This window comes from Callithrix jacchus, chromosome 9 (assembly GCF_049354715.1).
Source record: "Callithrix jacchus isolate 240 chromosome 9, calJac240_pri, whole genome shotgun sequence".
Lineage (NCBI taxonomy): Eukaryota > Metazoa > Chordata > Mammalia > Primates > Cebidae > Callithrix > Callithrix jacchus.
In genome coordinates, this window is record NC_133510.1 from 24,305,734 (window position 1) to 24,377,822 (window position 72,089).

General features: G+C 38.2%; 1 protein-coding gene and 1 pseudogene across 1 annotated transcript; both read left to right on the plus strand.

Moving 5' to 3' along the window:
• The first annotated feature begins 2,943 nt into the window (after window positions 1-2,943).
• CLECL1 (C-type lectin like 1) lies at window positions 2,944-35,176 on the plus strand. The gene is given in 4 exon segments (XM_078338008.1): window positions 2,944-3,099; window positions 3,102-3,246; window positions 6,315-6,400; window positions 34,777-35,176. Coding segments are annotated over 3 exon segments (363 nt in total). The 3' UTR covers window positions 6,377-6,400; window positions 34,777-35,176.
• A 28,915-nt stretch (window positions 35,177-64,091) lies between these two features.
• LOC100394044 ((E2-independent) E3 ubiquitin-conjugating enzyme FATS pseudogene) lies at window positions 64,092-67,583 on the plus strand (annotated as a pseudogene).
• Window positions 67,584-72,089: the final 4,506 nt, after the last annotated feature.

The following is a 72,089-nucleotide window of genomic DNA, read 5'->3' on the forward strand; positions in this document are numbered from 1 at the left end:
TAACAAAAAATTAAAAACAGATTTCAAAAGTATCAAACTTATCTCCAGGTAAGGAAAATTAATTGGTAAGGTAAATTTAAATTTAAATTTAAATGTGTATTGATGGACCACAAGTAATATCCAAATCTGACTTAGTCACAGACACATAATTTTGACATCCTGGAGGTGAAGATAAATGTAATAATTGCATAGAAGTATTTTTCTCTTAATGGAGGGGCTTTAATAGTCTTTAAATGGAGACAACCAACACAACGTGCTTTAAACAAAGACCATGACATCAAGGCATCTGTAAACATAAATCACAATATCCAGCATCTAATAAGAAATTATTCAACATGTCAAGAAGCAGAAAATATGAATTATAACAATAATTGTAAATTTAAAATATATGTGCCATGAAGTGTCAGAAATGAAGAAACAAGCATACAAAGATGTTAAAACGATTTTATAATTGCATTTAGGTATTGACTATGTAAGCACATTCTTCTTTTCAAACTAAATATAAAAAAACCTACCTTTTCAAAAACGTAACTACACAAACCACTACTGAAAATGTATACATAAATAAACATGAAGCCCCTCTATTAAGAGAAATATACTTCTATGCAATTATTGCCTTTATCTTCACCTCCAGGTTTTCAAAATTATGTGTCTGTGTCTAAGTCAGATGTGGATATGATTTGTGGTCCACCAATTCACATTTAAATTTTAATTTAAGCATTTCTAATGCAGAGGGAAAATATAATAAGATAAATGTTGTTTAAATATGTAACACATATAAAAGAACTGGGTAAAAATAAACTTTCGTCATTTTAAATTCATTGACTAAGTCTTCATGCAGTACATAACAAGGATTCATTGCCCTGATGCTGAAAAACCAGTCCTTGATAACCCAACTCAGGAATGATATTGGTGAAAATGATGAAGTAGATTTGCTCTCACCTCTTCCATTCAACATCGTGCTGCAGTTTCTTGCCAAGTCAATTAAATAAGAAAAAGAGAAAACAGATTCAAATAGTAAAGGAAGAAGTGAAACTATCTTTATTTGCAGATAGCATGATATTGCATATGATGTCATCCTAAAAAATTCACAAAACCCATAAAAATTAGAGATAACAAGTTCAGCAAGACAAGAGGATACAAATCAATATAAATAATAGTGCTTTTACACACTGGCAATAAACAATCCAAATATGAAATTTTAAAAAATCTGTGCTTAAAGTTACATCAAAAACAATTTTAATAATGGAAGTTTAATAACAGAAGTGTAAGAGTTATACTCTGAGCAATGCAAATGATCTTTGAAATAAATTAAGGAATATCTAAATAAAAAAGAGATTATTTATGAATTGAAAAAATTAAGTTTGCAATATTTCCAAAATTGATCTGTCAAATCCCAGATGACTTTTTCTTTGGCAGAAATGGACATGCTAATCATAATTTTTAACACTCTTCATGCTAGCATTTTTTTTAACTTTTATATGACTATAGCATTAGTCATATTTTTCATATGAATAAAAGTCTACTTTTTAGTGAAAATGATTTTTCTCATTCTGGAAAACTATCATAGTCTAATTAACATGCAGCATAGCATAAGTGATTTGGTAATTCAACACATAATTACTGAGTGTCTGTTGTGTTTCATACAAAACTAAGTGATGAAAAGAAAAAATAATAGAATTTTATTCTTACCCTCAAAGTCTAGAGAGCATAATTGAATTATGGCATGGACTTAGAACTCAGTTATCACTCTTAAAATGTACTGTTTATGCAACCATCTGCAGATAATAAACTCTGAAAGTCAGGTTTTCATGTACAAAATGGAGATCAAAATGTAGTAGATATTGTCTAGTCACATGCAGTGTTAGAACAACCCAGAAAAGAGAGAGTGTCATGGCAGTCTTGAGAGACAGAGGTCAGTGTTCAAGTCCCATCCAGGGATCCTTAAATGCTGTAAAGTCAGGATCTGTCTTCTAGCTATTTAATTCACATAAGTTAAGTTTCTTGGATGAGGAGTAGGAATGAGGTGACTGCAGTTTAGATTAACTCTGTAGAATACATTTGCATGGGTATTGAGAAAACCAATTTTTACATATGCAGATTTCCAGTTAATCTACTGGTCATACTAATGGATCCTACCATTTTTCATATCTGACATTTCTGAGTTCTATGTCCTACGACGGTTTCACAGGTGGCTAGGTTTTCCTCCATTATTTCCCCTTGTATGGTTTCAGCTGCATTTTTCTCTGATTTTATTTCATCAATGATCACATCTCCAACTACTCTCCATTTTCCAGGAATTAGTTGAAATTTCTCATCAACTGACAGAACCCTGAGCCTCTGTGTGTTATTGTTTTAGACTTAAAATTTTTATTCACTCAATAGAATTTTGGTGGAATTTTAAAAGAAACAGGAGACAAAAATCTACGTTTGCTATGTTGTATTCAATAGTGTTTCTGTACAACCTCTGTTTAAAATTAGGGTTTTTTTAATGCCATTACCTTGAATTATTTTAACATAGTTATTTCTGTTTCTTAAATATATACTTTTTAGTTCAGAATTCCTCTGCATAATTCATGTTTTACCTCAGCTTGATGTTAGTATTATAAATCATATAAAAAAGGAAATAGCTTCCAGAATTTTTAAAGTATTATCTAGATAATGCAATGCATTTTGAGAGAAGAATAAAAGACATAGTATCCCTTTATGTATCGTTCATAATAAAATTCCTTCATTTTCTTGTTCTGTTTTCCAAAAAGCTATTCCACTTTGGAGAAGATGCTGGATACTCACAGAGTTTCGGCCAGAGAATGTATGCCTGAACTAAAAGAGAAAGTGGAAGTAGCTTTTTAGAAGAAAATGGTGAGATATCTTCTGTGGGATTAATAAAAGTTAAAAGCATCTCAAATTTAGGCAGAAAACTAAAGAATGAGAACCTACTGTATGGTTAGTTATTTCTTCCATATTATACAAGTATTCAAGAAATCTGTTACCTTGATTAATAAGACTGAGCACATTGGTTTTGTCATTTATTCATGGAGGAAGTTCACCACCCACTTGGGGAGCAGAAGGAAATCTGTCATCTCAATTTACTTAACTTACCAGAAGTTTCTTTCCAGAAATATGATTGTCCCTTCAGTGGAACATCATCTGTGGTATTTTCTCTCTTTTTGGATGTAGTCTGTGCTGTCATCAAAACTGTTAGGACTTACCCATTAGAATGCCCATCTCCACTTCAGAGATCTGGTAAGCTGTATTTAGGATGCCTTTTAGAATTAAGATTTTACCAGTAATTACCTTTATTTGTATCCTGTGTCTCTATTTGTCATACTGTAAATAGGAGACTGGATTTAAAGCAAAATTCATTGAATGTTAAGAATAAGAGTGAATGTTTTTAATGAAGCAAAATGTCTGTTCATAAAATTAGTTGTAACTCTGATTTTAATATGGAGAATGTTACCTCTGTTTTCATAGCTTTCCTATTGCTTGTTTTCTCGTGATGAATGCCTATTCACACAACAACTTCTAATTCCCCCTTTCTGCTTTACAGCTTTTCTTACTCTTATTGAAGTCTATTTTTTAACACAATATGATAAATTCAAGTATAGCATGGGAAATACCTGTGACAATTTACTCATATTGTTATTTATTCTTTTACAATATAAATAGTATAAAAATGTTAAACTAACTTAAGAAAACACGAAATGTTAGATTTAATTTTGTAAAGTCTAGAATATTTCTGGAATCAGAGGAGATAGCATATGCCTAAACTTAACATGGTGCCTTCATTACAAAACCCCCTCAAAAACCATAGATTTTCATAGTCTGTGTGTTTTCTATTCCCTGAAGTATTAGGGAACTTTCTGTGTCATGTTACATTTCCATTCTCTGCTCTCATGTAAGAATTTTTATATCATAAAGTTTATATAAGTGTTTTAAATAATTTAAAGTTTCTTCTTCACACTCGCCCTTGTAGAATGAATCTGATATTTTGTCTGTATTTCAAATGAAAGTATTCCTTCTTTATATTTTCAAAAGTTTACAGTTATCAAATGAATCTAGTGTGTTTTATTTTGTAGTTGCAAAAGCACCTCATTTCTTATTTTAAACCTTTTTTTTAGTAAATCAAATAATCTTCAGCTGAACACCAGAGATATTATATGCAATCTATATTTTTTCCCCTAGTTTCCCATAACCTGATTTGCCATGATAGAGCTTTTTAATGTTACAGTAAATAGGTAGCATTATAATTCTGAAATAAGTTAGATATTTAAAAAACCTGAATTTTATTCCCATTCCAGCGTCTCCCTCTACTTGAGCAATCTTGTATGACACTCAATCTCAGTTCCACATCTTATATTGGGAGAGATAATAGTAACAGAAAATTCCTCAGGATTACTGAGAGACACTAAAAGATAATATTTACCTTTCTATTTGACCCAGTAGATGCTAACTTTCTTTCATTTATTCCAGCTTAGGCACTTTATTTTCTATGAGACAGTGAAACATAATTTGAAAAATAACATGGTCTACTCTTCAAAAATGTTATGCAGTTAGTTTATTTTTCTAGAGGTTATTTTACTCAGTTTAAGTGACAAAACCAATATTTTTGATTCTACGTCTCAGGGTTTAATTGCCTTTCTGTTTATGGTTTTAAGTGTTGGTTTTAACTTCTATAAATAAAACCTTATTCCTTTCCCAGTTTAGGGATTTGGGGACAACATTGTTTAATGCTATGCAGTTCAATCTTACAATGTTAAAAAGGAGAAAACATAACTATATGAAGAATAAATTACCTACCTATAATCATTCTTATGACCAGAAGTCAAATATCATATTGTTCTTGTGCTATATATGTGTGGTGTTAGATAAATACAACTTTTGTTCTCATGTGTCACATCATTGTAGAGGAAAGGAGCTGTTGAATAGATTCAATTTTTGTGTCTTATATACAAAGTCCTACACAGTTGTTCCTGATCTCTTCTAACTTCCTACCTTTCACTAATTTTACTCTGGGTATTGTCCTTCTCTTCGCTCCTAAAGATTATCATATTCCTTATCATTTCAGAGCCAGTATAATGCTGAATCTTTCTGCCTAATCTATTAATCTTTGAGTTTCTAGCACCTCACACAGTACTAAGTATAGAGCAGGCAATTAACAGATGCTTGATGAGTAAAATAATTTATAAATGGATGAATAAATAAGTGAATCTCATTAGAGATGAATATGTGCATGCGTGTGTGTGTGTGTGTGTGTGTGTGTGTTCATTGGTCATCCAAGATATAAACAATAGAAGAATGTCACCAGAAAGCTTAGCAGGTCACCAGTGAGTGGGTGCACTTGAACTGAGAATATCCCAGAAATTTATGCTTTGCTTTAATCTTACTTCAGAGACCTAAAAGAATGATCGATATCTTTTATGTTAGTATTTTTATGAAATCTGAAATTTTATCCTCATAAATTCAGCGATCCATAATTTCAGTTCTTCATATTAGTAACATGTGTAGTGGCCAAGCACAATGACTCATGTCTGTAATCCCAACTCTTTGGGATGCCGAGGCAGGAGGATCACTTGAGTCCATGAGTTTGGAACCAGCCTGGGCAACACAGGGAGACATCATGCCTACAAATAATTTAGAAAACCAGAATGGTGACACATGCCTGTAGTCACAGCTGCTCAAGAGGCTGAGACAGTAAGATTGTTTGAACCTGGGAAGTGGAGACTGCAGTGAGCCATGATCATGCCACTGCATTCCAGCCTGGGCAACTGAACAGAAGCCTGTGAAAAATGAAATAGAAGAAGGAAAGAAGAAAGAAAGAAAGAAAGAAAGAAAGAAAGAAAGAAAGAAAGAAGGAAAGAAAGAGAGAAAGAAAGAAATGTGTAGTGATATCATCACATTCTTTCTGTTTTATGTATTTACAATTATATATCACAGAAAATGGATACATTAAGAGAAGAAACAGAAAAGATCAACTCAAATAAATGCGTGTTGTCAATAAGTTTATGAGAGAATCTTGAGGATTTCACAGTATTATATGAAAATCCAGAGACACAGAGAGTGATCATAAGTAAGATCAATACTGGGGAATATATACAGTGGACCCATAAGGAAAAAATCATATTTATTCAAACCAGAGAACACATACATATTTGTGTTTTGTGTGAAAAAAAATAAGCTGGGTATACATATTTCAAAGGAAAGTAACTCAGGAGCATGATAGATGAGAAAGTTTATTTGGCCCTCTCCTACCTCTTACTATCTCTAAGGAACTACTTGCTGGGTTTCCTAGTAAAATCTATCCACTTTTGTAGATTCTCACCACCATGGAATTGACCTGAACGTTGTATGTGCAATGATATTATTCTTCTGGTAATCGTAATTGTACTGAACATTCTGGGTAAGTAATTAATAATACTATTTATCTCAAAGTATTATTTTTCTCATAACTTGTAACTGTTTGCTATTTAAATGGTTCCTAAATAATATGGCATGACTTCACAAAAAGTGTAAAATTTGATACACCACTAAAGTTAGAGATTTTCTATAGAATTTCACCATGTGATAAACTATATATTATGAATTCATCTCAATGATAAAGAAAATAAATGCCAAGGTAAGTTGTTTATTTTATGACCAAGATCATGCAGTGAATTTCCTAGTGCAGACTGATAGTAGGGTATACACAGAAGTCTCTGAAAGCATGTTCAGAAGAAAGCAAATTAAATTATAACTTGTATTTCTGTGTATACTTATTCCTATTAGCTACTACCAAGCATTATCAATCTTGTGACAACAGGTGAGAAATTTGTCTAAAATGAATCAATTCAATTGAGCATTATAAATTTATAATAGCGTACTTTGGGCATAGCTGAACATATCCCAATTATTCATATGGCAATTATTTTAATGTTTTATTGAATAAATGCTTGGGTAAAGTTCTTTACAAATATCTATAGAACAAAGATAATATACAGATGACATATATTCCAAGTAATTTAGGCTTCCAGATTAAACTAAACCCTAGAACAGGTCAATGCAGTATTTGTCTGTCACTGAATCTTATAGAATTGTGTTAGTAATTATGAATGGTATTAGCAATTACAAGTAAATAGCAGAGCTGTAGAATTTTAGAACCAGAAGGGACTCCAGAAATCAGCAAAATCTAGTTTGGATGACCAAGCTGAACCCCAGAGAGGTAAGTGGTTTAACTACTTTAAGGTTACTAACCACTGGCCTAATTAGGGCTATAAAATGGGAGGTGGGGAGCAAAAATAATTAGCATTAAAACCCCCATTATATTTCTTTTTATTATGTTACGGCAATAGATTTTCTTGTTACTAAAATCGTAGTTTTTTAGTAAAATAGATTTTTTGCTACTAAAGTTGATGTGTTACTAATAGATTTCAAAAATAAAATGTCCTCTTAAAAATTTTTTCTAGGAGGCAACAAACAATGCTTATGAATGCCCTAGAGACCCAGGACCTGTTTTCAAATCTCAGCTACATCACTAATACAATTATTGCATAGGATATAATGTTATGATTTATATAGGTTGAAGGATTAAAAGTATTACTTATCAACATAAGAATTAGAGATTATATATTTAATACATTAAATAAAGTAAATATATTGTTAATGCAGTATCCTGTGTTAATGCTTGGACATGGCAAGCACTATTAAATATTTATTTTTATTACTTTCAGATATGTTTATGTGGTTTTTATATGGTTAATACTAATAACCTAATATATACTGTTGTGAGACTGTAAATTATCAAAGATAGTTTCAGCTAAATGGCCAGCAGAAAGAAAAATATTTTCTTCATTGCAGAAAAAATTACTCTGGGCTAACTCTATCTCATACATGAAGCATTTACATGCAGAATCTCACAGGAACAAATCATTAACTGAAACCAAAACATACAAAACATCAAGCAGGTGACACCTGATATAATTAGCAGGAACTCACTAAACACAGACTATCTCAATGTGAGTCATATCCAGAGCTGGTGATTTTGTGCTTACTGAAGTAATTAAGAGAGGTCCAGGAAAAATTTCAAGTGCTTATTCCTCCAGTCATATTTTTTCCAATTCTCTTAAAGTTAACGTTGCTAAGGTTAATAAAAGTGCAAAGGAGACTCTAAACCTTGGAAAAAGTAGTGATGTCTTTCTCTTAAATTTTTAGTCATTTAATTGTTTATATGGAATTTCCATATTTTTGAACTTTATGGAATAACTACAACCTAATGGTTTTGTGATTTGTATCTAGTTAGAAAAATTGTTTCTTCTTTCATTATTTGTCCAATTCAACACTGTGCGACACACTATTCATTATACAATGTTAAATTGGATAATAAACCAAAAGAGAAAAACTGTACCAGAGAAAATATATCTAGAACAATAACATCAGTAGGTAATATTATTTTGTATTCCCAAATTCCTGAGTAACCAACCATGAGCAGTAGCCTCTATGTTCTTTGAATATATCTGATTAGAGGAGAAACTTCTCTATCACAATAGAGGGATGATTTAGATTACTGCTTTTCATGGAATCATTTTAATTATGATAAAAATATTAATATATAAAGGGCCAAAGAAATGTAAGGGACCTCTTCAAGAAAAACTACAAACCACTGCTCAAGGAAGTCAGAGAGGACACAAACAGATGGAGAAACATTCCATAATCATGGTTAGGAAGAATTAATATCGTGAAAATGGCTATACTGCCCAAAGTAATTTACAGAATCAACACTATCCCCATCAAGCTACCATTGACTTTCTTCACAGAACTGGAAAAAACCACCATGGACTTCATATGGAACCAAAAGAGAGCCCGCATAGCCAAGTCAATTCTAAGCAAAAATAACACAGCGGGGGGCATCACACTACCGGATTTCAAACTATACTACAAGGCTACAGTAATCAAAACAGCATGGTACTGGTACCAAAACAGACATATAGACCAATGGAACAAAACAGAGGCATCGGAGGCAACACAACATATCTACAACCATACAATCTTTGATAAACCTGACAAAAACAAACAATGGGGAAAGGATTCCCTGTTTAATAAATGGTGTTGGGAAAACTGGCTAGCCATGTGCAGAAAGCAGAAACTGGACCCCTTTAGTGTATTTATTTACACTAAAATAAACTCCAGATGGATTAAAGACTTAAACATAAGACCTGGCACCATAAAAACCCTAGAGGAAAATCTAGGCAAAACCATCCAGGACATAGGAGTAGGCAAGGACTTCATGAACAAAACACCAAAAGCATTTACAACAAAAGCCAAAATAGACAAATGAGACCTAATCAAACTCCACAGCTTCTGCACGGCAAAAGAAATAGTCACTAGAGTGAATCGGCAACCAACAGAATGGGAAAAAATGTTTGCAGTTTACCCATCTGACAAAGGGCTGATATCCAGAATTTACAAAGAACTCAAACAGATTTACAGGAAAAAAACAAACAAGCCCATTCAAAAATGGGCAAAGGATATGAACAGACACTTTACAAAAGAAGACATATATGAGGCCAACAATCATATGAAAAAATGCTCATCATCACTGGTCATTAGAGAGATGCAAATCAAAACCACATTGAGATACCATCTCATGCCAGTTAGAATGGCGATCATTAAAAAATCTGGAGACAACAGATGCTGGAGAGGATGTGGAGAAAAAGGAACACTTTTACACTGCTAGTGGGAGTGTAAATTAGTTAAACCATTGTGGAAGACAGTGTGGCGATTCCTCAAGGCCTTAGAAATAGAAATTCCATTTGACCCAGCAATCCCATTACTGGATATATATCCAAAGGACTATAAATCATTCTACTATAAGGACACATGCACACGAATGTTCATTGCAGCACTGTTTGCAATAGCAAAGACCTGGAATCAACCCAAATGCCCATTGATGATAGACTGGATTGGGAAAATGTGGCACATATACACCATGGAATATTATGCAGCAATCAGAAATGATGAGTTCATGTTGTTTGTAGGGACATGGATGAATCTGGAGAACATCATTCTCAGCAAACTGACACAAGAACAGAAAATGAAACACCGCATATTCTCACTCATAGGCAGGTGAGGAAAAATGAGAACACATGGACACAGGGAGGGGAGTACTAAACACTGGGGTCTATTGGGGGGGAAAGGGGAGGGCCAGTGGGGGGAGGGGGAGGTGGGGAGGGATAGCCTGGGGAGAAATGCCAAATGTGGGTGAAGGGGAGAAAGGAAACAAAACACACTGCCATGTGTGTACCTATGAAACTGTCTTGCATGTTCTGCACATGTACCCCAAAACCTAAAATGCAATAAAATAAATAAATAAATAAATAAATAAAATAAAGGGCCAAAGCAAAATGAGGCAAATGAGCTTATACAGTGAATTTTAAACAAATTTAAAAGTATTTCATTGAAATAATTGTATTTTATTCTTTATTGGGGTATGCACAAGTACAGATTGGGGTTTAAATTTCTTTCCTCTTAAAATTCTTGGTCACTGAAGATAGTTTTTCAATTTTTTAATGTTACTATATATTAAAATATTTAAATTGTGATTTCATTAGTCTTTCTTTTGCTCTCTTATGTGAATGTATTTGCATACTTTTAAATTTCATTAGATCGCCTTTATATTTTCTTAGATTATTTGATTTTAATTTTTTAATTTACATTTTAATTCTATACCAAAACATTACATATCATTTTATGACATCCTAAGACAGTTCTATTAGTGACTTATTCACTGTCTAAATTATAAACTGGACCTCCCAACTACAGTCTAAGAACTATCTCATATAACATAATATTTTTCTTAACTTTGTGAGATACTATCCACAAAGCAAAAGCACTTTCTTATACTCCTTATACCTGCAACAGAGGAAGATAATAAAGCTCTGGCTTTAAATGCTTCCAAATCTGTTTTCTTATCCTCATTCTATTGTTACAGATGTATAAGGCACCTCTCCTAAGGTTCTACTTTCAATTCATTAGGAAAGTAAACCAAATCTAAATGTGTTTGATCTTAAAAAAGTAAAATAGGCTTAAAATATGTAAAGTAAAACGTAGTCAATCTATTCAACCATCATTCCAAATTCTTTCTCTACTTTCTTTTTACTTCCTTTCTGGGACTCAAATTAGATGTGCAGTGTGGGCCTTTGCTTTCTATCCTCTATTTCACCTAAATTCACATTTTGTCCTTGCAGTTTGTGCTGAATTCTTAGCAATATTTTCAGATATATCTTTCCATTCACAAATTACCCCTTTTGCTGTGTCTAATCTGCTCTCATTCACTGAGTTTCTAATTTCAATGATAATAATTTTTGTTTCTAAGGATGTATTTTCAAACTTATTAGCTTTTGGTGGTTTTTTGTTATGTGATCAATTTTTTCTTCTTTTATTTCTTAAAATCATCTAAATATTATCATTTATAATGCATAGGATTATTTAAATATCTAAAGTCCTTGGTGACCAAATTCATTCCTCATATTTCCTGTTGATATGTTGGCTTGTTTCCTGAAGTATTTGACATTTTTTTTTATTTTGTTGAGCTCCATTAATGGGATTCATAAGGAAAAATTAAAGATTATTTCTTCCAGAGATTAACTGGGTTGTCATCTATAAGAAGGCAGGGTGTAGCTAATGATTTGGATGTCTTGAGGCCCTTTTTAAGGTTTCAGGCTGATGAAAGTCTCAGATTTCTTCTATCACCTTTTGGTAAACCCAGAGCTTGGCCTTAGAATCCCAGCACCAATATATAGGTTATTACCCTGAAGGGACACTTTGCTTTTGAACTCATTTACCCAAATGTTGCTCCCCATTCTGCTTCTAGCTAAGTGCCTTCCTTATCAATTTCCTCATTTCTTACAAGGAAAGCAATATGTTTAACCTAATTATTTCAGGTTATAATTGTCTTATAGTGAAAACATTTTCAAACAACAGTGAACTTTCTCCCAAAGTTATTTCTTTGCATGCCCTAACTTAATATTTTTATGCCCTGAAGTTCCTCAGCTATACAAATCCAAGTTGCTATTTGATAGACTATAAATAAACTATTATTTATTTATCTTGTTCTACTTTAGAAATCTATTTTTTATATCTATGATATAAAAATGGTTGTGAAACACTGCTTCAAGGTATCTGGCCTATCAGAGAAATGAAAATGTAGTTTTTATTTAATATGTCCTAAAATATTTCAGCTACCTAGTTGCTCTACCTTTCACAATAATTGTACACTTATACAGAAAGAGTTTGATTTAGGTGCATTACATCAGTCTAAGAAAGAACTTCATAAAATAGACAACAGTATGAACTTAAATTTGTGAGCAAGACCAAGGTCTATTGAAGCTGTGTTGCTCACCTTATACTTTTATGTTTATCTAGATGTTTGTCATTTTTGATGTACTTCTTCCCTGAATATTTAAGTTATCACTTAGAAACATTACCCATCAGCCTGAAAAACTTCCTTTAACATTAGCTATAGTGACTATCTGCTGTCAAGGGATTCTTTCAGTTATCTGAAAATGCCTTAAATTTGCCACAATCTTTGGAATATTTTTCACTGAATATCTAATACTTTGTGCACAGTCACTATTTCTTTTGACAATTTAAAGATTTTTTTTACTGTATTCTAGCCCCCATGGTTTATAATCAGTATGAGGGATTTTTGCATAATTGTTTTCCTGCAGGTAATGCACAAAAACTGCTTTCAAGATTTTTATGTTTGACTTTTAAGGAGTTTGGCTATTTTATTCATACATACGAATTTCTTTGTATTTACCTTGCTTAGGGCTTGCTGATTTTCTTGAAAGTGTAAATTTATGGATTTAAACAATTTGGGAAAAAATGCAATCATTATATCTTCAATTTTTTTGGCCTTATTCTTTCTCTTTTCTTGAGTTTTGGGACTTCAATTCTATGCATGTCATATGTTTTAATAATATTCCACAACTCCTTGAGGCTCTGAAAGTTTTCCAACAATTTTCTTCATATTGGACAATTTCAAGTCCACTAACTTGTTTTTCTGTTAAATCCTTGCTTTTAAGTATAACCAGTAATGGCTTTTATATAAAATATTTTACTTCATTTCTCAGTTCTGAATTTCATTTGGCTATTTTTTTCCTACTGCCTTTCTTTGCTGAGATATCCTATTTTTTCACTGTCTGCAAGCATGTTTTCTATCACGTCATTAAGCACTGTTTTAACAGCTGCTTTAAAATATTTTCTTGATACTTCCAACTTCTGCATCATCCTTATATTGGGCTGCATTGATGGCCCTTTTTTTAGAATTGGTCATCTTTTTCTGGTTTTTCATGTAAGTCACTTGAGATTATATACCATAATTGTAAAAGTTATATTGAGAAGTCTCTTTTCTCTTATATTTCTCCAAAAAAAGTGTTCTTTCTTTCTCTCTCTCTTTCTTTTTTTTTCTTTCTTTCTTCCTCTTTCTTCTTTCTCTCTCTCTCTCTCTCTCTTTTTTAATGGATTTCCTCTGTCAGCTGGGGTTACAGGTGTGTGCCACCATCACCAGCTAATCTTTTGTATTTTTGATGGGATTTTGCCATGTTGGCCAGATTGGTCTCAAACTGGCCTCAAGCAATCTGCTCCCCTCAGCCTTCCAAAGCATTGGGATTACAGACGTGAGCCACTGCACTTGGCCAATTTTCCTTCCTTAGCAAGGAATTGGTGTAGTTGGACTTAAATTTAAATCTCTATCTTTGGGGTAGCAGGTCAAACCTCAGTCCTGTTCTCTCATTGTTACCGTAACCTGGCTTGTGCTTGCATCAGTCAGAGATTTAGGGGAAAAAAATATACACAGAAGTTAAGAGTATCTCCTCCATGTTTTTTATTTTATAAAATTGATTCTTCATTTTCAGCGTCTGTGGTCCTCCTAACTCTATTCTCCATTACTGAGGCACGGTGGCTTATGCCTATAATCCCAGCACTTTGGGAGGCTGAGGCAGGCAGATCACAAGGTCAGGAGATGGAGACCATTCTGGCTAACATGGTGAAACTCTGCCTCTACTAAAATACAAAAAATTAGTTAGGTGTGGTGGCAGACACCTGTAGTCCCAGCTACTCTGGGGTAGGCTGATGCAGGAGAATCACTTGAACTGGGGAGGCAGAGGTTGCAGTGAGTCAAGATCATGTTACTACACTCCAGCCTGGTGACAGAGCAAAACTCTGTCCAAAAAAAAGGCTGAAAGTTTTTTATTCACATTTTACTCACTCTACATAGGACTAAGATTGGCCTAAGGCTAACAATTGTAAAAATGATTAACTTTTGCCCTGCCATAACTTCTTTGAAGTGTCATCTCCCCTCCAAGATTAAGATGTACAACTTTCAACAAACAAGTAAGAGGTATATGAAAAGACCGCACACAAAAACCAAACACACTCCTGAGAATAAAGAGGGATACTATATAAAAATAAAGGACTTGTATACTAGGCTGTTTCAGTAAAGTATCACAGAGTAGGTAGCTTAAGCAACAGAAATTTATTTTTCACTGTTCTAAAGCCTAGAAGTCCAAGATCAAGGTGTTGGCAGGTTTGGTTTCTTCTCAGGCATCCCTCCTTGGTTTTCAGATGACCACCCTTTTGCTGTACCTTCACATGACATTTCTTCAATATGTGTACATCTCTGATGTCTCTGCATGTCCAAATTTCTTCTTCTTTCAAAGACATTGTCAGATTGGATTAGGGCCCACCCCAATGGCCTCATTGTAAGTTAATTACATCTTTAAAGGTTGTGTCTCCAAATACAGTCACATTCTGAGATACTGGGTTAGAACTTCAACATATGAATTTTGGAGTAGTAACTATTCAGCCAGTATTATTACACTCTCTGGGCCCCACAGCTCTTAACAAGGGTCAATTATAAATGTGTATGAACCAAGGCAAAGAATGACAGAACTAAAAGGGAAAATGGACAAATTCAGAGTTGCAGCTGGAGATGAAACACCTCTTTAAGTAACTATACTAATAGACAGAAAAAAATATAGGAACCAGAAGAACTAAACAACACTATCAACCAACTGGATGTAATTGACATTATAGGAATCTCTATCCAACAACAGGGAATATGCATTATTTTCAAGTGCACATAAAACTTTCATGTGGAGATCATATTTGGAGACATAAAAAAACTGCAAATATTTACAAATATAGATATCATACAAATGTATGTCTCAAAACACAATAAAATTAAACTTGAAACTAATAAAAGAAAGATACTTGGAAAATTCCTAAACATTTAGAAATTAAACAGCCTTTTAAATAATGTATAGGCCAGAGAGGAAGAATCAGGGGAAATTTTTAAAATGTATTCTGAGTTGAATAAAAATAACAATATAGCACATCAAAACTAATGAATTTCAGCTTAAGCAGAGTTTAGAGGGAAATGTGTAATATTGAATGCTTGTATCTGAAAAAGAGATAATGTAGAATTTATAATCCAAACATCTACTTGAAACACACACACACACACCAACAGGAAAAGAAGAGCAAGCTAAACCCAAAGCAAGCAGAATGGAAGACTTAAACTATTCAATTTCACATCTTTCTATAAAGCTAAGTTTGTTAAGCTTGGGTAGAATTGTCAAAGAAGAGATATACAGATGAGTGAAACTGAAAAGAGAGGCTCAAAATAGACCCAGACAAATATCATCAACGGGTTGTTTTTAACATAGTGCAAAGGTAATTCAGTGGAAGAAAGCTATTATCTCATTTGTCTGCCTAATTACTATTTTCCAACAAACAGCTGTAGAACTTAGTATGCTAAGAGTTCAGCTGCAGGTGACTGAGAAGCAAACTGGAGCTTAAACAAGATAAATATTTACTTCATTTACTGAATCTGAGATGTTTTCAATTAAAAGGTGTAATGTTAATATCAATTAGAAAGCAAAAATAAAGTTGTCAATTAAATTACTGCAAGTCATTGATAAGACATTTCTGATTCCAAAACATTACTACCGGGGGAGCGGGGGAACCTGTCTTAGAATATGTGATAGTTCGTCTCTCTGACATAACTGTCTGAACTGCTATAGGGTTTCTGCTCATTACTCCCATCAGTAGGGTGCTGCCCTTGACTGCCTAGTCCTGGTTTGGTCCACAGCTGTGCTCGCATTTTCACTGCTGGAAAAGAAGAAAATAATGAATGGAAGGGTATGTCCCTACTTTTTAAAGGCATAATTGGAACTTAAAAATTGCTTTCATTCTATTCTAGTAGTCAGAAATTAGGTAAATCATGTTTTCACACCCAGCCAAAAGGTAGAGTGGAAAATACAACCTTTATGATGGCTTTCCATGTACATTTTGGCTCAGGGGTTGGCTTGCTATAGAAAAAGTGATATTTTAGGGAACTATAAGCAATAAATGCCACATCAGCTCAGATATTGCTTTCTTCCTTCCATTTCGCCTACTTATTCTCTTGCTTCTAGATATTATTTCATAGTTTTATTTAATAAGAATGACTAACATTTATGTACTGAATGTTTAGTACATGCCAAGCAGTGCTGAATAATATTACTTAATAGCAAAACAATAATATCTCTTTAAGCTACTCTTCTTACCTGAGTTTTATAGACTGGGAAAAACAGAAGTAAAAGTCATGCAAATATGTATTGTAGTAAATGGTAGAGCTAGGACTTCAGTTAGACATTCTGACTCCATGGCTTTAGTATCTGCTAATATACTTATTAATAATTCTTCTTTAATGATCACCCTGTTGTATTGCAGTAGTTGAAACACATGTCTGTTCCTCCTCTATGATCTGTTAGAAAATATGAAGTATGTCTTACTCATCTGTTCATTCCCAGCTTCTAGTGCAGAGCCAAGCACATAGAAGGTGCTCATAGAAGATATTTTCTTCTGTCAAGAAGAATCAGTCAGTGGTTTCATAAAACATTCACTGTTCCCTTTAGAATTTTCTACAGAACTACCTAAATCCTTCAGCCTTTTGTTGGATTAGCTTGAATACTACATCTGGAAGGAAGTCATGGACCTGGGTGGACCACAGATCTTTGACCCTCATTTGTGAGTTTATTGTATTGTAGCTTGTTTATGGTTTAATCTGTTACTACATCACAAGAAAGTGTTGTCCAATATTGTTGGTCTTGACCTGAGTGAACAGGTCTAAGTTTCCTAACTCTTACAGTCTGAAAAATAATTTATATAAAATGGTTCACACAAGAAAGTTGACAAACAAAAGAAAGCTTACTCCATTCACTCAGAAGATTTATATATGCAACAAGATTTTCTACTGAAGGTATTCTTTTTTTGAGACAGAGTCTCTTGTTCTGTCACTTAAACTGGAGTACAGTGGCATGATAATGGTTCACTGCAACCTCAACCTCCTGGGATCAAGGGTCCCTCCCATTCCTTCCCATCTCAGCCTCTTGAGTAGCTGGGACTGAGGACATGCACCACCATGCCTGGCTAATTTTTTTTTTTTTTAATTTTTTTGTAGAGACAGGGTCTTGCTTTGTTGCCCAGGCTGGGCTTGAACTCCTGGCCTCAAGTGATCCTCCTACCTTAGCACCCCAAAGTGCTGGGATTACAGGCATGAGCTACCACACCCAGCCCACTGTTGCCTTTTAATTTTATCATTTTATCTAAGAAAAAATTATCAAGTGCAAAATATGAGAGCAGAAGATTTTTACACAAAATAGAAGTGTCCACTTATTTCTAACAGTGATCAATAAGTTTCAAACTTAAAAAATCAGAAGAGATATTTTATCATTAACCTTTAATACTATTAACTATGGAGAGAAGTTTTGAGAAATAAAACAGAGTGAGAAGAATTATTTTACCTATTATGTTGTTGTGTATTGTTTACATTATTTTAACAACCGTATTTTCATTACAAAATTAGAAAGTATTCTCTGAGGTCCTTTTTAGTCTCTGCATATTTCCATTTATTATTGTTATTATTTGAGATAAAATCTCACTCTGTCACTCAGGATGGAGTGCAGTGGTGCGATCTTGGCTCACTGTAACCTTTGCTTCCCAGGCTCAAGCAATTCTCCTGTCTAGCCTCCCAAGTAGTTGGGACCACAGGTGCACACCACTGCACCCAGCTGGTATGAAGACAACTATTTCCTATCTTTCTATAGGTATTCAGTAAACAACAGTAAACCATGGACCTGAAGCAAGAAATGTGCCCAGTGTCTGGTAATAATATTGTTCTAGGAAATTGTGAGAATGATAAAGAGTAGGTTTGGGAACTGTAATCCACTGTGCAGAAAGGCTGCCTTCATTTTTGTGACTGAAAGACAAACACCACATGAGGCTTGAACTCAGATCACAGGAAAGTCCAGAGAGCTGTATATCAACAGAGCTGTGTTTGTGTGTGTGTGTGTATGTGTGTTCATTTATGATTTGAATGGGTATAGTCCTACTTCTCGGGGGTGTAGTAAGAGTGATAGAGTAAATAAAATGTTACCAAAAATGAGTAGGTATGAAGAGTATTTTTCATCTGAATTAATTCATTTATTTAATTATTATAATCTTGTTTTGCCTATATTATTGAAACTTCAGTCTTTTCTTTATTTTCTCTATATCTTCCCTTACAATAATTAACTAATCTCTTCCATTCTTTTGGCTCTAATTACCACCTATGAATCAATGCATGTCAAATTTACATCTCTCTCTCAGATCATTCCCTGATCATCAGATGCATATACCACACTGCCTATTCAATGTATCAAATAGAATATCTCAAAGGTATTTCAAACTTGACTTCTGGGGGTAGTATAAGACCCAGGCATAGCTGGAGTTTGAAGCTTTGAAGTAAAAATATCTGTAGAACATCTTAAACATGGGACTAAAATACGATGTTAAAATCAGCAGTTCTTGATATGTTAAAAACTTTGAAACCTAGGAACAATTTTGGACATGTTGGAGCAGAAATGTGTAGTTGTCATTGAAGGTGTGAACATACCCTACTTCTACTCTACATGTGGAAGACGTGGCATACAGAGGACATGGACCCATGCAGAAGAGTGATGTGACATGTTTTACATTTTATTAGCACCATGACCTAACCAACTGTGCTAACTGGCCACACCATTTTATCCTTTATAATGATCACTATGAGGCTGAGTGAAGAATGGAGTGTATATGGTCAAGAGTGGAAGCTGTGAGGCTGTTGCAGTAATCCAGAAAGAAAGGTGACAATTGCTTAGACTTCAGTGGTAGTGTTGGTAAGGGACATAGACATACTCAGGAAATATATTGGTCTTAGATCTAATAAGACATAATAGATTAGAAGTAGGGAAATTAATGAAAAACCAGAATTAAGGATGATTTCTCACTTACTGCCTTGAAATGCTAAATAGATGAGGGTACTGTTTACTGAGTTGGGGAAGACTGATTGGGGGGTAGTGAGTATAGAAATTAAGAAAGAAAAATCAAGAATCTCCAGGACTTTCAGAGCAATGTTAACTACTTTCCTTGATAGTGGGTCAGTCATTATCTGTAAGCGCATTTCTAAAAGTCCTGCTTGGTTTTGTTCCTGAGCTTTGTATAAATGGAACTTTGTATAAATGGAACTTTGTGTGTACTGATTATATTGCTGGATATTATGTCTTTAAGATCCTCGGTATTGTTGCATGTGTCTGAAATTTATTTTTAATTCTGTGTAGTGTTGTACTAATGAATAAATCATAATTCAGTTTTTACTGTTCTATTGATGGACAAAAAATAATTTATTAACTTTCCCCACAAAAGGAATCATCTTCTGGTGTTTCATATCTCAATAAATGGCACACCATACAAGAAAATTATGCAAGCTATCAGTCAGTTGTCCTCTTGTCATCAGCCTCTCTCTCTTACCTCTAGGCTGCTCCTTCCTCTCTTTCTCTCATGTCACCAAGAGGTGCCGATTTCTTTTCCTTGAATAATTCTCAAGTTTGTCCCATTCCCTCAGTCACCACTTTCATGACCTTAATACAAAGGTATTAAATAGGAAATAACTTCAATTACAAGGTCTTGGTGGGTGAAATGGAACTCTTACTCTATTTCAATCACTCACTATCACGCAACCTGAGTGGTATTAAAAAGTGATATACTGACAATACAACCTCCTATTTGAAATACTTCAATATCTTCCTTAGAATAACACAAAACTATACAGCAAAACCTAGAAGTCCCTGCGAGTTCTAACTACTGTGTACTTATTCCCTCTCTTCCTACACCAAACCAGAAGCAATTCTCAGCACCACAATCATGTTAGACTAATTTTAGGAATTCAAACTCTCACTCTGTATCACAGTGCCTTGGTAGAATTTGTTTCCCATTCCTGGAATTCTCTTTCTTCTCTTCTCCGTAAAGTTAACTCCCAAATATTCTCCATATCCCAACTCAGTTTTCAAGAACACTTGAGCTCTATGACAAGGTCAAACCCCCCAACATGACTTCTCTCTCTAGCACTCTGTCTTGTTTTTAGTATTATATATGCCACTCTTTGAGTCAATAGTTGATTAGTGTCCTCCACCCTTGGTTGCCTGGAAATTACATGAGGGTCCTGTATATGATTTTATAGTATATGCCTACTGCATAACAGGTACTCAAAAAATTATATTTATTGTATTAAGTTTAATTGCATTTTATGTTTGGGGTACATGTGAAGAACATGCAAGATAGTTGCATTGGTACACACGTGGCAGTGTGATTTGCTGACTTCCTCCCCTTCACCTATATCTGGCACTTCTCCCCATGCTATCTCTCCCCAACTCCCCACCCCCCACTGTCCCTCCCCTATTCCCCTCAACAGACCCCAGTGTGTAGTGCTCCCCTCCCTGTGTTCATGTGTTCTCATTGTTCAACACCTGCCTATGAGTGAGAACATGTGGTATTTTATTTTCTATTCTTGTGTCAGTTTGCTGAGGATGATGTCCTCCAGGTTCATCCATGTCCCTACAAAGGACGCAATGGGGAAATAATTCCCTGTTTAATAAATGGTGTTGGGAAAACTGGCTAGCCGTGTGCAGAAAGCAGAAACTGGACCCCTTCCTGACACCTTACACTAAAATTAACTCCAGATGGATTAAAGACTTAAATATAAGACCTAACACCATAAAAACCCTAGAAGAAAATCTAGGCAAACCCATTCAGGACATAGGAGTAGGCAAGGACTTCATGAACAAAACACCAAAAGCATTGTCAACAAAAGCCAAAATAGACAAATGGGACCTAATCAGACTCCACAGCTTCTGCACGGCAAAAGAAACAGTCATTAGAGTGAATTGGCAACCAACAGAATGGGAAAAAATGTTTGCAGTTTACCCATCTGACAAAGGGCTGATATCCAGAATTTACAAAGAACTAAAACAGATTTACAAGAACAAAACGATAGAGTGATCCAAGATGGCTGATCGCTAACAGTTTGGGATTGTAGCTCCCAGTGAAAGTGCAGAGAAGGAGAGGACACCACACTTTCAGACGAATTTTTGTCGCTCATGGACCAGAAGATTCCCAGTGGAGAGGCCCCACGGGTCACCAGCACAACTCTTGTGGCCGGCGCAGCGGTTTTGCTGGCAACTCAGTGCAGCAGCTCTTCATGCAGAGTAAACGGGAGGAGATTCCCGGGCAAAAGGGCACCATCAGTCTTATCGCTGTTGCTTTGGCCAGCGCAGTGGGTTGCTCGGATTCCAGAACTGGGAATAAACTGGGCCTCCACTCAGAAACCCAACTAGAAAGGCGGTAATTGTAAAGACGACAGATGGATAAATTTATAACAAAGGGAAGAAACCAGCCTAAAAAGGCTGAGAATATCCAAAATCAGAACCCCTCTCCCTCTACAGGGGATTACAGTTCCTCATCAGCAACGGAACAAGCCCTGATGGAAAAGGACTGTGTGCCATTATCAGAAGTAGGCTTCAGAAGGTGGATGATAAGAAACTTCTGGGAGTTAAAAGAACTTGTTCTAACCCAATGTAAAGAAACTAAGAACTTTGAAAAAAGGTTTGACGAAACGCTAACAAGAATAGACAATATAGAGAGGAATATAAATGGACTAACGGAGTTGAAAAACACAACACAAAAACTTAGCGAAATATGCACAAGTTTGAATAGCCGAATTGATCAAGCAGAAGAAAAAATATCAGAGGTCAAAGACGTGCTTAATGAAATAAAACGAGAAGACAAGGTTAGAGAAAAAAGGATAAAAAGGAATGAGCAAAGTCCCCAAGAAATACGGGACTATGTGAAAAGACGTAATTTATGTTTGATAGGTGTACCCGAATGTGACGAAGAGAATGAATCCAAGCTGGAAAATACTCTTCAGGATATTATTCAGGAAGACTTTCCGAATCTAGCAAAGCAGCACAATATTCAACCCCAGGTAATACAGAGAACACCACAAAGATATTCCTCAAGAAGAGCAACCCCAAGGCACATAATCGTTAGATTCACCAGGTTGAAACGAAGCAGAAAATACTAAGGGCAGCCAGAAAGAAAGGTCCGCTTACCCAGAAAGGGAAGCCTATTAGACTTACAGCAGATCTCTCAGCAGAAAACCTACAGCCAGAAGAGAGTGGGGGCCAATATTCAACATCCTTAAAGAACAGAACTTTCAGCCCAGAATTTCATATCCTGCCAAACTAAGCTTCACAATTGAAGGAAAAATAAAATCTTTTATGAACAAGCAAGTACTCAGAGATTTTATTACCACCAGGCCGGTTTTACAAGAGCTTCTGAAAGAAGCATTATACATAGAAAGGAACAACCAGTATTAGCCTTTCTAAAAATATACCAAAAAGTAAAGAGCATCAACATAAAGAAGAATATACATCAATGAATGGATAAAATAGCCAGTTAACATCAAATAGCAGTAACCCTAAATTTAAGTCGACTAAATCCCCTAATCAAAAGATACAGCCAAAACCTAATGATATGCTACATCCAGCCCCATTTCACATTCAAAGATACACAAAGACTTAAAACAAAGGGATGGAGAAAGATTTACCAACCAAATGGAGAGCAAAAATAAATAAATAAATAAAAAGCAGGAGTTGTAATTCTCGCATCTGATAAAATAGATTTCAAAGCAACAAAGATATAGTAGTAAAAAGGATCAATGCAATAATAAGAGCTAACGATCCTAACACCCAGATACATAAGACTCATAAAGAGATTTAGACTCAACGAGACAGAAAATTTATAAGGATATCCAGGACTTGAACTCAGACCTGGAACAGGTAAACTCAATAAATATTTATAGAGCTCTCCATTTTAAATACACAAAATATACATTCTCCACCTTAAATACACAAAATATTGGTTGGCCATTATTAATACCCATTTTTAGAATAAAGCTACATTCCCATTTTCTCTCCCTCTTTTTCTTCCTCTTTCTTCCTCTTCTTCACTCCTTTTTTTCTTTTCTTTCCTTTCTAAAAAAAAAAAAAGAACAAAACAAACAAGCCCATTCAAAAGTGGGCAAAGGATACGAACAGACACTTTACAAAAGAAGACATACATGAGGCCAACAAACATGAAAAAATGCTTATCATCACTGGTCATTAGAGAAATGCAAATCAAAACTACATTGAGATACCATCTTATGCCAGTTAGAATGGCGATCATTAAAAAATCTGGAGACAACAGATGCTGGAGAGGATATGGAGAAATAGGAACACTTTTACACTGCTGGTGGGAGTGTAAATTAGTTCAACCATTGTGGAAGACAGTGTGGCGATCCCTCAAGGACCTAGAAATAGAAATTCCATTTAACCCAGCAAACCCATTACTAGATATATATCCAAAGGATTATAAATCATTCTACTATAAGGACACATGCACATGAATGTTCATTGTAGCACTGTTTACAATAGCAAAGACCTGAAACCAACCCAAATGCCCATCGATGATAGACTGGACAGGGAAAATATGGCACATATACACCATGGAATATTATGCAGCAATCAAAAACGATGAGTTCATGTATTAAGGTTTTTCTAGGAGATTTAACAAGTAAAGTGGTGATATGAGGCTAAAGAGATAAGATATAGAAGAAATGGAATCATAGACAATGGAGGCCTAATTAGAAGGTCACTGAGTGCCAATGGAAAATCCCAGTATTTGTCTGCTTGGGTTACTGATACTGAAAGAGAATCTTATAAATACCAAAAGAGTTTATGTAAGCAAGTGCTTCAGTAATAAATTTTGCCCAAGTCAATGCTATGTTTATTCTCACCTCTTTACAGTGATTATATCCTTACAATTTTTTTTGCATATTCTCTTATAACATGACAAATCACATTATATATGCTGAGTTGAACACTGTTTATTTTGTGGTTGTTTGTTTGTTTTTAGAGACAGGGACTCTGTCACTCGGGCTGGAGTGCAATCATAGCTCACCACAGCTTCAAATTCTTGGACTCAAGTGTTCCCAAGTAGCTGGGATGTACTTCCAAACCCAACTAATTTTTTTATTTTTATTTTTGTAAAAATGGGCTCTTGCTATGTTACCCAGGCTGGTCTTGAACTCCTGGCCTCAAGTGATGCTCCCCTTTCAGCCTCCCAAGCCATTGAGATTATGAGTATGAACCACTGCCCCTGGCCATCCCTGTTGAAATTGATTGATGAGAAAAAAATTCATGCTATGGCATGTTGGCACTGCATATAAGCACACACAATAAAATACCTTTCCTTTTTACAGGCACAGTAGGGTTTATAAAACTATACAAAGATTTATTGAACTAATTTTCAAACTAAGCTATTTTAGAACACAGAAACACTTCCAGGAAGAATAATCATCCAGGACTTGCTGGTTAAAGGGATGGACACTAGAATACTTGACATCATGTATATGCTGCTAATGGTTCAAGAAGTTCTTCGGATTCAGACCCTGCTAGAGCTGTGTCAGTGTTCTGATTTGCATTCAGTTCACAGAAGGACATGAGGGTGTGGTTTACTTCTCACATGATTCTAAGATGGAGTCTAGCAAGTATTCTAGGAGGGTCCCATAATAATCCATGCATTACTTTTGCCTCAAATGCTTTGGGAATAATACCTCATTATTTTCTCTCTCCCTCCTCTCAAATCTAGAAATCAAATCTATTTTGACATATGCATATAGAAGTTCCTGGATTTCAGTGCTGAGGATATAGAGGCTACTGGAATCCATATGTTTGCCTCTGAGGTCTTCTCTGGAAGAGGTCTCTGATGAAGAGAACAAAATTCTTGCTTGATATCACAGCTTGAGTAAGAGGAACGGGATAAGTTCTTGGCAGCCACCAGCTGCCAGGAGATGGCTGAAATATATTACTGGGAAATTCAAGGCTAATCAATAGAATTATCTGAAGATAAACTCTCTGGGACATCAAATTGCGTTTATCAAATTGTCATGCCCTGTTTGAGTCACAGTTTGTGTTAGTCAGAGATGCGGTGAAGTCTAAGGAGGATGGGGAAGAGTGATTGGTGGTAGAGATAAAAGACAAATGAATCAGTGGGATCAATGGAGAGGACCAAGTTTGGTGAGAAGACAATACCATGACAGAAGGTGTCCAGAGACAGTGAGACACAGATAACAGGAACAGGATCCTGTTCCATGCTCCAGGAAAAGCATGGAAAAGGCAAGTGGTAAGGGCAGAAGACAGTTCTACAAGAACATGAAGTCCAGTCATGCAAAGGGCAGGGGAGGCAGAAACACAGTGGTGAAGGTCAGCCAGAGAGAAGATGTGGGGAGCAAGGACTCATGGTAGAGAAGACCCTGGTTTACCAAGATGAGAAAGTCAACTGTGAAGGTGAACTAAGAACACATGAGGGATGAGTGGAACCCAGGGGCCAGAAAGTCTTTGAAGGTAGACGATATAAGACAATTTATGGGCAGGAAGAAAAACATTAGTGAAAATATGCAGGCCAGTGTCAGAGGGACCTCAGCAGAGAGAAGGCCAGTTATGTGAGTTAAAGGAGTGCTGCAGGAACAGGACCCAGTGTGAAGATTATGAGAAAAAGTGAGATGGTGAGGGAGAATCAGAGCCAAGATAGGAACCAATGATGAGGCCAGGCCCAGCGGCTCACACTTGTAGTCCCAGCACTTTGGGAGGCCAAGGCAGGCAGATCACAAGGCCAGGAGTTTGAGATCAGCCTAGCCAGAGCAGTAAAACCCCATCTCTACTAAAAATACAAAAATTAGCTGGGCGTGGTGGTGGTCGCCTGTAATCCCAGCTACTCAGGAGGCTGAGGCAGGAGGTTCTGCTTGAACCCGAGAGGCAGAGGTGACAGTGAGCCAAAGATCATGCCATTGCACTCCAGCCTGGGTGACAGAGCAAGACTCTGAGTTAAAAAAAAAGAAAAGAAAAGAAACCAATGATGAAAGAGGACCTTCAAAGGAGGTCAGGATAAGAAGGTAGACTAAAGGCCAGAACTGGAGAGAAGTCAACAGTGGGTGGAGGTAATAATTAGGCCTCTGGAGGGTCATCTGAGAGAGTAATGCTGGAGGTAGAGGAAGAAAAAACCAAAAATTTGTGAAAGGAAGATAGATAGATGATAGATAGATGATAGTTAGATAGATAGATAGATGATAGATAGATAGATAGATAGATAGATAGATAGATAGATAGATAGATAGAATTAATGACGATTGCAAGGATTTTTTTTACCCCATTGTGAGGGCTGCCTAGGCAAAATCCAAATTCACAGGGCATGCCACAGGAAGGACAGGCTGGAAACTCTGACAGGAGTTGATACTTCAGTCCACAGTAGAATTTCTCCTTCTCCAGAAAACCTTGAATCTTTCAACCGATTGGATAAGGTCCACCTATATTATTAGGAATAATCTATATACAGTCAACTGATTTGTTTATTTGTAGCTGTAAGCCATATCTACAAAATACCTTCATAGTAACACCTAGACTGATGTGTGATTGAATGACTGTGTACTGAAACCTAGCCAAATCCACACGCAAAACAAATCACAGTCCACACACTGTTAATCTGATATTCATACATAATCTCCTTAAACCATGCTTAATCTCCAAACAAAAATAATTGACAAAGGCATAATTCTGCCTAAAATGACACAGCTATCTTGCATGCAACTATGAATATGTAAAATCTTTTCCCCCCGAAAAAGGATGCAAAGTTTTTGAGTGACATTCACTCTTCTCCTTGATAATCCTATAACTGAAATATTGAGATGTAACCTTAAATAGCTAAATCTTTCATCCACCTTTCCTCAAAGAGACATGTGACCATGTATCCAGGTGACTAAAAATTTCACTGTATTTCACTAATGAGAGTAGGAATCTGGCAGATGACAGCTATGCATGTAAAGTTGACTGTTATTGATACATCTTACCTTCAATGATAAAACTATAAGAAAAAGAGGAAAATGAAAAATACTCGTGGTCCTTATATAGTGTATCAACAGGCAAATAGATATGCATATTATTTGAATATACATATATGCATATATTCTTTATATATGCATATATTCTTTGTATATATGCACACAAAAATATATTATATATATATACAATATATTCATAGCAAAATAAGGAAGAAGTACAAGAATTATAGTCCTGATTTCTACAAGTTACCTAATCATAGTTGGTACTTATTACTACCTTCTATCAATATTCATTCCGTATTGCCTTTGCCATAAGCAAGCATCTCAGCTAGTTGTGCTTTTTGCCTAGTGGGGTAACACAGACATTCACTCCTGAGGAGTCTGGACTATCCTGAATTGAATTGTAATTTTACAGTGCTGTTAATCAGAGAACATGGTAGTATTACATATTAAAAGATGTCCCAAGGTATCTCCTGTATTCTAGACACACTCTTTCTCACTTCCAGTGTGTAGTGGAAGTGCAATTTTCCCTCAGAATCCATATCAACCATACCAGCCGGTACAGTAACTCCTTTCTTGGCCTGTTGATTCAAAGGCATAAGGAGCTTAAAGTGGCCAAGTGGTAGTCTTCACTTCCAGTTCAAAGGAACTATTATTGTGACTGTGGTGGAAGAATTATTCTATTTGGAACTGAGACCACTAGACCAGCAGAACATAAGGTCATAGGAATGAGAAGAGCATGTTTTCTAGTGGATCACCGGAGATGAAAGTGTGTAGTCCACTGCTATTTTCACCCCTTGATTCCTAGAACCTTGAAAACTGGCTATGGGGAAAATGGAGCCACATACTTGGTGATGACATAGAGCATATTCTGTCTCCAAAACCCAAAAAGGCCCATTAGACTTTGGGCCTCTTTTTTGGTTGTAGGAGGGGCCAGATGCAATAATTTATCCTTCACCATAGAATGAATATCTTGACATTCCTCACACCATTAGACCCTTAAGATTTTTACTGAGGAGTAAGTTCCCTGAATTTTTGTCAGATTCATTTCCCACTCTATGTCTTGCAAATGTCTCGCCAATATTTTTCATTTCTATGAGACATCACACTGGTCTTTTATACTGATGATGCTAGACCTACTGATTGGACCTAGTTAAGAAGTAGTAACTACTCTAGAGTTAGTACTCTAGGTCCAATAACTAGGTCCAGCATCATCAATATAATAGACCAGTGTGATGTCTCATAGAAATGAAAAATGTGACCAAACTCCCTGTGGATTATATTATGACATAAGACTAGAGTTGATCTGTGCCTGAGGTAGGGCAGTGAAGGTGTATTGCTGGAATTGTCCACAGAAAGCATACTGCTTCTGGTGGCCTCTGCTAACAGATATTAAGAGAAATGTATTTGCCAGATCAGTAGATGCATATCAAGTAGGGTTAATTTGCTTAAAGATTGGAACTATACCCTGAACTGCAGCTGCAATTGGAGTCACTACCAGGTTAAATTTACAATAATCTCCTATTGTTCTCCAAAATCCATCTCTTTTTTGCACAGTCCAAATAGGTGAGTGGAATGAAGATTCATCAGAAATCACCATCCCTACTTACTTCAAATCTTTGATGGTAGTACTACTCTCAGTAATCTTTCAAAAAATATGGTATTGCTTTTGATTTATTTTCCTTAATAGAAACTGTTCTAGTGGCTTCCACTTGATCTTTCCTATCATAATAGCTCTAGCTTCATAGGTCATTCTGTTAATGCAGGGAATCTGCCAGATTCCTACTCTCACTTGTGGAATGCAGTGATGTTTTCAGTCTTCTGCTGTTAGTGTTAATTCAGAGCCAGTGTCCAGTAACCCCCCTGAAAGTCTGATTATTTTCTTTTTTCCAATGCACAATCACCCAGTCTGTGACTCACAGACTTAGTCACCCAGGTACATGGTGACTTGTCTCTTTGAGGAAAAGTCAGTGAAAGATTTAGTTGTAATCATTTAGCCAGCTTAACAGAATCCTTCCTCTGCAGACTTAGCCATCATCACTTAATTGAAGGGTTCTGGGTCTGTAAACTAAATCAAGTCTGGGAACTGATTCTGGAGTCATGATTCTATGTTGGTGATTCAAATTAGACTTCCGTTATCTAGATCTAGAATTGTTCTATACAAGGGAGGGCATTACAGGTTCTTCAATCAAAGCAGGATTAATTTCTACAGGCAATGGTGGAAGGGCTACTGGAAAAAATGACTCAGCAGAATTTAGAGTTTTGATGTCCCTAGCTTGATTGGGGTCTTCCCATACATTCCCATTCTAATTTTTGGGATCTCATTTTTTCCCAGTCAATGCCGTCACTTTAACAAAAGAAACCCTGCAAGGCTGGGAATTCCATTTTTATTGTAATGGGATCATTGCAACTTATACCCTTGAAGAATAAGAATATGGGATTTTTGGTTTTGTTTTTTGTTGTTGTTTTGTAGGTTGGTTGGGTTTTGTTTTTGAGAAATCTAAGTCCTGAAGCTATAGGAAACAAGCCAAGCAGTGTAGGCTCTTTCCAACAAATGGCACCATTAAACAAAAGTGTTTGGCTGGGGGCAGTGGCTCACACCTGTAATCCCAGGCTTCTGGAGGCCAAGGTGGGAGGGCTTGAGCCCAGGAGTTCAAGACCAGCCTGGGCAACATGGCAAAACTCTGTCACAAAAAAAATCAAATTTAAAATTATCAGAGAGTGGTGGTGCACCCCTGCAGTTCCAGCTGCTTGGGAGGTTGAGGCAGACAGATCATTTGAATCATGGAGGTTTCAGTGAGCAATAATCGGGTAACTGCACTGCAGCCAGGGTGACAGAGTGAGACTCTGTCTCAAAAAAAATTTAATTAATAATAATAATGTTATAGTTACAGTTCCTTTCTTAGGAATAATTTCTGCTTCAGGAACATGCAGTTTGCATTTATGTTTCTGGGACCACTGTATTAGGTAGAAAAACAGAGTTGAGGTTATGTGGGGAAAAATTGCATAGTTAAGCCTGCATCCTCTTCCACTTTCTCTTACTGAAATTACTCAGAAAGACAGAAGAATCTATCCAGTAGGGTCTCTGTCTTAGGCACCCTCATGTTGAGTGAGAGCACACACCCATGAAGGTGTGAAGGCCAGCACTTCATGCCTTTATCTCCCCAGATTTTAGACAACAAAAATGTTTTAACTATTTATTTCAGTTCTCTAATCGACTATTACTCTGTGGATGATATGCAACATGTTGTGTCTATTTGATGTGACATTTCTTTGTCCACTGTTGAACACTATGAGCTGTAAAGTATGTTCTGTGGACTGAAGAAGTGTAACTCAACAGCCCAAATTAGTACAATATCTTTTGTTACAATCATATAATAGTATTTCAAGCACTTCTATCTACCAGTTACATCTATCTGGGTATGAAAGCTTAATACCTGGGGTTGGGCATGATGGCTCACATCTGTAATCCCTGCAGTTTGGGAAGCCCAGGTGGGTGTATCACATGGTCAAGAGATTGAAGCCATCCTGGCCAACATGGTGAAACCCCAACTCTACTAAAAATACAAAAGTTAGCTGGGTGTGGTGGCACACACCTGTAGTCCAAGCCATTCAGGAGCTTGAGGCAGGAGAATTGCTTGAACCCAGGAGGCAGAGGTTGCAGTGAGCCAAGATAGTGCCACTGCACTCCAGCCTGGGGACAGAGCAAGAGTCCATCTCAAAAACAAAAAACAAACAAACAAACAAAGCTTAATATGTGGATATGAAATCTCCATCCAGAGTATCTATTCCAGTCAGAAACCATTTAGACCTCCTTGGGGCTACTGGCGTTGGTCCAGCAATGTGCAAGAATTTCCCTCCCAACCCCAGAAAACCCTGGAATCTTCTCTACAGCCACCTGAAGTCTCTGTGTCTCATGTTGGCAAGCAGAGCAATTCTTGTTGGCGTGTGCCTCAGATAAAGTGCAATAGGAATGTCCAGATCTGGCCCATCTCTAAATTACTACAGTCCCTTCACCCTGTCCAGTCATTTTATAGACCTAAATTAATGCCCAATAGCTAAGTGGCCACCTCAAGGCTCCACAACAAAATATCTACCTGATGCTTCCAATCACCTTCTGCACCTGAATGAATGTTGTTAGGATGGACATTGACATGTCCCACTTTCACGTGCTCCTAAATGTCCAGAATGATTTCCATAGAGTGGCATCCCTTATGAACATGCTTCAGTGGTCCAGTTGTCCATTGCCCACCTATATGACTATAGGGCCAGGCCCCTGGCTACCACCTCTGAGTTGGTAAAAATCTAAACATAGGAGTTTTATCATTGTTCAATTCTTCAGTGCTAGAAAAGCAGCATGAAATTAAGCACATTAGGGCAATTCATTCTTAACGTTCTTCGGAGTCTTTCCATTCACTGGCCTTAATGTGTGGTAACTTTCCAACAGGAAACCATCCATTTACATTGGAAATGCCATTCCTAAACCAACCAGGTCTTTAATGGTTAACTGAGAGTTGCTCATAGGGCACATGTCCACATAGCAATAGGTTTCAGCAGCTCCTCAGGTGTTTCCAAAGTCAGTCCTAGGGGAAGAAAAGCCACCTTTTCATGGATATGGGGGCTGCCTCTTTGCATTCCCCTGTTTCCATGCTCCTGTGTACATTTCCATTTTATTATCACTCTTTTGAGGACTGCCTTCATTATTAGACTGTTTCTCTGACATCACCCAAGACATTAGTTTTCTCAGATTTCATGATTATTTTAGGTCTTTTAATTATCAAGTCAGTCTCAATTAATGCCCAATAGCTAGCTAATGATTGTCTCTCAAATGCTATCTCTCCCCCACCCACCAATCCCCTGACAGGTCCCAGTATGTACCAGTCCCCTCCCTGTGTTCATGTTCAACTCCCATTTATGAGTGAGAACATGTAGTATCTGGTTTTCTGTTCCTGTGCTAGTTTGCTGAGAATGATGGTTTCCAGCTTCATCCATATCCCTGCAAAAGATTTATCCTTTTTTATGAACTCATCCTTTGTTATGGCTGCATAGTATTCCATGGTGTATGTGCACCACAGTTTCTACATCCAGTCTATCACTGACAGGCATTTGGGTTGGTTCCAAGTCTTTACTATCGTGAACAATGCTGCAAGAAACACATATATGTGCATGTGTGTGTCTTTATAGTAGAATAATTTATAATCCTTTGGTTATATACCCAGTCATGGAATTGCTGGGTCAAATGGTACTTCTGGTTCTAGATCCTCGAGGAATCACCACACTATCTTCCACAATGGTTGAACTAAATTATAATTTACACTCCCACTAACAGTGTATAACACAATTTCTTTATTCATTTACCTGTCTGTGGACTTAGGCTGTTTCCCTATCTCGGCTATTGTGAATAATGCCACAATAATCATGTGAGTGCAGATATCTCTATGAGGTGCTATTTTAATTTCCTTTGGGTATAATATACCCAGAAGGGAGATTGGTGGGTCATGTAGTAGTTCTAGTTTCAATTTCTTGAGGAAACTTCATACCAGTTTCCATAATGGCTGCACAAATTTACATTTCTCCAATATTGTACAAGAGTTCGCTTTCTCCAAACCCTGTCCAACACTTGTCTCTTGAATTTTGATAATAGCCATCCTAACAGGTATGAGCTGATATCACACTGTGGACTTTAATTTACATTTCTCTGACAGATAGTAATACCTGTTGGCCATTTGCCCATTCATATGTCTTCTTTGGAGAAATATCTATTCAAATATTTTTCTTCATTTTTTAAATCAAGCTATTTGTTTTCTTGCTATTGAGTTATGTGAATTATTTGTATGCTTTGGATATTAACCCCTTATAAGATATATAGCTTGTAAATGTCTTCTCTCAATCTGTAGGCTGCCTTTTAATTTTGTTAATTGTTTCCTTCACTGTGCAATAGCTTTTCAGTCTGATGCAGTCCTTTGCTTATTTTTGCTTTTTTCATATGAGCTTTTGATGTTATATCCAAAAAGTTACTGTCAAGTTAAGCCAACCCTGCATCCCAGGGATAAATTTTCTTAAGTCACAATGTATAATATTTTTGACATGTTGTTGAATTTGGTTTGCTAGTATTTTGTTGAGGATTTTTGCATTAATGTTTATCAGAGAGGCTGGCCTGCAATGTTTTTTCTTGTGTTGTTCTTGTCTAGCTTTCATATCAGGATAATGCTGTCCTCATAAAATGAGTTTGCAAGTACTCTCTCTAGTTCTATTCTTTTGGAAGAGTTTCAGAAGGATTGGTATTAATTCTTCTTTGCAGGTTTGACAGGGTTCAGCTGTGAAGTCTTCTAGTCTTGGGCTTTTCTTTCGGAGAGATTTTGAATTACTGCTTCATTTATTAGTGGTCTGTTTAAAATTTCTATTTCTTCCTGATTCAATCTTTTTAGTTTTATGTTTCTAGCATTTATCCATTTTATTTAGGTTATCCAATTTGCTGCAAAATAACTATAGGAAAAATCAACATAACACAGAGTTTTTTGAAAACAAACAAAATTGACAATCTCAGCTAGACTAAAGAAAGAAAAAGAAGACTCAAAATCAGAAATGAAAGTAGAGACATTACAACATGTGTAATAGCAATTTATTTTTAGTCACTTATGGAGTATGCCAGGTAGTTCCCACTCAGATTATTCATAAGAATGTTACCATTTGGGAAGGCCCTTGGTTGGACCTTTGCTGGATTTATTAACAAGCTTTAGTTGCTCATGTGAGACAACACTGTTTGTGAATCAGCCCTAGCTTACTCTTAAGTTTTTAAATTATAACATCATCAGTATAGTGCATTGTTATACTTAGGACCTGCACCAAGTTCCAATCCCTTCTAATTAAATTATGGCAGAAAACTTATGAGTTCAGATAACCCCTTGCCAGCACAGTAAATGTAAATTGGGAATTAAGGTGGAGACACAGAAGAAAATATCAACAGCTGAGTACTAGTCTCCTTTAGCCCATTGTATTTTTTGTATTGTTGAATTCATGACTAGAACTGCTGAGGCTATGAACAGTACAACTTTATTTAAGCCTCAGTGGTCTGCTGTTTTCTCTGATTCACCTTTTTCATAGGCCATACAGGGTTAATGTACCAAGAGTTCATTGGTACCAGCATTCTACCTTCTGTCATGACGTTAATTAAAATGGCAATCTCTTTTTGCCCACCAGGTATTCTACATTGTTTTAAGTTAATCACTTGTGTGAGCTCAGGCAATTCTAGTGGTTCCCATTTTGCATGTTCAATTAAGAATGACCTGAGGGTAGACCTACATGCCTTTTGTTTTACAAAACATATGCTCCTCAATTTGCAAAGAATTATGTCCTGATAAACCCATCTGTATTAGTTGGTCCTCACACATCTATAAAGAAATATTTGAAACTAGCTAATATATAAAGAAAAGATGTTTAATTGGCTCATTGTTCTGCATGCTGTACAGGAAGCATAGTGGCTTCTGCTTCTGGGAAGGCCTCAGGAAGCTTCCATTCATGGTGGAAGGCAAAGCGGAAGCAACATGTCTCACATGGCAAGAACAAGAGAAAGAGAAGGGGGTAAGTTCCACACACTTTAAAGCAACCAGATCTGGTGAGAACTCACTCACTATCACTAGAACAGCCCCAGTGGAACAAGCAGATGGTGCTAACCCATTCATAAGAAACCACCCCCATAATCCAATCAGCTCCCACCAGGCCCCACCTCCAACATTGGTGATTACAATTGAACATGAGATTTGGAAGGGAATACATACAAAACTGTATCATCATCATAAATTCAAAATATTGTAAGCTAGGCCGGGTGCGGTGGCTCAAGCCTGTAATCCGAGCACTTTGGGAGGCTGAGGCGGGTGGATCACGAGGTCAAGATATCGAGACCGTCCTGGTCAACATGGTGAAACCCCGTCTCTACTAAAGATACAAAAAAATTAGCTGGGCATGGTGGCGCGTGCCTGTAATCCCAGCTACTCAGGAGGCTGAGGCAGGAGAATTGTCTGAACCCAGGAGGCGGAGGTTGCGGTGAGCCGAGATCACGCCATTCCACTCCAGCCTGGGTAACAAGAGCGAAACTCCGTCTCAAAAAAAAAAAAATATTGTAAGCTAAAAATACATGAATACATTTAACCTTCTGGACATCATAGCTTAGCTATGATGAGCCTGCCTTAAACGTGCTCAGAACACTTACATTAAGCCTATGGTTGGGCAAAGTCTAATACAAAATCTACAACACAGTGTTGAGTATTTCATGTAATTTATTAAATACTGAAAGTGAAAAAAATGAATGGTTGTATGTGAGTACAGAATGGTACTTAGAGTATAGTTGCCACTGAATGCCCATCACTTTTGCACCATCATGAAGTTGAAAAATTTAAGTTGAAACCATCTGTGTTAGCTACAGGAAGCAATCCCCAGCTATTTATAATATCCTCCCCAATACTACACTCAGGCAAAGGAGACACAACCACCTCACATTATGTCTGTTCAAAAATCCCAATTTTCATCTAAACTTGTACCTTAACCTCATCAACTGTTGCACCTTTACATCCTTCCAATGTGACTTTACTCCCTGTTAAGACTTTAACAACAGGTTTCAGAATCATAGGTCTCCTATGTCAAGGAATACCAGAAAAGCCCCCCAGCCATCATTTTACCCACACATGTGCACACGGTCTCTGACCCCTGGCCAGAGGTCAGTCTAAAAGACCTGACTCCTCATCAACTTTACCTTGATTAATCTGCCTAACCGTTGTCCCAGGTGATTCTGGGTAGAATTTCTCATTGTTATTTTAGTCTTACAGATTTTAAAATTTCTATTAACTAGGATAAATGTAGTGAACTTGTTTGCAGCCCTTTTATGTTGGGAGACTAGGAGATGGTCCCATTGGTATATCCAACATCTGATAAAATTGCATCAATGCCTTTGTTTCAATGCCGTATTCATTCCATTTCTCAATAATCTTCTAAAGACTTCCCCCCTGCTGAGATGAGTCCTTCAAGTTTCCATTCTGTCTTTCCACTTTCTTTTTAATTTCCTTAATGTCTTTTTTGTATTAGTAAGACCCTTACTGGAAAGCTAAGACAGCAAATTTAATAAGGCTTCTCAGACAATTGTTCGATATTACAGCAATACAATTATGTTGCATGCCAATGCAAAAGGAGCATTTACTGTAGCCTGGGTAATGGTCATATTCAATGTTCATGTAGTTTACATATCAAGCATATCAGCTGCTTCACACGAGTATTCTGCTTGGTATTTATAAAGGGCTGTCTGGCTTCTCAGGGTAAACCCACTTAACAGTGGATTTTCTCCAGTCCACCAGGCTTGCGGTTCCCTCAGGAATAACTTATTGATAGAGGAGGGAAGCAGAGTAATTATAGACAGACAGGGGTGCCTCTCTGACAAAAGCCCATCTTTGAGCCAAAAAGCCTGAAACCTGAAGCTCTATCCCTGTTTGCCCTCTCTCTCCTGACTGGTTCTTTCTGAATAATGTATTTTTATAAATCAAATGTTGCCTTTTCCAAAACTATCTATAGCCCACCCTGCCCTCAATCCTGTGCCTATAAAGATCCCAAACTCAGTCAGTAGAGGAGAGAAGCAACTTGAATGGAGAGAGGCATGTTGACTTCAGAGGGACTGCTGGACTTTGGAGGAGAGACGATTTAACTTCAGAGAAGAGCCAGTCAGAGCTGGCCAGACTTCGGGGAAGATTAACTGCCCATCCCATCCCCTCTTCAGCTCACCTCTCCACTGAGAGCCACTTCCACTGCTAATTAAAATTATCTGCATCCACCATCCTTCAAGTGTCCTTGTCACATAATTCTTCTTGGACGCCAGAGAAGAGCTCAGGACCCACCAAGCGCAGGTACCCAAAGAAGGCTGTCACACTGGCCTTTTGCCCTCACTGGGGGAGGGCAGCCACCCTACACAATGAGACAAGGGGTCCACTGAGCTGATAATATACCATTGTCCACAGACAGTGGAGTTAAGAGAGTACTGTAATACACCCTCTGGGATTGCAGGCACTCTCATCTGGGTGCCACAGGGCCTGCATGGAATCTGCTCCTGTTGGTGCTCAAAGTGACCAGCTGGATCCCACACTTGTTTGCCCACACATTGCCTCCGAAAATGGTTGAGCACAGAGGGCTGAATAAACAGGGAACCCCTGTCGCAAGTCTGACAAAGGGGTGGAGAAAAACTTCTGCATCACTATGTGTCTCTGATAAGTTAATAATAAACCAAAGGTCCCGTGTCAACCCAAACATGCTCTCCTATCCTATAGCATTTAAAATCAAAGATATTGTCCCTAAATTAGTCACACTCACAATCCGTTTTATTAAAGGAATCATTTGTATTTTATTCAGGAATTTTTTTATTGCAATCCAAAAAATGAAGCAACTCACACACTACCACCTGGTTTCAGTAGTTTCTTGGTCGAAACCACTGAAACTGATACATTGACTATCTTCTTGGTCATCAGGAGCCTGACAGGTATTTTCTGTTGACTGCACATAATTTTTCCATTGTGGATGGCTTTGTGGACAGTGGACAAAACTCAGGCTGACAGAAGTCTGAGTTTAGTTTAGCATCAAAGTCCAATCCAGCACCTTTTTTTAACTTTCACTTTAGCTGTTACATATAATGATAACCAAGGGATTGTATAACCATACATGCTTATTATTTTGCATTTCCTTATGTATCAAATGAGCTAACTCCTCAGAAGTCAGGTCTTTTAAATCCCATTGGTGACTTTTACCTTTAGTAATTAATGTTGGGAGACATTAGCACAGTTCGGCACAGCTGTATTTTTATACTATGGGTGACTAGGTAACTCTCCAGGGATCAAAGGTCGCTTATGTTCTTCCCTTTCATCTCTTCTCTTTCTTTTTCACCTTTCTTTCTTTCTTTCTTTTTTTGGTGGGGGGTAGAGGCGAGGTCTCACTATGTTGCCCAGGCTGGTCTCCAACTCCTGGGCTCAAGTGATCCTTCCACCTTGGCTTCCAAAGTGCTAGGATTATAGGTCAGAACCACCACCATGTCTAGCCTCATCTCTTCTCTTTCCATACCAAATGTTTCCATGAGCCAGGGCTACTCTCGTAATTCCTGCTTCTGATATCAACTATGAACTCTCTTACCCTCAGCATTTCTGACACCAAATGTGTGGGTTTTATTTTTCCCACACCAACAACCAATTCTCCAACTCTCTGATGCCAACTGGATATCCAGCTATTTGGTTAAATTCTGATGAAAACTATCCGGAGTTAGTGTCAGTCTCAGAACTTAAGGGCTCAGTATCACAAAACTGCCCAACTCAGATGCCAGTTGCAAGTCCTTGAACTTCTATATGTCTGACCAACTGGCTGTAAATCAGGGATACCCGAGATCCCTTCCTTGGGGTTAATAATTTTCTACACCAGTTCACAGAAAGAGAAAATAGTTTACTTACTATTACCAGTTTTTTGTAAAGGATATTATATAAAGATAAAAAAAAAAACAGTTCAAGAGGCATAAAGGGCAAGGTCTAGGAGGTTTTCCAGTACAAGAACTTCTCTCTCCATGAAATTGAGGTGCTTCACCTTCTGGCATATGGATGTGTTCACCAACCCAGAAGCTCTCTGAACTCCATTACTTTAGGTTTCTATGCAGGATCCATTACATGGGCATGATTGATTAAATCAACGGTCATTGACAATTAACTCAAACTCTGGCCCCTCTCCCCTTCTTGGAGGTTAAGGGGTGAGTTGAAAGTTCTCACCCTCTAATCACACAGTAAGTTCCTCTGAGAAACACCTCCTATTCTGAGGCTATTTAGGGGTCCACCAAGAATCAACTTAGCATCAATTCAAGTGTGGTTGAAAGTTGCTTATTATGAACAACAAGTCACTTCTATCACTCAGGTAACTTCTCACTTCTATCACTCAGGTTAACTCCAAGGGTTTTTACATCTCTCGTGTCAGGAACCAGGGACAAAGACCAAATGTAAGAAAATACACTTTTAGCACCTTATCTCTTGGGAAATTACAAGCATTTTAAGACCTCTGTGCCAGGGATCAGAGTGAAGACCAATTATACTTACATCAGAAAACCACAGGATGCTTAGGAGAGTTGAAGTAAACAATATCTCAGATGTAAATTGAAGAAATAGAAAATAGTGCAAAATAACCATATATTTGCTTTAAACAAGTCACTGAGATCACAAACTTTATAATAACCATTTAAAATAACACTTAATATTTGTTGAGTATGGTCCTAGGTGCTTAAAAGTGGAATCTTGACAAAAAGTGACTAAGTAGATATTGTAATTATTCCCATTCTAATGATGAAGAAACTGCATATTCTGAAGAATTTGAGTACATTTTGTAGGATTTTACATCTAGTAAGGGGCAGAGCTAAAATTTGAACACAGGCCATCTGGTTTCAGAGTTTATGTATGACTACTTATTTATATTGCTCTCAAGGGCCAAATAGAAAAGTTATTTGAGTAAAAATATGAGTTTTTGGGGGGTGAACTTGGGAGAACATTCAAAATCAGCATTCCTGTTTTCTATTTATATGTTCTCTGTGTGACAAAAAGCCTGTAATCATAAACAAAAAACCGGGACTATCCCTGGCATACAGTCTTCCTTGGACCAGCCCTGTATAAACTCATCATGAAATGTTTGTGCAGACACATGTGCACACACACATATATTCTAGTTCAAATATTAAAAACAGCAACTATTAAAGATTGTTCCTGTTTATGGAGGAATTGTTTGTGGTTTGGAGACAGTATGTCAGTCAAATAGTTTGTGGTCTAAACTATCTCATCTACAGAAAATTTCATGTGAGAAATACGCTTTTGAGTATAAGACAAATAAATTTCACAGTCCCTAATGAATTGATGTGCTCCATGGCTTTTATAGTGACAGCTATATAAATAATCATGCTTTTCTCTCAGCTCTGGTTGCCAGGAAGCTCAAAGTTAAATTCAGACTCCTGGGCTAAAGCAATCCTCCTGTTTCAGCCTCCTAAAGTGCTGGGATTACAGGCACTGCCCCAGCTGCAAAATACTTTTGAAAATCCATTTATCTCATACTTAAAATTTAAGCTACAATTGTGTCTATGCAACAATTTTTGAAGCAAGGAAAAAATTCCTCTATTTTTCAACATAATTTTATGTTAGTGCAATATCACAACTGTACTTTGTGTTTGACTTAATTCATTCTCCTTTGCAGCACCTACCAATCTTATGGTCCTGTGTTTTTCTATTTTTGAATCATTAACTTGTATAACTGATGCTCTCCCATTTCTCAGTGACTTTGCCTGTGATTTGAATAAATATCTAATATTACTTTTGTGTCTCTCTAAAATCCTAAATATTTTGCAAACTATCTTAATTTGTATTGTATATTATATTTACACTATATTATTAAGCATTAGAATCTGCCAGCTGGTAAAAGACAGTTCACAATGATCATCATGTAGTGACAGAGATGGGACTAATGCAAAGTAGGAAGGGAGGGTGAATGGAAGCCAATTTGTGTCAGTTTATTTGTAAATAATTTTGTTTCTATTGCTTTTAATGTTCATTGTTTTCTTACAGAGTTTTATAACTGCAGTGATTCCATGAATAAAAATTTAGAGGAAGTAAACTTGCTGTATAATATGTTAAACATGCTTTGATGCAAATTTTATGTGATACTCGCAGCTCTCATGTGATGTAGTTGAGACTGACATTATTATTTCCACTGGATAATTGACCTAGAAAGATTACATGATTTGTTCAAAGTCACAGAATTGTTGACTGACATAGCTAAATTTAGGCTTGTACCTAAATCCTTTTAGGCACCAGTGTCTGTTTTATCACATGTATTATGCTGCTTCTTAGTGGCACCAACTTATATTGACAGGTATCTGTAACAGTATTTAGCTTTTGGGGTATTTGGGAAGATTAAAGATCTATTTACTTGTTCATCATTAAAGTACTTTTTTTCTGCATAGCAGAGGTGGCTTTTTGATGAGACCCTTTCTAAATTTGTATAATTTTATGCTTTGTAAAGGATACTGAGAGGAGTTAATTTCGTGAATAGTTAACATGAATAAAGCACTTATTTTATCCTAGGTGTGGTACTGTGCTCTACAAGTTATGACATTACTATTATTATTCCTGCTCTAGAAGTAAGTGAATTTGGAAGGCTATGTAACTTGCCAACATTGCACAGTTGATGGCCACGCTAAGGTTCACACTTTCCTAGTCTTAAAGCCCACCCCTTCCATTGTTTTCCCCTTATTAAAACTTGTTGAAACACTGTTATTTCACTACTTACTGCATCCCCAATACAATATCTTCTAACTAATTTCCAAAGCATCAGATGTTTTGAAATCAATCCTCAACTTTTGTTGTGATTAGGTGCTGATTTGTGTAATCAGAACAAACATCTGATTAATGCCTATAATCTATAAATGTACCAACTTTTTACAAGAAGTAACCAAGAACTCATTTTGAATGAGCTCTTAGTGTTGCTTTTGCCACTGTAATCCTGATAAAGAATTTGATCATAAAACATTCTTCTCTAAATGCTGTAATGACTAAATCCAAATCAAAACTACAGAATTGCTTAGTCCCATATAGTAGCCATCAATCACAAGTGGCTGTTTAAATTCACTATAATTAAATACAATTAAAAATCTAACCACATTTAAATTGTTCAATAGCCGTATGTAGCTAATGGCCACGGTTTGGGGTGTACTGATATAGAATATTTTTATCACTTCAGATAGCTAATTGGACAGTGCTGATCTGGAATAAAAATAACATATTTCTTCTAGATAAACAAAATAAATTCCAGCTAATTGGTTTATGAACAGTTAATCATACTTAATACCTCTTAAGACAATTTTAAAAAGTGAGATTATAGCTGTAATCTGAGGGAAAAAAAACCCAGCCTCAGTCATATTAGTGGGGATAGAGATCCTGAGACAGGAGATGGAATTTGGCATTTTTGTGGGTTTCATGATAGTTTTGTTGTGCTTAGACACAATTATGAGATGGCCTTCATTTTTGTTTCGTTTTAGAAAGGCTTAGTTTGTATCACTTTATTACTGTCACAGAATGACCTTGGCTAAGGTTGTGTTCTGTGACATTCCTCATATTCAACAGGAAAATCTCAAGGTCTAACTGTGACTGCCACATCAGAGCCTAGTAACCTCAAAGACTAGCTGTTAGGACTAGGCTGGTTCCCAGCTGTCAGGAGTGGTTTTTGCCTATCACATTAAGAAACAGTTAGTTTGATTTGCATTTCTCTAATGACCACTGATGATGAGCATTTTTTCACATGTTTGTTAGCCTCATATATGTCTTCTTGAAAAATGTCTGTTCATATCCTTCACCTACTTTTGAATGGGGTTGTTTTTTTCTTGTCTATCTGTTTTACTTCTTCAAGACCACATTGAGATACCATCTCATACCAGCTAGAATGGCAATGATTAAAAAATCTGGAGACAACAGATGCTGGAGAGGATGTGAAGAAATAGGATCACTTCTACACAGTTGGTAGGAGTGTAAATTAGTTAAACCGTTGTGGAAGACAGTGTGGTGATTTCTCAAGGATCTAGAAATAGGATAATTCCATTTGACCCAGCAATCCCATTACTAGGTATATATGCAAAGAACTGTAAATCATTCTACTATAAAGACACATGCACATGTATGTTCATTGCAGCCTTGTGTACAATAGCAAAGTCCTGGAACCAACCCAAATGCCCAGCAATGATAGACTGAACAAAGAAAATGTGGTACATATATACCATGGAATACTACACAGCCATAAAAAATGATGAGTTGGTGTCCTTTGTAGGGACTTGGATGAATATGGAAGCCATCATTCTCAGCAAACTGACACAAAAACAGTAAACCAAACACTGCATGTTCTCACTCATAGGTAGATGTTGAACAATGAGAACACGTGGACCAGGGAGAGGAGCATCACACATTGGGGGCAGTTGTGGAGAGGGTTGGGGGGATAACATGGGGAGAAATGCGGATATAGTATACACCTAAAGTAAAATAAAAATAAAAAAGGTTGAAAAATTTAAAAAAAGAAGAAACAGCTAGTTTCAACTGAACAGGATATGTTACCCACACAACATGTGTGTTCAGTTACTTGGCAAGTGACAGATAGCCCAAAGACCAAAACCAATGAAGGATTTAACCTGAGGACTTCATGACTTGCAACAAATAAGGAGGGCATCGGCAATAACAATAGTTCCCAAAGCAGTGGCACCCAGAACAAAAGCGAAAACCAGGCTTTTATTGGGCTGGTGAGCTGAGTCATTGCATGCACAGATGTAGTAAAGGCAGCACAAGTGCAGCTACTGATCATGCTTCCATATACATTATGTGTATAGAAAATGGCAAATATGCCCCTCCCTGGGATTGGTTTTTATTGTGGTAATGAGGAGAGTTAGCTAAAGTTCATCTCCAACTCAGATCTCTGGAGCCAACTTCTTGGACCGAGTTTCTTTCCAGAACTTTTGAACAGTAAGAATTCAAAGAGCAACAGTTACAAGGGGGTACTTTTTCACTGTGTGTACCAAAAAACCTGGGGGTGCTAGGTTACCAATACCCACATCAAGAATCTGGCCCGCTGATATGAAGATATAGAAGTGTTGTTTTGTTTTCAGGGACTCTAACTTATGCAAACTAAAATATAAGACTCAGAAACACATAGAATGTAACTGTAGTTTTTCACACGGAAGTACCATCATAAAAGACAAAAGCATAGATTCTCCTTCACTGTAAATTATCTTCCAGTAGTCAATCAAATCAGAAAAAAAACAAAGTTTTTTTTTTGTTTGTTTTGCTCTGTCACAATGTACAAGTCCCTCAGCTTCTATGTACAAAATGACTTACCAATGAAATTGTGATGATGTAATTCCTTGGTCAAGATTCCCTTCTCCCTAGAAAATATTCATTGACCACCAGCCAAATTTTGTATTTATTCTTACTTTCTCACTAGGCTACCTTCATTTTCTGTTTATTTATTTTTCTCTTTCATAATAATAAAATAAATTACCTTTAGCTTTTTTATGTAAAAAAAAGTTTGAGTTTGCTTGAAACTATATTCTGATCGTTTGATTGAAGAAAGCCCTTCAAATTCATAATTATAATGTTTTGCTTATGGTCTCAATGTTGATGTCAAAGGGAGATATTTTTCTCTTCCTTTCAAGAAAAAAGTCACTAACAAAAAATTTAAATAAACATTATTAATTTGTTTTAGTTAGATGATTAAAACATATGAAATATGTATATGAATGTCAAGAAATAGCAATAGTACTTATGTTTTGATCAAATTTTACATTTGTCTTCTATTTTTCAGTTTCCAATCTTTGATGTTTCCATATTACTTTTAAGAAGAAAAAATATATATAATTAGGCATTTGATACTTAAGTGATTAAATATCTGTGATTAATTATCACCACATATAATGTGTAGTTTAACAAAATTTTTTTCCAACTTTTATTTTAAGTTCTAAAGGTACATGTGCAAGTTGGCTACATGGGTAAATTGCATGTCATAGGAGTTTGATGTACAGATATGTTTGTCATTTTCTATACATGCAATGTATATGGAAGCATGATCAGTGGCTGCATGTCATAGGAGTTTGATGTACAATATTTAATCATCCAGGTAGTGAGCATAATATCCAGTAGGTGAGGTTTTGTTTTTTTTTTTTTAATTTTCACCATCCTCACACTCTTCATCCTCAGGTAAGCCACAGTGTCTGTTTTTCCCTTCTTTGTGTCAATGTGTACTTAATGTTTTGCTCCCACTAAAATGTAAGAGCATATGGTATTTAGTTTTCTGTTTCTGAATTTGTTAAAAATAATGGTCTCCAGCTTCATCAATGTTGCTCCAAAGGACATGAATTTGGTTTTTTTTATGGCCACATATTCCGCAGTGTATATGTACCACTATTTTTTTATCCAGTATGCCATTGATAGGCATCTACACTGACTCCATGTTTTTGCTATTGTAAAGAGTGCTGCAATGAACTACAAGTGCATATGTCTTTATGGTAGAATAATTTATATTCCTTTGGGTATATGCCCAGTAATGAGACTTCTGAAAAAATGATAATTCTGTCTTAAGTTCTTTGAGAAATCTCCAACCTGTTTTCCACAGTGGCTTAACTAATTTACATTCCCACTAACAGTGTATAAGCACTCACTTTCCTCACAGTCTTGCCAGCATCTGTCATTTCTTGACATTTTAATAATAGTCCAAATGTATACTTTTTACATTAAAACTAGTTTTCAAGTAAAAAAATGAAGTCTAAGTTAGTCTTCCAAAAGAAAAGAACTTATCAGCAGCTACTCTTCTAAAAGAACATAATTCATTTAAGGAAAAAGTCATCATTTCTAATTCTTTTTCTCATTCTTACTTGTAGAAGCTCAAGATTGTCTTTGAAAAAAAGAATATTTACCAGGTGTCTGAAAATACCAAACTGGAGAACTAGTCTATGTTGATTTAAAAGTCTCACACTACCGGATTTCAAACTATACTACAAGGCTACAGTAATCAAAACAGCATGGTACTGGTACCAAAACAGAGATATAGACCAATGGAACAAAACAGAGGCACCGGAGGCAACACAACATACATACAACTATACAATCTTTGATAAACCTGACAAAAACAAGCAATGGGGCAAGGATTCCATGTTTAACAAATGGTGTTGGGAAAACTGGCTAGCCATGTGCAGAAAGCAGAAACTGGACCCCTTCCTGACACCTTACACTAAAATTAACTCCAGATGGATTAAAGACTTAAACATAAGACCTGGCACCATAAAAACCCTAGAAGGAAATCTAGGCAAAACTATCCAGGACATAGGAGTAGGCAAGGACTTCATGAACAAAACACCAAAAGCATTGGCAACAAAAGCCAAAATAGACAAATGGGACCTAATGAAACTCCACAGCTTCTGCACGGCAAAAGAAACAGTCACTAGAGTGGATCGGCAACCAACAGAATGGGAAAAAATTTTCGCAGTCTACCCATCTGACAAAGGGCTGATATCCAGAATTTACAAACAACTCAAGCAGATTTACAGGAAAAAAACAAACAAGCCCATTCAAAAGTGGGCAAAGGATATGAACAGATACTTTACGAAAGAAGACATATATGAGGCCAACAATTATATGAAAAAATGCTCATCGTCACTGGTCATCAGAGAGATGCAAATCAAAACCACATTGAGATACCATCTCACGCCAGTTAGAATGGCGATCATTAAAATATCTGGAGACAACAGATGCTGGAGAGGATGTGGAGAAAAAGGAACACTTTTACACTGTTGGTGGGAGTGTAAATTAGTTCAACCATTGTGGAAGACAGTGTGGCGATTCCTCAAGGCCTTAGAAATAGAAATTCCATTTGACCCAGCAATCCCATTACTGGGTATATATCCAAAAGACTATAAATCCTTCTACTATAAGGACACATGTACACGAATGTTGATTGCAGCACTGTTTACAATAGCAAAGACCTGGAATCAACCCAAATGCCCATTGATAATAGACTGGATTGGAAAAATGTGGCACATATACACCATGGAATATTATGCAGCAATCAGAAATGATGAGTTCGTGTCGTTTGTAGGGACATGGATGAATCTGGAGAACATCATCCTCAGCAAACTGACACAAGAACAGAAAATGAAACACCGCATATTCTCACTCATAGGTGGGTGATGAAAAACGAGAACACATGGACACAGAAAGGGGAGTACTAAACACTGGGGTCTATTGGGGGGGAAAGGGGAGGGCCAGTGGGAGGGGGAGTTGGGAGGGATAGCCTGGGGAGAAATGCCAAATGTGGGTGAAGGGGAGAAGAAAAGCAAAGCACACTGCCATGTGTGTACCTACGCAACTGTCTTGCATGCTCTGCTCATGTACCCCAAAACCTATAATCCAATAAAAAATTAAAAAAATAAAAAAATAAAAAATAAAAAAATAAAAGTCTCAATATATATCTTACCCACTGGAGAATTTTCCATATCTGAACCAAAGTGTTAAATCTGCTACACTTTTCCTGGTAACAAAGTGCTGCCAATGCTGGGCAAAGTAAGCATTATCCATACAAATGATTCCTGGTCAAGTTTCCTCAATCTGTGATACAAGTATTAAAAAGCTATGTTTTAGAACTGCATATATTGTATCTGAGTGACTCCTTTGCAGCTAAAAACACTAAATTATATTTATAGTTTTTAAAAATAATGTCAGTTTAAGAAAAAGTAAGTGCATGGAATTAAATTTCACCAGAAGATCCTTTAATCCTTTCTTCAGTTTATATCCAGGGGATCTAAAGGCACTCAGGTGCTATCTTCTGCATGTGTCCACTTGACATGGTCTAAGTGAGATCACACTAGTGATTGTTAGTGACTTTTTAAATTAAACTCCCTTTTCCTTGTGAAGTAGTAATACGAAGTGAGCTGCTATATAGTTTTTGTTTCTCTTACAGTTATTAATTTGTCTAAATGTTTTAATAGGTGGCAAAGTGTTTTTAGTCTTCTGATTCTGGGTTTTATTAATATTTTAATAAATAATATGAAAAGCTTTATGCAATCACATCAATTGATTTTTTTAAAGTTGACAAACTTCAGCAACTATTCATGGTTAAAACTCTTATAAGCCTAAGAATAAAGGAGAAAATACCTTAACTTGTTAAAGACTGTGTATAGTAAAACTACAGATAATCTCATACTTTAGGGGGAAAAATTTGAATGCTTTCTCCCTAAGATTAGAAAAAAGGCAAGGATGGCCACTCTTGACACTTGGATTGAATATCATAATAGAAGTTTTATCCAGTGCAATAAAACATGAATAATAAATACAAGGCATACAGATTACAAAGAGAGAAGAAAACAGACCCCATTTGCAGATTGCATTGTGCATGCTTGGCTGAAGGAGAACAGAGTGATGGTACAACAGGAACTAAAGGAAATTGTAGGAAGATTTGAGTTTGGAAAGTGCATGGGAGTCTCATCATACAGTAACCTGTGAACCGCAGGGAAATCTCCACATTTTACTGAGTGAGATAAGTAGTTGAAAATTTGCCACCAAGACTTGCGTAACTAGACTTACAGTTTTATAAACTCATTCTAAATAATTTGTGCAGAATAGACTATGGGGATGAGGAGATAGTTACAAGGATGCTGGTCAAGAGCCTATCACAATAATCAGGTGAGATATAAAAATGTCTTGATTTGGGTTGGCAGTTATCTTTAAGATAAGTATATCTTTACCTTAAAAGTAAGCTATAGGGTTTTGCCCTGTGTTTCCCAAGTGGGTCTTAAACTCCTGGCTTCAAAAGGTAGAGAATATCTGGATATACTCTAAATTTATCTAGATGTATTGAATAGGTAATATGAAATGAAAATCAACTAGTAAGATGTATTTGATAATGATAATACTGAGGGAGAAACTTGTGTGAAGTCAAAGAGTAGGTTTTCAGCTTGAGTCATGTTAACTGTAAAGTGCCTATTAAATATCACTGTAGGGATGTCAGTGTTGGAAACAAATGCTTGTTTCTTGGTGCCAAAAGGAAGAACCAGCACTCAGACAAAGAACTTTTCTCATCAAGGTGATTTTACTTTCTGCAAAAAGGATGCTTTTCAGAAGTCTGATTGCTTCAAGAACACATTGAACAAAGAAAAGCAGAAGTTTTTATTCCTGATGTGTTGGGCCTTTACTGCTATGTTCTTCCTCAATTGGCTGGAGCTGGACAGCACAATCTAGACTGATCCTGATTGGCTAAAAACTTAAAACTTTCCTAAATAGATAAACATGCATGGAAAACAAAGAAAGAAAGGGGGTTGTTTACAGGAAATTAGAAGAGTAATCACATTTACAAATGAGGAAGAGGCATAGGCTGTAAGCCAGAAATGCCCAGGCATGTTTGGGTATGTCTGAGCAGGCTATAGGTCAAAACAAATAACTTGGTTAAAGTATAAGGACATAGAATGTACTTATTACCTCACTATATTTAGCAGCTACATAGGGCTTAACAAAGCGTTATTGGCAAAAAGCAAGGAAGTTTGAAGGACGCTAGTTTTTAAAAGAAACTATTATTTCTAACACTTATTATTTATTCTTTAACAAAAAGGGAACTTTGAAGAGAACTTTTTACCTTTTACACCAGGAATCTAGTCAGATGCTTTAGACTGGAAGTCAGGGAAGAATGCGGCTAGGTCTAGAGAAATAAATGTGACTGTTAGAAGCCCATAGGTGAGACCAGAAGACATTGCCTAGGAAGTAAGCACAGATAAGAAGAGGTCCAAGGACTGGGGCACTCCAAACTTTAGGGCCTGGAAAAAGAAAAAGGAACTATAAAAGAAACCTGAGAAGAACCAATGAAAAATAAGAAGAATCTAGGGGAGAAAGGGCTTTTCTTAAATAATTTCAAGGAGGAAGCAATTAAGTATGTGAAGTTCTACTCATAGTTGAATATGGTGAAAACTAAGATGTGACTTTTTAAAAATAACTTACTCTACGAAACCAGGCAATAGAAAATTTTCAAAGAAGTTTAATAAAACGAACTGGAAAAGCTCTAAGTAGCTTTAATGAAGAGCAGTTAACTATACAATTGTTTGACCAGTGCTTTTAGATTCAGTAGCCAATGCAATTCTGAAGGCAGAAACAGAAGGCCAACCTTCTCTAGAACGCAGAATAAGTATAGGCCAGAAAATTATCCAATGTTTCTCTTCAGTTCTGGCTTGAATGTGAAATGGGAAAAGTTCTTTTATTCCCTCACAGGGTGTGTGATGGGGTGTGGCTCGTTTCTTAAGTGCCCCACTGTTCAAACCTCTAAGGAAGGATAGAGACCGGCAGGCTGTAGAACTCTAATCCCACAGCAGTATCTAGAGTGAATGTTTACAGCTGAAGTCCTAGTAGGCATGTGTTACAGTGTACTCTTTTAGTTTAGCCATTTATAGGCAGCTTGTGTAAGTCAACTCGATTAGACCCTTGCTTTATCACAAGGACAGAGGGCTTTCTGTATCCTGAGGTTCTTGCCTTGGTATACCAGAATTGGATCGCATGTGGGCTTGAGAATGAGTTCATGGTTTTATTTAGTGGAAATAGCTCCCAGCAGATGGGAGAGCCAGAAGGGATATGGTTTTCCCCTGGTGTCAGGCTGCTCAGGGGTACAGTCTCTCCTCTAGCTGCCCCAGCCAAATTGCATTGTTCTGTTGGTCAGTGGCCTACCAGCATGCCTGTGTCTGTTTCTCTCAATGTCCAGCCTCCTATGTGTTCCTTTGCCTGTGTTTTCCTCCACTGATGATGTCCTTTTAATGTCCAGCTGCTTCTGTGTCTGCCTTGCTAGGGTCTCAGGTTTTTAAAGGCACAGGATGGGGGTGTGGCAGGCCATGCTGGTCTTGGGAAATGCAACATTTGGGCAGGAAATGCCTGACCTCACCTAGGTCCATAGGGGTGGAGCCATAGCCAGGGAACACACTCCCCTCTATCCAGCACTTCCTTTTCTCCCTTCCATATCATTTAAAGGGACCACATTCTTCCCTTCCTAGCACTCCCAGATTATTTCCCCCTTCTGAAGAGGTACATCTGACTGCCATTAGAAAATGGACAGTGACTGGTCTTAACTGCTTTCTGCTGACAGGGGGCATTATTTTGAGGTAAACTGCAATCAGACTCTTCCCAAAGGTCTAAGGGTTCCTAGAAAAGGGGAGCCATTGTCTGAGGCTCTCATTGCTTGAACATTTAGAGTTTGATGGCTTTTAGGAACCAGAGAATAACAAGTTTCATAAGGTTAAGAGTGCATGGGTTAAAAATGTGCATTATAAAAGGAAAGAATTTAGTGCCAAAGATTAAAGTGATAAGAAGAAAAATATACTAACAACACATTGTACCTTGAGCTGTTTCACCCTGTTGAAAGAAATAAAATCTTGTACAGGAGCAATTAAACTTTAGAAGAGAGATAATGGTTCTTGCCATATCTTCAGCAATTAACTGGTGTACCCTGGAAATTCTAGGGTTTGTCGGCTTGCATCGTGGCCATTAAAGCTTTTACCACTCTCGTGTATTTCCCCTCTTCTTCCTGGGCCTCTCTGTCTCTATTATAAAAGACTGAGATAGCCACTTTCAGGAGGTCCTCTAATGTACTATCTGGTCCCAGGGACCATTTCTGCAACTCCCTCCTAATATCAGGAGCTGCCTGAGTAATAAATTTATACTAGCCTTCCATTGTGCACACCTGAAAGTGTGTCCTCCTCCAGTCTCCCATCTCATCATTGAAATGCCATTTAGGGTCATTCACTGCTACTGCTTCTCTTGCACTGGGATAATATTCGTCCCCTTCCCCTATGCTGTATGAGATATAAAGCTCATTTCTAAATCTGTCTGCTGCTTGCAGAGTGGCCTGCTTCTCAGTGTCCATCAGAGTCTGATTCAAAAGTAACATAATGTCTCTTTGGAAGATCTCAAATATTTGGGTGAAATTCTAGAGAGCCTGTATATATCTATAAAGGTCATTTGAAAACTTGCAAGATCCCCCTTAATTTGCTTTAAGTTTTTTAGGGAGAAGGAGACATGGACCTTACTGAGCCCAAATTCACTGGGTGTCTGTTGGAAGGGCAGGAGTGAGACTGGGGCTTGTTTAGGGTGAGGATTTCTAGGATGGGGCAAGTGAGAGACTGAAGCTGGAGAGGGAGGTTGGGGTGGACCTGGAGGAGCAGGACTTGGGGGAACTGGCTCTGGGACTCATATCTTTAATTCCCTGGGCTTGCTCCTTGCAGCCTTCTCTGAGATGGCAAACAGAAGGGCTGGATCTATTCTACATTGTTAGCAAAGGTCTGGATTGCCTTGAAAGGTATAGAAAGCCTGCATATATGTGGCCTAGCAGTCCCAATGGTTCAGAGTACACTCCAGAGGTGTACAAGCTGGAGGTGGTGAACAGACCTTGTTGCTCATTCTGAAAGACAGGGAATAAAGATGTCCCTCATTCTCTTCCTTCTTTCAGTGAATACTCAGTGTGTGATGGAGAGAGAAAGTGAGTGTCCTCCCTTCACTTTCCACCTCTTGTCCCTGAGCTCCAGACACCTTGGCAGGTGCCAATTATAAGTACCAATACCATAAATACCCATGAAGCAGGAAAACCTGGAAAATAGGAATTAACTTACCTCACCTACTCCTTCTCTTCTCCCTGCTGTTGGCAAACTTTGAGTTCTCTGGGCTTGTTTATCTCACGAAGCATGGTCTCCTTCCATGTGGTGGGGGTTTCAGTCAGCGGAAATTGGTTCTGCCCATTTACACTGTGCCTGTCACCTGGCTTTGGATCCCTCAGACCTGGTTTTCTTCTTTTGGGCCTCAGCCTGAAGCCTGGAATTAAGTTTAGGACTGAAAAGGCATTTTAGAGGCTATTTGTGTCCGTTTAGAGTGTCTCAAATGTGCCCTGCCAAATTTGCAGCCAGCAGGTATCATTCCACCTTTAACTTCCCTATCAGAAAGAGTTGGAAGGGGGAGCCCTCTCTCTTAAAAAAGGAAAAAAGTGAAAAACAGTTTTAAGGGGAAAAAATGGGAGATATTCTGGGATAAGAACATCTTTCTTTCTTTCTTTTTTTTTTTTTTTTTTTTTTGAGACGGAGTTTCGCTCTTGTTACCCAGGCTGAAGTGCAATGGCGTGATCTCGGCTCACCGCAACCTCCGCCTCCTGGGATCAGGCAATTCTCCTGTCTCAGCCTCCTGAGTAGCTGGGATTACAGGTACGCGCCACTGTGCCCAGCTAACTTTTTGTATTTTTAGTAGAAACGGGGTTTCACCGTGTTGACCAGGATGGTCTCGATTTCTTGACCTCGTGATCCACCCGCCTCGGCTTCCCAAAGTGTTGGGATTACAGGCGTGAGCCACCGCGCCCGGCAAGAACATCTTTCTTAATGCAAGTGGGCCTGCCTAATCCTTGTAATTTTCCCATTCTTCCCCCAGTTCAGACCAGGTTGAATTCCTTGGCCAGGAGAGGAAATGTTCCATTGGCACAGCAGGTAAAAAGCACACTGGTTACTGCCTCATCTTCCTCCCACCCACTTGGTGGCTGTTGAACTTGGCTTTTGCCTGCTGTGGGAACACCCAGGCACCCGAGCTGGAAGGGAAACGGGTAACAGGAGGTGCCCTGAGTCATGTGTGCCTGTGGCTGTCGACATGGAGGCATACATGGCACCTCTAGGAACAATTGATCTGACTTGAACCTTTGTTGGCTGAGCCAAAAGCTCATTTTACTTAATAACATTGCTGCAGTCTGTGGCAAAACTCTTAACACTGTAAAGAAAGAGATAAGAGAGAGGGGACTCAAGATGGCGCTGTGAGAACAACCCAGGATTGGAGCCCGCGTTGAATTCGCAAACGGTGAGTCAGTGCTGCATTTCCAGACTGATCTTTGTTGCCCACAGAACGGGGAAACTCCCAAGTATAAAAAGAAACGGGACGCCAGGCAGTAGGTCTGCCTGGCGAAGCCGGCAGCCGGGGCGGCGGCGGCCGGCCCTACCCAGCAATCCCCACAGGGCGCGCTTGTCCGGGTGCCTTGTTGAACCGGCAACCTGAGACTTGAGAGGGCTGGACTTGAGACTGAAGGAGACTTGCACAGTAGCCCAGCCCAGGGGATTGCAGGGGCAGATCACTTGGGATACCCAGTGGGACGAACAAAACCGCGATTTCAAACTATCCCGGGCAGACGGTCCGAGACGCTCTGTGGGGGAGGGGCGTCCACCACTATGGAGGCAACCTGCCCCAACTGATATACACGCCCACTGCTGAGGCAGCCAGCCGTTGCCGAGGCAACCCGCCCCAACTGAGATACACGCCCACTGCTGACGCAGCCAGCCGTTGCCGAGGCAACCCGTCCCTACTGAGATACACGCCCACTGCTGACGCACCCTGCTGTTGCTGAGGCAACACGCTACAACGAAGAGACTCCGCCGCAGGGCGTGGCGGAGACCACAGCAGAGCCGGCAGGAACAGCGCGAATCACACAACAGCAGGGCGGAGCCTCGGCAGCCAAACAGTGGCTAGTCTGCCTTTGAGCTGGGCAGGACACCTGATCGGACATCCAAAAATAAAGCCCAAACCCCTCAACACAGAGCATTTGAGGAAAAAAAAAGGGTTGTTTAATGAGCTGTGTTGCAGCAGAATCAAACATAGCAGCCTAACAGCCCTGAATGAACAACAGAGTGCACAGCTCAGCAATTAAACCCCTATAAAGTACAAACTGTCTCCTCAAGCAGCTCCCTGACCCCTCTATATCCAAAAGACTGTCATTAGGCAGGCATCATCCTGGGACAAAGAGAGCAGAAAAAGAAACTGGTAGCATCCCTCGCTGTGCCACGGCTACTAGAGGTGCACCCCAGACAAGCAGGGTCCGGAGCGGACCTCAACAGTCGTACAGCGAAGGGGCTAGACTAGTAGAAGGAAAACCAAGCAACAGAAATACTTCATCATCAACATTCTGGGTGTCCACTCAGAGACCCAAACGAAAAGTCAGCAACTACACAGACGACCAGCGGACAAATCCACAAAGATGGGAAGAAACCAGCGCAAAAAGGAGGAAAACACCCGAAACCAGAACACATCACCTCCTAGAAAGGACCAAAACTCCTCACCAGCAAGGGAACAAAGCTGGACGGAGAATGACTGTGACGAAATGACGGAATTAGACTTCAGAAGATGGATAATGAGAAACTTTTGTGAGCTAAAAGATCATGTATTAAATCAATGCAAAGAAACTAAGAACCTTGAAAAAAGATTTGAAAAAAGATTCGAGGAAATGATAACAAGAATGGATAGCTTAGAGAGGAATATGAATGAATTAAAGGAGCTGAAAAACACAATACGAGAACTTCGCGAAGCAAACGCAAGTTTCAATAGCCGAATTGACCAAGCAGAAGAAAGAATATCTGAAGTCGAAGACCAACTCAATGAAATAAAACGAGAAACCAAGATCAGAGAAAAAAGCGCAAAAAGGAATGAACAAAGTCTCCAAGAAATGTGGGACTATGTGAAAAGACCTAACCTACGTTTGATAGGTGTACCAGAAGAGGACGAAGAGAATGAATCCCAGCTGGAAAATACTCTTCAGGACATCATCCAGGAAAATTTCCCCCACCTAGCAAGACAAGCCAACACTCAATTGCAGGAAATACAGAGAACACCACAAAGATATTCCGCAAGAAGAGCAACCCCAAGGCACATAATCGTCAGATTCAACAGGGTTGAAATAAAGGAGAGAATACTAAGGGCAGCCAGAGAAAAAGGTCGGGTCACCCACAAAGGGAAGCCCATCAGACTCACAGCAGATCTCTCGGCAGAAACACTACAAGCAAGAAGAGAGTGGGGGCCAATATTCAACATTCTTAAAGAAAAGAACTTTCAACCCAGAATTTCATATCCAGCCAGACTGAGCTTCAGAAGTGAAGGAAGAATAAAATCCTTTGCGAACAAGCAAGTACTCAGAGATTTTGTCACCACCAGGCCTGCTTTACAAGAGCTCCTAAAAGAGGCACTACACATAGAAAGGATCAATCAGTACCAGCCATTCCAAAATCACACTGAATGCTAAAGAGCTTCAACATAATGAAGAATCTACAACAACTAACAGGCAAAACAGCCACTTAGAATCAAAATGGCAGTATCAAATTCACACATAATAATATTAACCCTAAATGTAAATGGACTAAATGCACCAATCAAAAGACACAGACTGGCAAATTGGATAAAAATCCAAAACCCATCAGTGTGCTGTATCCAGGAAACCCATCTCACATGCAAGGATACACAAAGGCTCAAAATAAAGGGATGGAGGAAGATTTACCAAGCTAATGGAAAGCAAAAAAAAAGCAGGAGTTGCAATCTCATCTCTGATAAAATAGACTTTAAAGCAACAAAGATCAAAAGAGACAAAGAAGGCCATTACATAATGGTAAAAGGATCGATACAACAAGAAGAGCTAACGATCCTAAACATATATGGACCCAACACAGGAGCACCCAGATACATAAGGCAAGTTCTTAATGACTTACAGAAGGACTTAGACTCCCATACAATAATAGTGGGAGACTTTAACACTCCACTGTCAATACTAGACAGATCAACCAGACAGAAAATCAACAAGGATACCCAGGGCTTGAACTCAGACCTGGAGCAAGCAAACCTGGTGGACATTTACAGAACTCTCCACCCCAAATCCACAGAATACACATTCTTCTCAGCACCACATCACACCTACTCTAAAATTGACCACATAATTGGAAGTAAAGCACTGCTCAACAAATGCAAAACAACTGAAATCATAACAAACAGCCTCTCAGACCATAGTGCAATCAAGTTAGAACTCAGAATTCAGAAACCGACCCAGAACCGCACAGCTTCATGGAAACTGAACAACTGGCTCTTGAATGTTGACTGGGTAAACAACGAAATGAAGGCAGAAATAAAGAAGTTCTTCAAAACCAATGAGAATGAAGACACAACGTGCCAGAACCTCTGGGACACATTTAAAGCAGTCTCTAGAGGAAAGTATATAGCAATAAGTGCCCATATGAGGAGAATGGAGAGATCCAAAATTGACACCCTATCGTCAAAATTGAAAGAGCTAGAGGAGCAAGATCAAAAAAACTCAAAACCCAGCAGAAGACAAGAAATTACTAAGATCAGAGCTGAGCTGAACGAGATTGAGACACGAAAAACCCTTCAAAAAATCAATAAATCCAAGAGCTGGTTCTTTGAAAAGATCAACAAAATAGACAGACCACTAGCCAGATTGATTAAAAATAAAAGAGAGAACAACCAAATAGATGCAATAAAAAATGATAAAGGGGAAATCACCACAGATTCCACAGAAATTCAAACCATCATCAGAGAATATTACAAACAACTCTATGCACATAAACTAGTAAACCTGGAAGAAATGGATAAATTCCTGGACTCCTGTGTCCTCCCAAGCCTAAACCAGGAGGAAGCTGAAACTATGAATAGACCAATAACAAGGTCTGAAGTTGAGGCAGCAATTAAGAGCCTACCTCACAAAAAAAGCCCAGGTCCAGATGGGTTCACAGCCGAATTCTACCAGACACACAAGGAGGAGCTGGTACCATTCCTTCTAAAACTATTTCAAACAATCCAAAAAGAGGGAATCCTTCCCAAATCATTTTATGAGACCAACATCATCCTGATACCAAAACCCAGCAGAGACCCAACGAGAAAAGAAAACTTCAGGCCAATATCCATGATGAACATAGATGCAAAAATCTTCAATAAAATATTGGCAAGCCGATTGCAACAGCAAATCAAAAAACTTATTCATCATGATCAAGTAGGATTCATCCCAGGGATGCAAGGCTGGTTCAACATACGCAAGTCTATAAACGTAATTCACCACATAAACAGAACCAAAAACAAAAACAACATGATTATCTCAATTGATGCAGAGAAGGCATTTGACAAAATTCAACAGCCCTTTATGCTAAAAACCCTCAATAAACTCGGTATCGATGGAACGTATCTCAAAGTAATAAAAGCTATTTATGACAAACCAACAGCCAATATCATACTGAATGGGCAAAAACTGGAAGCATTCCCTTTGAAATCTGGTACTAGACAAGGATGCCCTCTCTCACCACTCCTATTCAATATAGTACTGGAAGTTCTAGCCAGAGCAATCAGGCAAGGAAAAGAAATAAAGGGTATTCAAATAGGAAAGGTGGAAGCCAAATTGTCTCTATTTGCAGACGACATGATAGTATACCTAGAAGACCCCATCGCCTCAGCCCAAAAACTCCTGAAACTGATAAACAACTTCAGCAAAGTCTCAGGATATAAAATCAATGTGCAAAAATCACAAGCATTCGTCTACACCAATAACAGACTTAAAGAAAGCCAAATCAAGAGCGAACTGCCATTCGCAATTGCTACAAAAAGAATAAAATACCTTGGAATACAACTCACAAGGAACGTAAGGGACCTCTTCAAGGAGAACTACAAACCACTGCTCAACGAAATCAGAGAGGACACAAACAGATGGAGAAACATTCCATGTTCATGGTTAGGAAGAATTAATATCGTGAAAATGGCTATACTGCCCAAAGTAATTTACAGAATCAACGCTATCCCCATCAAGCTACCATTGACTTTCTTCACAGAACTGGAAAAAACCACCATGAACTTCATATGGAACCAAAAGAGAGCCCGCATAGCCAAGTCAATTCTAAGCAAAAAGAACACAGCGGGGGGCATCACACTACCTGATTTCAAACTATACTACAAGGCTACAGTAATCAAAACAGCATGGTACTGGTACCAAAACAGAGATATAGACCAATGGAACAAAACAGAGGCACCGGAGGCAACACAACATACATACAACTATACAATCTTTGATAAACCTGACAAAAACAAGCAATGGGGCAAGGATTCCATGTTTAACAAATGGTGTTGGGAAAACTGGCTAGCCATGTGCAGAAAGCAGAAACTGGACCCCTTCCTGACACCTTACACTAAAATTAACTCCAGATGGATTAAAGACTTAAACATAAGACCTGGCACCATAAAAACCCTAGAAGGAAATCTAGGCAAAACTATCCAGGACATAGGAGTAGGCAAGGACTTCATGAACAAAACACCAAGAGCATTGGCAACAAAAGCCAAAATAGACAAATGGGACCTAATGAAACTCCACAGCTTCTGCACGGCAAAAGAAACAGTCACTAGAGTGGATCGGCAACCAACAGAATGGGAAAAAATTTTCGCAGTCTACCCATCTGACAAAGGGCTGATATCCAGAATTTACAAACAACTCAAGCAGATTTACAGGAAAAAAACAAACAAGCCCATTCAAAAGTGGGCAAAGGATATGAACAGATACTTTGCGAAAGAAGACATATATGAGGCCAACAATCATATGAAAAAATGCTCATCGTCACTGGTCATCAGAGAGATGCAAATCAAAACCACATTGAGATACCATCTCATGCCAGTTAGAATGGCGATCATTAAAATATCTGGAGACAACAGATGCTGGAGAGGATGTGGAGAAAAAGGAACACTTTTACACTGTTGGTGGGAGTGTAAATTAGTTCAACCATTGTGGAAGACGGTGTGGCGATTCCTCAAGGCCTTAGAAATAGAAATTCCATTTGACCCAGCAATCCCATTACTGGGTATATATCCAAAAGACTATAAATCCTTCTACTATAAGGACACATGTACACGAATGTTCATTGCAGCACTGTTTACAATAGCAAAGACCTGGAATCAACCCAAATGCCCATTGATAATAGACTGGATTGGAAAAATGTGGCACATATACACCATGGAATATTATGCAGCAATCAGAAATGATGAGTTCGTGTCGTTTGTAGGGACATGGATGAATCTGGAAAACGTCATCCTCAGCAAACTGACACAAGAACAGAAAATGAAACACCGCATATTCTCACTCATAGGTGGGTGATGAAAAATGAGAACACATGGACACAGGGAGGGGAGTACTAAACACTGGGGTCTATTGGGGGGAAAAGGGGAGGGCCAGTGGGAGGGGGAGGTGGGGAGGGATAGCCTGGGGAGAAATGCCAAATGTGGGTGAAGGGGAGAAGAAAAGCAAAGCACACTGCCATGTGTGTACCTACGCAACTGTCTTGCATGCTCTGCTCATGTACCCCAAAACCTATAATCCAATAAAAAATTAAAAAAATAAATAAATAAATAAAATAAAATAAAATAAAAAATAAAAAAAAAAAAAAAGAAAGAAAGAGATAAGAGCCATTTTAAACCACGTGAGAGAGAAAAAAGACAAAGAGAAAGCAGAGCCTCTTACCCACAGAAAGAGAAGTGGCAGGATTTTGGAAGAAAGACAGACCCAACAGTCTTGCATTTGCTCACACTCGCCTTCTGAGATCCTGGAAAAACTCCTGGTTGAAATGGGAAAATTCCCTTGTCCCCTTGCGGGACATATGATGGGATGTGGCTATTTATCTTCAGTACCCTACTGCTCAAACCTCTAGGGGAGCATATGCAGATAGGCAGGCTGTGGGGCTCCAACATCACGGCAGTGTCTCGGGGTGAATGCTTACAGCTGAACCTGCAGTGGGCATGTTACACTGCACTCTTTTACTTTTGCTCTTTTAACTTAGCCATCCATAGGTGGCTTGTGTTAGCTCACTTAGATCCCTGCCTTATCACAGGTACAGAGGGCTTTCTATATCCTGAGTTTCTTGCCTTGGTGTACCAGAAAAATTGGATCACGTGTGGGCTTGGAGAATGAGTGCAAGGTTTTATTAAGTGGAAGTAACTCAGCAGATTGGGGAGTGAGAAGGGCAACAGTTTTCACCTGGAGTCAGGGTGCTCAGCGGCTGGGGCTCTCCTCCAGCTGCCGCAGTAGCCTGCTGGTGTGCCTGTGCCTATCGGTGTGTTCCTTTTGATGTCCAGCCACCTAGGTGTTCCTGTGCCTGTGTATTCCTCCACTAATGTGCTACTCTCAATGTCCAATGGCTTCTGTGTCTACCTTGCTGGGGCCTCAGGTCTTTATAGGCACAGGATGGGGGCATGGTAGTCCAGGGTGGTCTTGGAAAATGCAACATTTGCACAGAAAATGACTGTCCTCACCTAGGTCCTTTGAGGTGGAGCCCTAGCCAGGGACCACACCCTCATCTACCTAGCACTTCCTTTTCTCCCTTCCAGATTATTTAAAAGGACCATGTTCTTTCCTTCCCAGCACTCCCATATCAAACGTATGTGCATATGTTTAAGAAATCTTGTCTTTAAGACCAGGCGTGGTGGCTCATGCCTGTAATCCCAGCACTTTGGGAGGCCGAGGCAGGTAGATCACGAGGTCAGGCAATTAAGACCATCCTGGCTAACACTGTGAAACCCCTGTCTCTACTAAAAATACAAAAAATTAGCTGGGTATTGTGGCATGTGCCTGTAGTCCCAGCAACTTGGGAGGCTGAGGCAGGAGAATTGCTTGAATCTGGGAGGCAGAGGTTACAGTAAGCTGAAATTACACCACTGCACTTCAGCCTGAGTGACAGAGTGACACTCCATCTCAAAAAAAAAAATCTTGGCTTTAATTCTAATAAAATGATAAAATTACTATGTAATTTTAGATGCTAATACTTCTGATTTCATATAAGACTTTTATAATCGTTATCCATCATAATTTTTAGATTTGTGAGATTTACCAGAACTTTAAACTGATATCTACTGCGTACGTACATCAAAATTTTATTTCATCATTTTGCTAGAACTAAAACTAAAATTTCTGATACTCCAAGTAATCCTTCAGTTTTTTCGAATGAGTGTAAAATACACGTATGCAGATTAATCAGAAAATATAAAAGAAATGGATAAGTTTCTGGACAAATACACCTTCCCAAGACTAAATCAGGGAGGAAATTGAATCCCTGAAAGATCAATCATGAGTTCTGAAATTGAGGCAGTAATAAATAGCCTCCCAACACCCCTACCCCCCACCAAAAAAAAAAAAAGAAACCCAGGACAGATGGATTCACAGTGAATTCAACCAGAGGTACAAAGAGGAGCTGATACCATTCCTACTGAAACTATTCCAAAAACTTGAAAAGGAGTGACATCTTCCTAACTTATTATATGAGGCCAGTATCAACCTGACACCAAAACCTGGCAGAGATACAAAAAGACAAACAAAACTTCAGGCCAATATCCTTGATGAACATATGCAAAAGTTCACCACAAAATACTGACAAACTGAATCCAGGAACACACCAAAAAGCTTACCAGAATCAAGTTGGCTTTATCTTTGGCATGCAAGGTTGGTTCAATGTACACCAGTCAATAAATGCGATTCATCACATAAACAAAACTAAAGACAAATACCACATGATTATCTCAGTAACTGCAGAAAAGGCTTTTAATAAAATTCAAACTCCCTCATGTTAAAAACTCTCAATATACTAGACATTTAAGGAACATACATCAAAATCATAAGACCCATATATGACAAACTTACGGTCAATATCATATTAAAGGGAAAAGTTTAAGCATTCTCCTTGAAGACTGACACAAAACAAGGATAACCTCTCTCACTACTCCTTTTCAACATAACATTAGAATTTTTGGCCAGGGCAATCAGGCAAGAGAAAGAAATAAAGCATATTCAAATAAGAAGAGAGAAAGTCGAATTGTCTTTGTTTGCAGATGACATAATTTTATATTTAGAAAATCACATTATCTCAGCCCAAAAGCTTCTTAAGCTGAGAAGCAACTTCAGCAAAGTCTCAGGTTACAAAATCAATGTGCAAAAATCTCTAGAATTCCTATACACTAACAACAGACAAGCTGAGAGCCAAATCACAATTGCTACAAAGAAAATAAAATACCTGGGAATACAGCTAACAAGAAAAGTGAAGAGCATCCTCAAGGAGCACAACAAACCACCACTCAAGGAAATCAGAGAGGACAAAAACAAATGGAAAAACATTCCATACTCATGGATAAAAAGAATTAAGATTGTGAAATTGCCATACTGCCCAACACAACTTACAGATTCAATGCTAGTCCCATCAAACTACCATTGACATTCTTCACAAAATTAGAAAAACTTTTAAAATTTATACGAAATCATAAAAGATCCTGAATAACCCAGGTAATACTAAGCAAAAACAGCAAAGCTGGAGGTATCACACTACCCAATTTCAAACCATACTACAAGGCTATAGTAACCAAACAGCATGGTACTGATACAGAAACAGACACATAGACTGAAGGAACAGAATAGAGAACTCAGAAATAAGACCACACACCTACAACTATCTGATCTTTAACAAACCTGACAAAAATGAGCAATGGAGAAAGGATTCCCCCATAAATAGTGGTGAAAGAACTGTCTAGCCATATGCAGAAAATTGAAACTGGGCCCCTTACTTATATCATATACAAAAATCAACTCAAGATGGATTAAAGACTTAAATGTAAAACCCAGAACTACAAAAACCCTAGAAGAAAACCTAGGCAATACTATTCAGGACATAGGCATAGGCAAAGATTTCATAACAAAGATGCCAAAAGCAATCACAACCAAAGTAAAGATTGACAAATGGGATCTAGTTAAACTGAAGAGATATGCACACCAAAGGAAACTATCATCAGAGTGATAGTAAAATTTTTGTAATTCATGCATCTGACAATGATCTAATATCTAGCACTTATAAGGAACTTAAACAAATTTATAAGAAAAAAAGAAAATCTCATTAAAAAGTGAGCAAAGGATGTGAAAAGACACTTCTCAAAAGAAGACATATATGTGGCCAACAATTACACACACACAAAAAAGCTCAATATAATTGATTATTAGAGAAATGCAAATTAAAACAACAACGAGATACCATCCCACATCAGCCAGGTGGCTATTATTAAAATAATAATAGATGTTGGCAAGGTTGTGTTGAAAAAGGAATGCTTTTACATTGTTAGTGGGAGTCAACCTTTGTGGAATACAAATAGCAATTCCTCAGAGATCTAGAGACAGCATTACTATGAACAGTGGTATTCCTTTACTGGATATATACCCAAAGAAATATAAATTTTTCTATAATAAAGACACATGCACACATATGTTCATTGCAGCACTATTCACAATAGCAAAGACACTAAATCAACCTAAATACCCATCAATGATAGACTGGATAAGGAAAATGTGGTACATATATACCATGAAATACTATGCAGCCATAAAAAGGAACAAGATCATGTCCTTTGCAGGGACACGGATGAAACTGAAGGCCATTAACCTGAGCAAACTATTGTAGGAATGAAAAACCAAATATGACGTGTTCTCACTTATAATTGATAGCTAAATGAAGAGAACACATGGACACATAGAGGGGAATAACACTGGGACCTATTGAATAGCAGAGGGTGAAAGGAGTGGGAGAATAAAAAAAATAGATAGTAGGCATAATACCTGGGTGATAAAATAATCTGTAAAAAATATCTCCATGGCATCTGTTTACCTATGTAACAAACCTGCAAATTCTGCACATGTACCTGTGAACTTAAAATAAAAGTTTAAAAACAAAAACATAAATTAATCCCTACTCCTCTCTATATAAAAATGTTTGAAATAACTGGCAATACAGCAACATTTTCACAAGAAATTGCTTAAGGCCTTGGCACATAGAATGTGGAATATTTGTGAAGAAAGTGTCATTCATAATTATATACAGAAAATATTTATTGGAAATTCTCTTTGTGCAATCAGATTCCAAAGATGTAAAAATTAAGTATTTCATGTTAATAAAACACTAAAGTACAATGAACTTAACATAAATATGACTCTTATTTGGCAATACATAACGAATATATAAGATACATCTTGTAAACTAAATGATTCATCATTGAAAATAAATGTTAACACATTGTGTAACATCACTAGTTTTTTAGCTCCTTCTTTCAGCATGAAATAGGCTTTGACATAACTTATAAATGTCTCTAATTAAAGAGTAAAGAGGAAGTCAAGTTGTCTTTGCAGATGACATAATTAAAGCTTATTTTATGCAACATAGTCTATGTATTGTGTTTCAGTAGCTAGGTGAACATATGGATATTTTTTACATTAGGGTAAAAAATATGTATCATATATATGTTCACCTAGCTACTGAAACACAATACGTAGACTATGTTGAGGTCTCCACTGTAGAATATGCAAGTCAACAAATCAGCAAATAAAATTGACAAAAGGTGATTATTTCTCATTAAAAAAGAAAGTCATTTACACTTTGTCTTAAAGTTTTAAAGCAGGATATTCCAGTTTTAAGAAAAAGAAATGGCAACAAAAATTAAATAAATATACTGGTGAGTGTTCTTTTGACATTAAAAGACCTAGGACAGGCTGCCCTTGTTGGCTCACAGTTGTAATCCAAGCACTTTAACAGATCAAGCCAGGTAGATTGTTGGACCCCAAAATTTCAAGACCAGCCTTAGCAGCATGGCAATCTCTGTCTCTACAAAAAAAAATACAAAAATTAGTCAGGAATAGTGGCACATGCCTATGGTCTCAGCTACTCAGGAGACTGATGGGAGAGGATCACCAGAGTTTGGGAAGCTGAGGCTGCAGTGAGCCATGATTATGCCACTGCACTCCAGCCTGAGCAACACAGTGAGACCTTGTCTCAATAAATAAATAAATAGGCCACTGCCGCACAGGCACCGGCTCCAGTCTCACTGTTCTCTTTCTGGTCCTCAGCCTCACCAACGTCCTTTCTGCTTCAAGGAGGCTACCCAGGCAATTGCTCCTGCTTGGAACACCCTTCGCCTTCTCTTGGCCAGTGGCTTCCTTCCTTCTCGCCTTTCAGGTGGCTCTTCAGGGAGCCTGGTCTCGCTGCACTCCAGCAGAGCTACCCCGGTATCCCTCATTGCAGCCCTTGTGTTTCCATTGTGGAACTCACAAATTAGGATTACAGGACAACTATCACAGTACAAGCCATCAAATTGCCCTTAAAAATCTCCAGTCTGATGTTACAGAGGCGAAATCTGACTTCACCAAGGAGACCGTGGCATTACAAAACACAAAAATGATTTCATTCATAGTAATCTCCTGGATGATTAATAAGAATAAGTCAAGAGAAAACAGAACCTCCTTGCCCCTGCCATGTGCGATGGCTCAGTCTCATGGATATCACACCAAGCAATCTCTGGCTAAACCCAGCGGAGTCAACATTCACAGGGCATTTGCGTTCCCTCTGGACAGATTAGGAATCCCAACACCGTCAGATGAGCGAGAACCTGGGACGGAACTGCCACCCAAAGAGGAGAGCCCCTGTCAAGGCCCCCGCAGAGGTTTTTCATCCATTACCATCACAGCCAGGTAGGTGGGCACCCCAGTCAGCGCCCTGGTGTGGGGGACTGTTGGGGACTCTCTGTGCCCCAAGTGCCGGGCTGAGGACACTCTGTTCCAGGCGCCCCCAGCTCTGACCAATGGCCCCCATGCAGGCCAGTACCAGAGAGCTTTTGCCTGCACAGAGTTCTCCAGAAACAGCTCGGAGGTGCGGCTGAAGGTTCCTGAGGCCTCCGTAGGGTTGTGTGAGAGACGCAAGGCCTGGGTCACCCATGCGGATGACAGACCAGTTTTTCTCCAGACACCCCACTGTCAGGAAAGAGCCCGCTGGTGTTCAGTTTCTGTGTCCACCTCAGGGTGTCTCAGCAGTGTCCAACTTCCATCTATTACGGAGACAAGTCTCTCTCCATTCCCTTTGGGCAACCTCAAATTGCCAGCCCCAAAATGCACAGATCCGTCCTGTCGCTCAGCCTCAATTGTAGTTCCCACAGATTAACAGCAGATGGAGTAGATGACATAGTGAACGGAGAGCCAATAAGCGCAGCCCCGAAGCAGAAGCTAGTGGAGGGAGACCAGGACCTCCTAGGCCAGCGCTGGAACCTAGGTTTACAAGAAAGTCGCTTGAAGGAAACCCCATCATTGGGGCGGGTGAATTTGGGGACTGGCACGTGTCCTTGGAGTGATTCTTTTCTATTGGAAAACACGCAATTTGCAGACGTGGGAACTAACCAGGTCACTGTAAGGAAAGGGATAAAGGACCATGAGGCTCATTGTCATGCGAGCGGTCATGCCAACCAACTGTCCATTCACATTCCTGGCTGGAGTTACAGGGCAGGAGATTACACATGCTGTGACTTGGTTGTAAAAATAAAGGAATGTAAGAAGAGTGAGGACCCCCGCCACGCCTGAGCCCTCCTCAGCAGCACCCTCGCCAGCACTCTCCAAGGGAGCAGGGAGCCCTGGCCTGTCTGAAGACTGTTCTGAGCCTCAGCAAATGCCTGCAAGATCCTTGACCTTGCAAGAAGCCCTGGAAGTTCACAAGCCTCAGTTCATTTCTTGCTCACAAGAACGGCTGAAAAAGCTCGAACACATGGCCCAGAAGAGGAAAGCCCAGCAGAAGGACGACCTGAGGCAGAAGCAGAACCTCCTTCCCATCCGCACCAGCAAGAAGCAGTTCACGGTTCCCCATCCTCTGAGTGATAACTTGTTTAAAGCCATAGAACGGTGCATTCAGAGAAGGAGATGCATATGCGATCTAAGAGAATCTATAATAACTTGCCGGAAGTTAAAAAGAAGAAAGAAGAACAAGGGGAAAAAAAGGGTGATCTTACAAAGTAACGGACTCCGTGCCAAAGTCTTCAAAAAGCAATTACTGGACCAACTCCTTCAAAGGAATGCGGTCTAGCTGCAGGCTGCCCTGCTGACCGTACAATATGGACATGGGAGGACTTCAAATGCCGGATAAGCCATTAAACTTAGCATTATCTTCATGATGGGAAAACACTTATTTCAGTTTTGATTTTTTTTTTCCATAAAGGAAAACATCACTTTCTGAATTACTACCCAAGCCAAACAGAAACAATAATCCTCGAGGAAACTGGTCAACAATCTGTTGTGGGGAAAACCCCTAGATGTAACCCACTAGATACAGTCCCCTTCGTGTTTTTGCTTCTAAGTTGTACGTTTTGCTTCGGATTTCTTCTCCCCTGCTGTTTCCTGCCAATCAGAGAGGCTTTATACAAGCAAGTTTGCTTAGATCCCTCGGAAATATTTTATATCAAACTTTTGGGATCCAAATCCATCTCCTTTTAAGTACCAATCCCAACACCTGCCAGTTATGCAAATGCCAAAATGTGGGTCATCATAGTGTATATTTTAAAACTTTCTGATCATGTGCACCACCCAATGCTAGAGGCTGGCTTGGAAACCAGTGGGTTCAATGCCCGAGGCTGCAGAACAAGCAGCCTGTCTCTTTGTGACCTGGAGCAGTCAGAGTGGCCCTCAGCCACCCCTGCCCCCAGCACCATTCCTCACTAGGGAAAAGAATCCATTTCTGTGGAAGCTCTAATGTAACTTCAGTGTTTTCTACAACACTCCACGCCCTGCCCCATTAAAAAAAAAAAAAAAAAAAAAAACTTGTTTTGTTAAGAAATAGCCTAATGGCTCCAACTTTGCTTATCTGTTCTTCCAAATGTTTAAAATATACATTATTTACAAATATGTGTGTTTGGGGAGCTAAGAACAAGCTAGTTTTTACAATATAAGTGGAAACAAATGCGATTATTATAAACATGAAAATAAATAACCTAGCACAAATTAGCTTAAGAATGTGTATGTGTGTATATATATATATATATATACATATATATATATTTTTATAAATATATTCCAGTAATATGAAGTTAGCACAATGGAGGCAGAACATTTATAGCTGTCCTGTGCCTTAAGGGACATAAGTCTTGATTGTCTATTCATAGATATTGTATTCATAGGAACAATAACTTTATTCTATTCAATTTAGTAGCAATTTTTTCAGAATGGATTGCAGTCAGAAAACTGTCAGATCTCTTTTGGGCGAGAACTTTGGAATATGAAAGAAGTTTATTTCTTAAAAATGAATGATGGTCAGGCAGTTGGATACAGTAATTAGGATTTCTGTTTATCATAAGTTTTCTGGGTTGTCTACTAGTTTAGTATAGAACAGGTCTTTTCTTCCTCTCTGCTGAGTGGAACCTTGGCAGATATACCTTCACTGAGTTTACTGAAAGACTTTTCCACTAAAGTAAGAGTAAAAAGAGAAGAAACAGAATAGAAAACTTTCAATCTTCAGATTTAGTGCTACCAACTCATTAGAAGATCCAGTTTTTAGAGTTACTGGAGGAGTAGAGATGTCTACAGATTTCTGACTAATGTCATCATTAGTTTTCTTTTTTAATTACTTTGTGTAGGAAAGTTAGTTATTTTATATAAGAGACAAACAGCCAGATGTCAGAGAGATGCAGTTTGACCTCAGGAGGATAGCTTGATGGTGGGACCTCAGAGAAGAGTTTGGCTGGGGACAGCCAAACTCCAAGGGGAAGACCACCTTCCCACTCCACCCCTTTTCCAGCTCTCCATCCTGCTGAAAGCCATTTCCACCCCTCAATAAAATCCTCCACATTCACCCCCTTCAATTTGTTCACATGACCTGATTCTCCCTGGACACTAAACAAGAACTTGGGTACCAAGAAGGCAGGTCCAAAAGGCTGTCACCCTGAACTTCCACTGAGCTGTTAAAACACTTAAGCCATCTGTGGATGGAAAAACTAAAAGACCACACTGTAACACCCTCTGGGGCTTTGGGGGTCATGGGAACACCCCAGACACTGTCATTGGGCAGCACAGAGTTCTACTTCTGCTGGCACCCAGAAGCCCTTGTCCTGGCCCCTACACCCACTCACCTTTGAGCTCCACGTCCTATAAGGGGTTGAGAGCTGTGAGCTGAATAAAGAAGCCGACCCCATTGTGACTCCTGCAAAGGGGTAAGGAAACTATCCCCTTTCATTGCCACTTTTGGCAGGTGCCAATGTCCTTTTGTCTTTTCTGCTTTTGCAAGGAAAAAAATGAAAGTTGATTTTTATGTAGATTTGAAAGCATCAATCTAAGTTTTAACTCCAAAATATTTTTCATGTATCCAAATTTAGCACAAGTGGAGTTGTACCAGTCTCTGTCATTCATTCAGGAGTAGGTTTCAGAAGATCAGTCAATGCACTTTCAGCCATCCGCAGTGCACTGTGTGCCTGACGCTTCCTTCCCAGGTGAGAGTTTGATCCAGTTCTCAGTACATATTTTCTTTTAATTTTATTTGAAAGTTTAGGATTGAATTTGTAGTCATCTATAAAATGGATGATTCTTTATACAAGAAGTAGCTGTAATTTTATCAATCCCTTCCAAAGGAGTAAAAAGAGCATCATTATACTGTGACTTTTGCCTTTTTTTTCTTTTTTTAGTTTGAGTTGATTTAATTTTTGATTCAAAATTGATGAAACAATTAGAGTAATTTTCTTGGAACATCTTACCAATCAGTTTTACATGCCTGACACTTTGATCATCTGCCAACTTCCATGACAACATTATTACATAGGTCTCTGTCCTCCTCACCCCATTGTTCTTATTATTTCCTGTGTTAATTGGATAGATACTTATTAAATTTCATAAGTCTCTTTGTTTGCACCCAACAACTTTGAGATTCTTGGAGTTTTGTAAGGAATGTCTGGTATTATTGCTAAGAACTGAATCAGGATCTTTTTTGGAGAGGGGGGCGCGTATTTGTCCTTATCTTTTGGCATTGCACTCGGTTCATCTTATCTATATCTCTTCAATGCTGAATTAAGTGTCTATTCCAAATTGTAGTGGTGTTATAGCTTCATTAGACATTTTTGGGCAATCAGAGATAGAGGTCTCACTTGCCAGCATGAGCATAGCCACTTCATGATTTCAGCAACATTTTTGGAATTCACTACGTAAGAAGCTGCTCCCCCACAGATGTAGGCAAGTTCATGTTGGGCACTCTGGGACTGCAGGTTCAGAGGCAATGGAGCTTTTGTCTTCTTAGATGAATCTGATGGCAAGAGTTTGAAATATGCAGCTTGAGCATTATACTGAACCTCATAAAAGTCAGATAAGGCTTTCTTGTTATAAATGTTGCAGTAGCACTTGTGGTTAGCTCCTGCTTCTTCTTCTTTGGAAAAACAAACTTGGAAAACCCTTTATTTTCCTTCTCTTTCATAATGTCCAGGTTTTGTGATATTCATTCATCAGGACTCTTTGCTGACATCTATTGTCTGCCTTTTTTTTTTTTCTTGGTTCTGGGTTACTAATGAACTTTGTCAAATAGAGGGCCTCCTGAGCTTGATAATCTCTTAACCATAAGGTTTATAACAGATAAAATTCACATATGGTACATATAACAGGAGTAATTCTGGAAGTGAGCAGAATAACAGATAGACTAACTCACTGTTGTCTTCTGAGTTTTCTTCTTTTTCATTTTCTTGGGTTTTTTGTTTGCAAGTAACTATATTGTTATGAAAAAACTTCTGAATTCGGAGACATGGGAGGACAGACAGTAAAAATCAGATACTTAAAAATATTTTATTTCAGTTTCCAAAAGAATCTACTAGACTGCTGATAGTTACAGATAGCTTAAGAGGAAAGAGAAAGAGCTTCATTATACATCCAGAAAATCAAACTCTAAGACAACATCAGCAGTATTCCAAACAGCCATAATAAAATTTCTCTCATGAGTTCAATGGGTCCTTAGTAATTGATTCTTGTTCCACTGGGTCGTGGGTTAGCAGTCTCAGGAATTTTGTTTCTCAGCTAAAGAGAGTTCTGGAAATCCTGATTATACCCACTAAAACGGTCTGAACATCACTTAAGCACAGTCACCAGAAGTCTGTCCCTCTAAGTCTATAGAGTGTAGATGATTAGAGGCACCCAGTGCACTCCTTTTCTATGTGGTCCCTGAGGTAGTCCTTCTTCAATGAATTCACAAACTCTGACCTCTCTCTGATTGCAGAGCCTTTAGGCAAATGTCAAAGCAAAACAAAATTGTGCATGTATGACAGCTACATTTTCGGCCCATTTTACAGAAAATAAAACTGAGGTACAAAAAAGTGGAGTAGCTGGCCCAGGGTCCTAGAGAGAATAAGAGCCAAGGATTACCACCAGGCAACCAGTAATCCCATAATCCCCTGGCCTGTGTACTGGCTGCTCTTAGAAAAGTCACTTCCCTTCTGAGCAGTCAGAGAAGCCCTTCCAGTCCTAAGAGGTCAAGATTTCATAATTAACCACTTTCCTAACCCCACCTTACATTTTGTAAGCTTAGGGGGCCTGAGGATTTCTTCCCAGATATGGAGAGATTTAACACTGA